This window comes from Cryptomeria japonica, chromosome 7, assembly GCF_030272615.1.
Source record: "Cryptomeria japonica chromosome 7, Sugi_1.0, whole genome shotgun sequence".
In the NCBI taxonomy this organism is placed as follows: domain Eukaryota; kingdom Viridiplantae; phylum Streptophyta; class Pinopsida; order Cupressales; family Cupressaceae; genus Cryptomeria; species Cryptomeria japonica.
This window is the reverse complement of record NC_081411.1, coordinates 194,387,015-194,459,103: the sequence shown is the minus strand read 5'-3', so window position 1 is coordinate 194,459,103 and position 72,089 is coordinate 194,387,015. Positions and strand designations below refer to the sequence as shown.

Sequence of the window (72,089 nt, the reverse complement as noted above, 5' to 3'; positions counted from 1 at the left end):
TGTTGAAAAACCTATTTGAGAATCTAAACACCATAAGGAAGCCGAAGAAGAACAACTCAGCTAACACATTGAAGTTTGGATCACTTTTGGTATGCATGTTTTTCTATTTTGAGAAATTCTTTCCATCAGTCAGTAATGTAGTTTGGGAGCTACACCGACCAATCACCCATCAAATCAATGACTTCATCAAACGCTTAGGTGATAACTTTAATGATATTATGGATGATTACTTTAGCAAGTTTCAAGAAAAGATGCATAATAGGTATAGAATTCTACCCCAGTTAGTAGAGAAATACAAGGATGACATATGCTTTGAAGTGGACACCGACTACTGCTATGTCAATGTTGTGGAACCGAGAACTCAATCTTTGCCACCTATGGGTTATGAGATTGATTTTGACATCACACAACAACAGATAGATGCTTTTCTTACATTACCAAGGCATGCTACTGAGCTAAGATACGGTACATATGAAGAAGTTAAAGAGAAAGTTAAGATGAGTATTGTAGCACCCAAGGCCACAAGGAAAGCAACAAAAATGATCAAGGCAATAATGAAGAAATTTGGAGAAGTTTCTTCCTCCACACCTATCAAGGGCAATCTAGTCATCACCGAGGAGGAATCTGAAGCCCAAGAGGCAGCTATTACATTGAGCATCGAGTTGCCTAAAGGGAAAATTTTGAAAAGGAAGAAACATGATACATCAACAGTATCACTGACTCCTTCAGTAAAGCGCCCAAACACAAGATCATCTACGGCATCACCAAGTAAGAAACCAAAGAATGTTGCCACACCAAAGGTAACAAAAACTTATAAGAAATCTACTCGGAGACTCATTTTGACTAAAGAGTCCAGTGACACCGAATCTGAAGACAAAAGTAAGTTTTAGATTGTTAAGAGTAAAAAGGAAGATGTACATAGTGTTGATAATTTTTGTGCTAATCTGAAGCAATATGGTGGATTTGGAGCATTCAGATATGTAAAATATGACTCCAGATCTGATGCAGAAAAGAGACAAATTGAAGAAGCCGTAATCTGCACACTTTTGAAATTCTGATTGGTCCCATTGGAAGTAACTAATTCTCTTCCAAAAGAATTGTATTTTCATATTGATAATAGGTGGAAATATGCCATGGACTCGGAAAAGAAGATGAGAGAAAGAAGTTTGGTACATCTCTTTCCAGACATGTTGGTAGATGAGATCAATGAACATCTAAAAAACTACCACAGAAACTTCCTAGTCAAGAAAAGAGCCTTGAAATTGATGAATGGCCTTTATCTGGATGTAGAGAATGAGACCAAGGAAAAATGGCAAGAAATCTTTCGAATCAAGAATGATAGTGAGCAAGTTGAAGTTGAAATAGTTGATGTCACTGAGCAAGATCCTGATATCACCGAGCAAGACCCTGTTGACACTATATAAATTGATGAGGATATCATGGACACCGAGGCACAAGAACAAGAAATGATAGAAGGGAATGCATATGCCAAACTAGTATCCAGTGAGTCAATTTTGGAACAAGTTCAGCCCTATCCTCCAGTCACTCAACCTGTTTCAACCGAGGCCCCTTAGGATACTGAACAAGGAACAAAGGGTCACAAGTCTATAGAAGGAGAAGCTACTTCTCAGGCCACTAGGAAATAGACTTCTCAAGCTCCTCCTAGCACTAAAAATGCTACAACCAAGACCCCAAGCATAGAAGCACCGAAAAACACTACACAGGCTATAGGAACCGACAAAAGTGTTGCCTCTATCAAGAAACCTACCGAGGGTCAACAAGCCTCCCAAGCCATTGTGTCAGTTCAACCGGTGAAAACTAAAGAAAAGAAAATGAAAAAGCATAGTTTCAAATTAGATTTGTCAAAACCAATAGTGTTGCCAAATGTAGACATATCCAAATTAAAAGGGCAAGCACTCATTGAATTCGGTGAACTATGCAAAGCCAAAGTAGAATAGGAAAAACAAATGGCTATTCAGAAGAAAAACAAAGTACTTCAGAAGGTGAAAGCACTATTAAGAGATATGCTACCTGAAGCTACAGTGACAAAAGATGCGGCCATCCATATTCAACTGGATGAACTCCTAACTAAAATAGAGACATCTGGAGTAGACACATCTGAATATTTGAGCAAATTGAAGGACAAAGAGCTCACTACAAAAATGATTGAAGAGGTACAGAAAGCCATTGCTATTGGCAAAGTAAAACTTGTCAAATTTATTGCTGAGTTGTCCCCTCAACTCAAGCACATTCTTTATTTATTTCAGAAACTCTATACATTCTCTTTGTTCATTAAAGATATCAAAAATAAAATAGAAGTGATTGAGAAAGAGATCATCGATCTCTCAAATAAGTTGACCATTGAGCCAAATTCTATTCAACATTTCTATACAAAGCTACAAAAGCTCATGGCTCAACAATTGGAACTTAGGAATGAAGAGCAAAATAAGGATGGACATTATGACTCTTCAAACCTTAGTCATTCCACACTTGTCCTCCGTCCAAGAATAGATCAACAAGGCCACCTCCCTATCCACTCAGCCAGAGGGAAGCACCTTAGATGGACTAATTTCATTGTTAGCTAACATTACAGCTCAGAATTCACTCATGGATAGTGTCAAGGATGCCCTCTCTGCCGCTCTTACCGATGCAAGAACAGAGTACAAATCCATTTTTGACCAGTTGCCTCCACTGAATGGTAACTAAGTTTTGATGTTTGTCAAAAAGGGGGAGTGAGTATAGTATCAAAGTATCAAAGGGGGAGTGTAGTATACAGGGAGAGTATACCGAGCAGTGAACCAAGTAGTGACAACTGAGCAGTTAATATAGAATATTGATCACAGCGCATGCATAATCAGAGTTTTGTACAGTATATTGATAAGGGGAGTATATCTGAATATACTATTTTATTGACAAATGTATATATTGTCTGATTAGTCAAATTTTGTAAGTATATAGATTTTTGAGTTATGACTTTGAAAGAAGTTTTGTCAAACATCTCAACTAATGTCAAAAGGGGAGATTGTTACTACTTACTAAGTTGCCATTAGTTTTATGTCCAAAGTCATTCTATATACTCTAGTCGATTACTACTACCAAAATATTCAATCGGTAAGCACAGAGCAGTCGGTTATAGAAGAAAGTAGTCACAAAGCCTAGTAAACACCTAGCTGTCTACCGAGTAACACTCTATGTCTACCGAGCAGCAAAAATGATATACCGAGTGAACACACACCAAGTGAAATGTGTTACCAGATTCATTGAACCTAGACACACATGGGAAACGTGTTACAAGATTGAGGAACAAAGAACCATTATCACATTGGAAATTGCACTTAAAGATTTTGTATGATCTTGAGGTCATCTATCCAATGAAATATCTTGTATGGTTATTCATTTGATAAATAATGTTTGTAAGATCGAAGCAATGAACCAAATCACCGACATAAGAGATCTATTTATACAACATGAATTAAGGATTAAAAAAAAGGATATATGAAGCAAGACATGTGTAATAGATAAGGAAGCACTGAGTATTGTGACTGTTAGAGACACAGAGGTCACCGAGAAGGATTTTAGAGAATAGTCAAGGAACAGAGTAAACATAAGGGTTTATTGAGTTATTTTATGGATTACCAAGGTATGCTATAAGCAAGGTAATCTCATTTTGAGCACATAAAATCTTTTATAACATTTCAGATGTGAAGTTGCAGATATTTGTAAAGATTTTATTGTAATATTTTGAGTTGTAAGAGAAACCTTTAACAGGGTAAAAGACTCTAACAAAGTCTATAAATTGTAAAGCCTTTAACCAGGTGCAACATTTAGAATAAGTGTTGTAAAATCCTTTAGCAAGGTAGATCTAATGATCTTGATACTCCTAACAGGGTAAGCTATCAGAAATAGCTAAACATGTAGCTCTAACTGAGCAACCTTTATTATTGCAGCAGTGAAGTTGTGGGTGCCATCCCCACAGCAGTTTTTCTCTCTAACCAAGAGTTTCTGCGTAACCAAAATATATGTGTTATGGAGTGAATCATGTATGATTGTTATTTATTTATTTTAGCTTTATGTTATGTTATAGCAGTTTTTGGTTTATGCATAACAGTAAAGTTATTGTTCAAGAAAGGATTTGAAGTACTGATTCACCCCTCCCCTCTTAGTACATTAGCTTTCCATATTGGGCCTAACAACATAAACCCAACTCGATGACCAATGATTGACCAAATCCTTTTCCTGAATGATTATTACATTATTCGCTCCTTACATATCCATATCCCATTCCTATATGATCTACAATGAGATCTTATATCATATATATAGAAACCCTCGACCATAAGCAATCAGGTCGGCCACAAGATAATAAAAAAATTACATAGTTACAAAAGATGTCTTCCTAAGACCAAACACATAATATCCAACCCATAAGACACCTTGAAAATACATTGAGAGGTCCAATCCACATGTTACATTAAGCTGACCCATAGCCTAGATAAATTGGGACCCAATATAGGTCCACACATGCTAAAGCAATGATCCCAATCAACCAAGTCTCGAACATGATCACTATCAGCATCCTAAATCTCCACTAGAAGCCACACCAGCACCACTTATGCATAATATCAAGGATCTTCAATAAAGCTCTGCCAGTGAAACCCTTGTCAGAACAACAAACCAAGCTTGCCAACATATAGGATAACATCTGATCACCAGATCAAAATCAACTGACTGAACATGAATATGAGTAGCATGAATAAGCCAATTCCATAACCCAAACATACCAGAGCATATCGGATCATCATAATCTAATCCAACCAGAAACCAAACAGCTTACCGTGACCAGGAGGATACCAGTAAAGTAGCCAAAACAACTACTGTTGACATCAATGACAAAACATAAATGCAACACATAATCAATTCCTCCAAATGGCCAACAATCTCTCCCTTCAGCATTGATGGCAACACTAGATGTGAAAAACATCCAAGTGCCAAGAAATGCCAAACAAATCTCCCATAAAAATATAGCAATGAAGTTTTGAAACATACTCCCCTTGATGTATATATCCCTTAAGTTTTTCACATGAATATCTCTCCCCCTTTGATATCAATGCCAAAAATCTAACACAAAATATCAAAGCAAAAACAAAAACCACTAAATAATAGGGCTAACTACGCCCCCTGAGCAGTAACATCCTCACATTAGTCCAGAATGAATAATATCTTTGATAATGCATACTGGACTAATGCAAAATAACATCAATTAGTTTTTTGCCAGAGGGGCAAAAACCCCTAACCTATCTTTGAGGTGCTCAAATGATTCCTTAGGCAAAGGTTTAGTGAAAATATCTGCAATCTTCTCTTTAGTGTTCACATAAACCAGTCTAACCTTATTTTCTTCCACCTTCTCCTTCAAAAAGTTATACTTGATATGTGCTTTGTCTTAGAGTGAAATATTAGATTCTTTGATATGTCTATAGCAACAAAGTCATCATAGTGAACAACTAGTGGTCCAATGCAATGAACTTTAATATCCTTCAACATTTTCTTCATCCACAGAACTTGTGTACAATTAGTAGCAACAACATACTCAGCTTTAGGAATAGATAAAGAAGTACATGATTGTTTCTTGCTGATCAATGAAACCAACTTCTTTCCAAGAAAGAAAGCTCTATCGTAAATACTTTTCCGGTCATCAACATCACTTGCGCAATCTGCATCTGTATATGCACATAAAGTAAATTCATCATCCTTAGGGTACCACAAACCATATTCAAATGTACCTTGCAAGTATCTAAAAATTCTTTTGACCGCACTCTCATGATTTTCTCTAGGATCACTCTAATATATTGATGCAATACAAACAACATTCATTATGTCAGGCCTAGTATGAGTCAAATATAGGAGACCTCCAATCATAGACTTGTATCTTGTAGGATTTACCAATGCAGATTCATCTTTCCTTGACAATTTCTCACTTATAACCATAGGAGTACTTACCAGTTTAGAGTCTCTCATACCAAATTTCTTCAACAATTCCCTAGCATACTTAGTTTGATAGATGAAAATACCTTTATCAGTCTGAGTAATCTGCAAACCTAAGAAAAATTTAATTTCCCCAATCATAGACATTTCAAATTCTTTCTCCACATTTTTAGAAAATTCCATGCATAACTTGTCTTCACCTCCAAAATAATGTCATCAACAAAAAATTTAGTAATCAATATATCATCATCAGTGACCCTATAATATATATTACTGTCAGCATTACCTTTAGTGAAACCAAACTTCAAAAGATATTTATCTAACCTTGCATACCAAGCTCTAGGTGCCTGTTTCAATCCATATAAAGCTTTCCTTAACCTGCAAACCATTTTTTTATCATCTGAAAGTGAAAAACCATCAGGTTGCTTAATATAAACTTCCTCATCAAGATCCTCATTCAGAAAGGCACACTTAACATCCATCTGGTAAACCTTGTAGTTTTTATGTGCATCATAGGCAAGAAATAATCTTACAACTTCAATCCTAGCTACAGGTGCAAAAGTTTCACCATAATCAATTCCTTCCTTCTAAGAATATCCTTTACAAACTAATCTAGCTTTATTCCTTACAACTTGTCCATCTTCATTTAAATTATTTCTAAAAACCCATTTAGTTCCTATAACATTCTTATTTTTAGGCCGAGGAACTAAAGTCCATGCGTTATTCTTCTCTATTTGATCTAATTCTTCTTCCATAGCTTTCAACCAACTTTCATCTTTACATGCTTCAATTGCTGATACTGGTTCAACTTGAGAAATTGAATATACCTCATTAGTGGCTAGTATTCTTCTTGTCATTACTCCATTGTTCTTATCCCCAATGATCTGATCTTCTGAATGATTCAATCTCACATACCTAGGAGTCTTTTGACTCTATGTTCCTCTTCCCGGATCTTTAGTTACTGTTGAATTTTTTGATACTGCCAGAGTAACTGGTTCAATATTCTATTCTGGTAAAGGTGTTACCGGCTCAGTTATGATCGTTCCCACTACTGGTTCTTGCTCATAAACTCTAATTTGACTTCTATTCAGCTCATCCACCTTGACATTAGCACTCTCCACAATTCTCTGCAATCTCTTGTTATAACATCTATATGCTTTTCTTTCATTAGAATAACCAAGAAATATTCCTTCATCACATCTAGGATCAAATTTGCCAATGATATCATCTCTCCTGATATAACATTTACTACCAAAGATTCTGAAATACTTAACTGTAGGTGTATTGCCAAACCATATTTCATAAGGTGTCTTACCGGTTTCTCTTTTGATATGTACTCCATTGAATGTATAGACTATTGTTCTCACTGCTTCTCTCTAGTAGATATGAGGTAGATTAGCTTCCATCATCATTGTTCTAGAAGCATCCAAGATGGTTTTGTTTTTCCTTTCCACAAATCCATTTTACTGAGGTGTCTGGGGAGCAGAAAATTATCTCCTTATACCATGCTTCTCACAAAAGTTATTAAACTCACTGGATGTGAACTGTCCACCATGATTTGACCTAATCTTCAACCCTGTCTCTGTCTCAACTTTAGCTTTAAACATTTTAAACTTTTCAAAAGCCTCAGGTTTCTCCCTTAGAAAAGTAACCCACATCATTCTAGAATAATCATCAATGATTAGCATAAAATATCTATCACCTTGAACACTTTTAACTCTAGCAGGGCCACACAAATCAGTGATAAGATCAGGAACATCATTAGATTTGTTTTGTATACTCTTAAAATAGGTTTTGACCTATTTTTTCATTGACATTCTTTACATACCAGATTATAGGGCTTCACAATCTTAGGTATATCTCTAACTGCCTTAGTTCAACTGATCTTTACCATGCAATCAAAATTCACATGACATAGCCTTGTATGCCATAGACATCTCTTATTAATTTGTGCAATCAAACATAACTTCTTACCGGATCTCAAATGAAATATATTACCTTTTGTCTGAGTACCGGTTGCAATCTACAAACCAGATCTATTAATGATTTTGCATTTTCCATCCTTGAAGTGTAATTAAAATCCCTTATCCACCAACTATCCTACACTCAAAAGATTATGCCTTAAACCTTCAACATAATAAACATTATCAGTATTGTACTTACTATCCAATGATATAGTTCCTTTTCCTTTGATCATACATGCTTTGTCATCTCCAAATCTAACCAGACCGCCATGAAATTCTTGCAAAGATAAAAACTTCATTTTATCTCCATTCATATGATGTGAACATCCACTATCAATTACTCATTCATCCTTATCTTCAATTTTAGCAGCAAGTGCCTTCACTTCAGGTACATTCTCTTCCAGTGCTGAAACATCTTCCTTGATAGCTAGGAACACCCATTCCTTCCCATTGCTGGAACCACTAGCAGAGTCTTGTGCCGGTTGATCATAAGAATCAGTCACACCTTCCTCATCCGCTATGCAACATGAATTATCTCTATTTTTTCTATACTTATACTTGTTCTGATATCCAGGGTTAGGCTTAAAATATCTTCTATCTCTCTCTTCAAATCTTGAATTCCTTTTAGGACATCTAGATGCAAAATGACATATCTTATTACATGCAAAACATTTAAAAGTTTATTTTCCTTCATACTTATTTCCTACCAGTCCTTTGGGTACTCTTCTAGCAAATAAGGCTTCAAGTTTCTCAAATTCATCATCTTCTCTCTTCATATCACCCAATTCCTTTGCATATAAAGCTTTTCAATCTTGCTTGTTGGTTGATGATGTAGATGCATGAAAAGCAGGTTCAAATTTCATAGCTCTAGAAGGTACAAATTCTTCAAGCTCAAAAGAAGATAATTTCCCAAGCAAGGTATCTTTGTTGACATAAGTATTAGCCATTATTATCAATTCATTAATTGTAGTAGCCTTCATCTTGTAAGTCGGTGGCAAAGCTCTCAGAACTTTAGAAACTATTTCATCTTCACTCAGAGTTCCACCACAACATTGAATTACCATAACAATCTCATTTACCCTTTCCATGAATGCAGTAATCCTTTCATCTTCTTCCATCTTCAAGTTTTCATATCTCACCCAGTACCCATCAAGTTTAGAAATCTTAACAGTAGGGCCACCTTCATTAAGAGTCTCCAAGTTGTCCCATATAGCCTTTGTAGATGATTTGTCTGTTAATCCCATTATTTGTTGATTAGAAAGTGCACACAAGAGGGCTTCTCTTTCTCTACAATCATTCTCAAGCTCCTTATCCAAGTTTGTCGAAGGAAGATTGCTAGATGTTGGATTATAAGGTGTAACACCATTCTCTGTGATTTCCCAAATCTCCTTACCAAGATATCTCAGATGATTCTCCATGCGAATCTTCCATACTATGTAATTTGTTCCATCAAGCCTAGGAATATCTCTCTGAAAGATAGCAGTAGATGAACTAGATGAACTTGAACTGTTACTCGCCTTAGGATCTTCCTCAAGAGATTAAGCTTCTGTACAGAGAACCAGAGCTCTGATACCAATTGTTAGATAGTTCTAATAACCGAAAGACAATTGGGAGGGGGGGGGGGTGAATCAGTTCTCTCAGATTACTGGAACAGTAAGCAATTAAAACTTTAATACCAGAACCCAAAAGATTAATACCAGAATGCATAATCCAATTACCAAATTAGCTCATAAACCAATTAAGCATAAAAAACAATCAGAGAATAAATACCATCCACATGACACCAAGATTTGCACGTGGAAAACTCGATAAAGGGAAAAACCATAGTGGGAAGCCTACCCACATTCAGATAATACTTTTGCAGTAAGTATGTGATTATAGTTGAGGGGCCTGCACTTGTAGGAAGTCCAACAACCTAGAGCACACTACTCATCACAAAAGGATTCTCATAGACTACATAGAAATCCAGACTACAATCTGGAGGAAAGAATGAACTCCAAAGATAACATCTCCTATGCCTGAGTACACTTCTGGTTAAGCTCAATACCAGAGAACTAAATCCTCTTACATAAACCCAACTCGATCACCAATGATCAACCAAATCCTCTGCCTGAATGATTATTACATTATTCGCTCCTTACATATCCATATCCCATTTATATATGATCTACAATGAGATCTTACATCATATATATACAACCCTCGACCATAAGCCATTAGGTCATCCAACAAACAATAAAACAATTACATAATTACAAAACATGTTGGCCTAAGACCAAACAAATAATATCTAACCCATAAGACATCCCAGAAACACATTGAGAGGTCCAATCCACATGTTACATTAAGCTGGTCCATAACCTAGATAAATCAGGACCCAATATAGGTCCACATTATTGGCATATGGACACTCCAATGAGACATTGTGTGTGATTGAAGGTTTTGTCATTGATGGCAACCTTGCAATCCTATGGCACTGACAAAGCATTACTCAGGCAACCTTGCAATCCTATGGCATCGGCAAAGCATTACTCAAACAAAATAGTGCTCCAGCATCAACAAAATCAATCTACACCGGCACCGGCATAGAAGATGTACACCGGCACAGAAGGAAATATGTATACCAACACAGAGGCCGATAGGATTTTTGATATGTAATATTTTGTTTATCATTGTAAGCCGACTTGGCAAATTATAAAATGACTCTTGTATATAAAAGAGATCATTGTAGGCATTTGTAGGATATGGATAGAAAGCAAAAAATAAATTATAAGGTAGACCTAATGTGCAAATTGTAGGTCAAGGGTATATGTAAAGAACAGAGCAAGAACCGGTATTGAATCTGGCATTGAAGATGCTATTGTAAAGCAGTACAAAATATTGGATTTGTGTAAATCCTCATTGTAAGTCAATGTGACTTCTTATTGAGCAGTGAGCTCTAGGCAGTTGGCCTTCCTGCATGTGCATGCCCCTATTGTAAGTAATATTCTCTTATTGGCCAGTAAGTGAATATTGTGGGTTACAAATCCCACCAAGGTTTTTCCCACACTGGGTTTCCTCATTAAACATCTTGTGTTATGGTGTTCTTTTCATGTGGATGCTTTTGATTCTATTATTTGCATTAATTCTTGCATACTGGTATACTGTTACTTTATATTTTGCATATTCAGTTTTAAGAAAATTTCATTACCGGTCATCTACTGATTCACCCCCCCCTCTTAGTATCTATGGGAACCCTAACAATTGGTATCAGAGCTTGGTCCTCTATTTTCAGAAGCCTAACAGCTTGAGGAAGATCTTGACACTGATAAAGATGGAAAATCTGATGAAGCAACTTGAAGGAGCTCTTACTGACTATGATGCAGAGAAGTTGAAAAATATCAAATTAGAAGATGATTTAAAAGCAGCTCTAGACATTATTCAAGCACTTCAAGAAAATCTTACTGTTACAAGAAACAAGAGAAGAGAACTTTGTGAAAAATTGCAAAATAAAAAATGATGAAAAGGAATCACTAAATGATATGATAAGCAAATTGAAACAAGAGATCATGACAACAAAAAATGAAATGCAGGATATGACTATGAGATTCTACAAAGAGATTGAGGACAGAAAGAAGAATGAAGAAGAATTGACCAGAAGACTAAGTGATGCAGCAAATGAGAACACAAGACTTAGCTATGAAAATGACATGTTGAAGACAGATTTGATGCATACTCAAAATGACTCGAATGAACTAATGAGACAAAAAGAGATCTTGGAAAGGGAATTGGAAACTACAAATCAACACAAAGAAAAATTCAAGAAAAGATCAGAAGAACTTGGTACCTTATTGAAGAATCAAAAACCCAAAGGTGACACTTCTGGAGTTGGATTTGAAGTTGGAGAAAGCTCCGGTACTGCAAATACCCAGGATCAAAGAAAACTGGTAAGACCCTCTAATACTTACAAATTCAATGGAAAATGCTTTAACTGTAATAAATATGGTCATAGGGCAAATGAATGTAGATCTAGGAGTTATCAGAACATCAATCCTCCCACCGGTCAATGCACCAAATGCAACAAAATTGGTCATAACTCTGAAAATTGCAGAATGAATGTAAGATGTTATGTTTGTGAAAGATTTGGTCATTTATCAAATAAATGTAGAACACAAACCGGCATAGGTTATGGGAAAGCTATTCAGAAAAATAATGTAACTTGTTATGCATGTAACAAGATTGGTCATATTGCTAAATTCTATAGAAGTAAAGGTACACCAGTAGATAACAAAAGTACTAGCTTGAAAGGTAAAGAAAAGGTTGAAGAGGTTAAGCAATAATTTTCAAAGCAATGGATTAGAAAAGGTGATCTAAATATTGGGGTTACTCCACCGGTAGAACCAACAAATGCTTCACCGATAGGACAATATGATGCTCCACCGGCAGGACAGAGCAATGCTCCACCAGCAAGATGTTCTTCATCAAATTGAAGAAAATTATTTTGAGGGTTTGGAAATTTAATGACACATGTGCTATTATTCCCTCGATTAGAGAAAAGAAGTTGAAAATCCTTCATTACCGGCAAATAAAGTTGAATTAATACATTGGCGGCAAATAATTAATGTGGTAGGTAGCAGAAAAGACTTTATAAAATAAGGTTTTTGACTCCATTTCATTTCACCATGAATTCAAACTTTCAGAGAGCGTGAAGATTTCCGAGCTAAGGCATTCTAAGCAAAGAGGCAAAGCACTTTAGCAATCAATCCATCCAAAGGCAGAAAAAGGTATTTATCATCATGGCATCCTCCTCTGCACCTGAATTCATAGCAAACCCTATAGTAGTCGAGGTTATAAAATGACCTAGGCCCGTGTTTCAGCTAGTTCTCGAGGTAGCTAAGAAAGATGACAACACAGGTGCTTTTTCCCAAATTCCAAAGGGTGTTGTTTATGCAGAAGACCCTAGAATGTATATTCATTGCAACATAGAGGAATTAGGTGATGAAGAAATAAAAAACATGTATAAATCTGTTATATGTGACAATGCCGGAAATGTGAAACCTGAACATAAAATTGTTGAAACCCTAGGATTCACTGAAATCCTCTACATTCCTGAATTTCCCAAGGAAGTGGTTAGGATAGTTCTTAGCAGGGTACATGGCTCATTCTTTTGGCTTGACTCAGTGCATAAAATCACAAAGGTAGCTGTGAAAGCAGTAATAGGGTTACCTTCCACCGGTACCAAACCTGACAAAACCAAGAAGGTCTCTAATGACCTAGTAATGAAATTAACTGGTGCAACATCCGACAAAAGATCATTGAGGGTTAATGATGTGACCGATATAAATGTGAGATTCATTAGCATGATTCTAGGTTACAAAGGAACTCATGCAAATAGGCTTAACTCTGTTTCTAGTTTATGCATAAAAAGTGCTTATGACATGGTTAAGGACAATGTAAAAATTGATATCTGTGAATGGTTAAAAGATGAGTTAATTTACAATTTGGCAAAAATCAAGAAGGATAAGAAAGGAACCTTTAGATTTGGAAATTTGCTTGTATGCTTAATGTTACATATAACCAAACAGGCTCCCGGTATAGGCTATAAGGATTTTGGATTCGACATACCGGTAGGAAAATAATTGTCTGACTTATTCAACAACATGGGTGAAAACAGAGAAAAGAATATCAATGAGTATTTTCAAGTATTAAAGGTCAGAATGAATAAAAGAATCAGACTATCACAAGAAATTGTCAACAAATACAAGGATGATATGTGCTTTGTAATAAAAAAGGATGAGATCTGGATGGAAGAAGTCATCCCAAGAACAATCTGGGTTACAGAGATGGGGTATAAAATAGATGACCACATAGTGGAAACTTATGCCAAAGCACTTCTGGAAGCCCCCAATGAACCAAAGGAAGAAGTATTTGGTAGTGCTGAGACCATAGAAAGTCAAATTCAATCTAAAAAGAGAGTAAAGAAAGTTGAGGCATTTGTGAGGAAAGGAACCAGGCAAGAAAAAGCCATAAAAGATGATGTATTAAAGAAAACTGGCATAACAGAAGAAGAATTGGCAGCCCAACAGCCTGAAACTCATCTATCATCGGTAGATACCTCCTCAGAAGGAGATATGCCAGCAACTTTCAAAAGAGTAGTTAGGAAAAGAAACCCCTCACCGGTATCCACTCCTTCACCTAGAAGGACAAGACAGAAACAACAAGCTGTGAGGTCTCCAGTCAAGAAAGCCACACCTAAGAAAAAGCTGACCTCCAAAAAGAAGAAGAAGACAAACACTGACTTGGCCCCTTTTGACATATTACTAAATGAGATCACAAAGGAAGGTAAATTGAAAAACATAGGGAAAATCTATGACACCCTATCAGATTATGAGAAAGGACAAGTCGAGGAAAGTGTTATATTACACATGGACATGTATACAAAGTTTTTGATGCAAGTCCTAAATGAAATTCCTGATGAATTATATAAAAGTCTTGAGGCCAGAAGGAAAGGAATAGTTGAGTTGGATAAGAAAATTAAAATAGAAAAATTACTTGTAGTATACCCAGTCAACTCACCTAAGGAAATTGATGATTTGATAGCTTAGGCCAACCAGACAGTTTTTTCCACTGCACACCGGCAAATATCACTAATGGCAGGTAGAGTTACTGAAGTTTCAAATGAAACAGAAGATGGTTGGGATACATTCTTGGTTGAAAAAGAAAAACAAGAAGAATATAGGAATCCCAAGCCCATTCTGGTATATCAAAAGGACAAAGGGAAAGGTAAAGTTGGTGGATCACCAAGTATCAAGATTAGAGACAACTTACCCCCACCTCCTTTAAATACTCCACCGGTAAAAACAACAACTGCAGAAGATCAACCAGCAGCTGAGAGCATGGACATAGAGGATAATAATCCTAATCCTGAAGTCCTATATACTGTGAATGTTGATACTCAAAAAATCAACATAGTGGTAGATAAGGATACCATAGATAAATTTGATAACAAAGAGCAACTGGCAACAGGAAACAAAGAGCAACCGACAATAGGAAACAAAGAGCAACTGGTAGCAGATTCAGAGAAAAAGATGGAATTTGGAACACAAACAGAGCAACCAACAGAGCTAAAGGCTCCAGAATAGATGCCACCGGTAAGAAATGATGCAGGAAAAACTGTGCTTAAAGAGATGGAGACACAAACAGACCTACTAGAGGTCAATACCAGCATGGTCACTTCCACCAGCACTCAGTTTATTGGGTCACCATCAAATGTAACAGAGGTATTGCTCGAATCTATCAAGAAAATAACTGATTATAACTCACAAGCCTATAAAGCGATAGATGATTCAATTCTAGTTTTGAAATCAATAGCTCCCAATTGTAATATAGCCAACAAAGATTCTTTAGGCCAGTTGGATACACTTTGTAAATATATTTCTGGAAATTTTGAGCAAACAAAGGTAGAAACTATAAAGGAAAGTGTAGAAAAAGAGAAACATAAATTCTTTGAGGAAGGATTAAAGAAGTGTAACAGGGAATTTGACACACTTCTACTGGAACTGTGCAATTTATTGAAAGAGTACAAAACTCTGTACAAAGACACCTGTAAGATAAACTTTTTGACCATGGATGTAGACAAAAAGATGAGCAAGGTACAGGAAGAGATCAATAAACCTGCTGATAATTTTGTTAACTCACCCGATACATTATCAGTTTTTGAGGAAAAGATAACAAATTTTGAGGAAGAATTGCTCAAATTAGAAAGAGAAAAAGAGAAAATAATAAACAAGGCAAAATTTTTGAGATCTAAACTAGGTCCAAGATTGGACTATTTAGCATCTCTGCGTAAGGAAATCTCAGAGGCACTAACACAGGGTAGCAAAACACCGGTAGAGCACTTGTAGCATCTCACCGGTACAATATACAGAACTGAGATAGCAATAAAGGAGAGCAAGAAGTTTATGGATGGCATAAACTTAATTTTGGGAGATATTCTTCAGATAATAACTACCCAACTACAAGGTTGAGGTTATGAATTGGTACAACTACAAAATCTACTAACCTTTGTCATTGATGCCAAAGGGGGAGTAGTAGATGAGAAAATTCAAAACACAGGGATCACATGCTCAGGGGGAGCTCTCACATTTTTGGTAACATTTTTTGGTCTACACATTTTTTGGATATCTTTTTGAAATTTCTCATGAGTGTTACCATCAATGCCAAAGGGGGAGATTGTTGGCATATGGACACTCTAATGAGACATTGTGTGTGATTGAAGGTTTTGTCATTGATGGCAATCTTGCAATCCTATGGCACTGGCAAAGCATTACTCAGGCAACCTTGCAATCCTATGGCACCAGCAAAGCATTACTCAAACAAAACAGTGCTCTGGCATCAACAAAATCAATCTACACTAGCACCGGCACAGAAGATGTACACCGGCACAGAAGGAAATATGTATACCAGCACAAAGGCCGACAGGATTTTTGATATGTAATATTTTGTTTATCATTGTAAGCCAACTTGGCAAATTGTAAAATGACTCTTGTATATAAAAGAGATCATTGTAGGCATTTGTAGGATATGGATAGAAAGCAAAAAATAAATTATAAGGCAGACCTAATGTGCGAATTGTAGGTCAAGGGTATATGTAAAGAACAGAGCAAGAACCGGTACTGAATCTGGCATTGAAGATGCTATTGTAAAGTAGCATAGAATATTGGATTTGTGTAAATCCTCATTGTAAGTCAGTGTGACTTCTTATTGAGTAGTGAGCTCTAGGCAGTTGGCCTTCCTGCATGTGCAAGCCCTATTGTAAGTAATATTCTCTTATTGGCCAGTAAGTGAATATTGTGGGTCACAAATCCCACCGAGGTTTTTCCCACACTGGGTTTCCTCGTTAAACATCTTGTGTTATTGTGTTCTTTTCATGTGGATGCTTTTGATTCTATTATTTGCATTAATTATTGCATACCAGTATACTGTTACTTTATATTCTGCATATTCAGTTTTAAGAAAATTTCATTACTGGTTAGATACTGATTCACCCCCCCCTCTCAGTATCTGTGGGAACCCTAACACACACACACTAAAGCAATGATCCCAAACAACCAAGTCTCAAACATGATCACCATCAACATCCTATATCTCTACTAGAAGCCACACCGACACCACTTATGCATAACATCAAGGATCTTCAATAAAGCTCTATCGGTGAAACCCTCGCCGAAACAACAAACCAAGCTTGCCAACATACATGATAACATCCGATCACCAGATCAAAACCAACTGACTGAACATGAATTTGAGTAGCATGAATAAGCCAATTCCATAACCCAGACATACCAGAGCATACCAGATAATTATAATCTAATCCAACTAGAAACCAAACAACCTACCGAGACTAGAAGGATATTGATAAAGTAGCCAAAATAGCTAGTGTTGACATCAATGACAAAACATCAATGCAACATATAATTAATTCCTCCAAATGGCCAACAAGTACTCCTATGGTTACAAGTGAAAAATTGTCAATTAAGGATGTATCCCCTTCAATAAATTCTACAAGATATAAATCCATGATTGGTGGTTTGCTATATTTAACTCAGACTAGACCAGATATAATGAATGTAGTCAGTAATGTATCAAGATTTCAAAGTAATCCAAGAGAAAATCATGGAAGTGCAATAAAAAGGATATTTCAGTATTTGCAAGGAATAACTTAATATGGTTTATGGTACCCTAAAGATGATGAATTTACTTTATATGCATATATAGATGGAGATTGGTCAGGTGATGTTGATGACTGAAAGAGAACATCTGGTGGAGCATTCTTCCTTGGGAAGAAGTTGGTTTCATGGATCAATAAGAAGAAGTCATGCATTTCCTTATCTACTGTTGAAGCTGAATATATTGCAGTTGTAACCAATTGTACTCAAGTTCTATCGATGGAGTAGATGTTAAAGGATATACAAGTGACTTGTAATGATACGGTAGTTATCCATTGTGATAACTTTGTAGCTATTGACATATCAAAGAATCCAGTATTTCACTCCAAGACTAACAACATATCAATCAAGTATAACTTTTTGAAGGAAAATGTGGATGCAAAAGAAGTCAGATTAGTTTATGTGAACACTAAAGAGAAAATAGCAGACATCTTCACTAAACCTTTGTCTTGGGAATCATTTAAGTCTTTGAGAGATAGATTGGGGATTTCTACCCCTTTGGTACAGACTTAATTGATACAAATGTGCATCAGTATGATATGCATTATTAGAGCTACTTTTTGCTCTGAACTGATGAAACAGTGCTACTACTCAGGGGGAGTAGTCAACCTTGAGTTTTAGTGTTATTTATTCTATTTAATTCTTTGGCATTGTTGTCAAACGGGGAGGAATATATGTGAAAAACCATTGATTGCACTCCTTAGGGCGAGTTTGGTGGTATTTGGGTTTTTGATTCATTTTTGGTTCAGAGCTTCATTTCTATATCATTTCACGGGAGATTGTTGGCGGCCTTCCATTGGGGGAGACTTTTTTGGCATTTTCTTGGCACTTGGATGTTTTTCACATCTAGTGTTGTTGTCAATGCCAAGGGGGAGATTGTTGGCCATATGATGGAATTGATTATGTGTTGCATTGATGTTTTGTCATTGATGTCAACACTTGTTGTTATGGTTGTTTATCGGCTTCCAGTAGGTGGATTGGACTGGAAGATAATCCGTTGATTGCCACCAATATGATCTAAATGGTGGAATATGTTTGTATGGCTGGTTCATATGCTTCTGAAGTATGTTTCAGTCAGTTGGTATTGACTTGATGATCAAATGTTATCTTATGTTCTAGTAAGCTTTCTTTATTGATCCGGTAAGGGTTTCACCGACAAAGCTTTATTGAAGATCTTTGATGTTATGCATAAGTGGTGTTGGTGCAGCTTCTAGAAGAGATTCAGGATGTTGATGGTGATCGTGTTCGTGCCTCGTCTGATTGGTGTCATTGCTTTGGCATGTGTGGATATAATTTAGGTCTGGTGCTATCTAGGTTATAGACCGGTTTGCATGAAATGTGTTGGTGGATCCTCAGATGCACTTCTCAGATGTTTCATTGATTGGATGTTGTTTGTTTGGCCTTAGGCCGACATGTGTTATAGTTTTATTTTAGGATTATGTAATGGATCTATTGTATTATCATTTGTGTGGCCAACCTAATTGGTTAGGTCCCGACTTGGTATAAATGTATGTAAGATCTCATTGTAGATCATATGTGAAGGTATGGAAATAGGCAAGGAATGAATAATGTAATAATCATTTGTGCAGAGGATTTGGTCGATCATAGGTGATCGAGTTGGGTTTGTGTAAGAGGTTTTAGACCTTCGGTATTGAGCTTAACCAAAACTGTAATTTGGCATGTTTGATGCTATCACTGACAGTTCATCTCTCTGGATTGTAGTCCAAACATCTTGAGGTGGTTGACATCTCTGTAGTCAGTGAGACTCCATCGTGATGAGCAGTGTGCTCTAGGTAGTGTGCCTTCCTGCATGTGCCCCCTATTGTATTCATATACTTGTTGCAAAAGTATCATCTGATTGTGGGTAGGGTTTCCCACCGTGGTTTTTCCTCATTGAGGTTTTCCACGTACAAATCATGGTGTTATGTGTTATGGTTGCATGGTATTGATTCCCTGGTTTTCATTTATGATTTAATGCTTAATCAGTTATACCGGTATAAGGTTTTAAGTTCTTTAATTCACATAATCTATTAACAATTGATTCAACCCATCCTCTTAGTTGTTCATCGGTTTTCCTAACTTTCATTTCTAGTTTGTCTGCTAGGGTTTTTATGATTTAATCATTTAAATCCAATCTAACATTCTTTAGGTTAAATGAATTTATTCATTTATCCTAAGTCTTGTATGTCACAATTAAATGTTTATTTAATTGACTAACTCGGTTTTTTCCCCTTTTGCAAGCTAATTAATAAATGAATTTATTAATTAATTCCATTCAATTTTCCAAATTTTTCTAATTTCCTTTTCCACCTAATTTTCTCCTAACTTTTCTCTCCTAATTTCTCCTCTAAATTTGTCTCCACTTTTTGTTCTCAAACATGTCATAAATCAATTAGCTATTTTTGTGGGCAATTTGTCATAATTTGGATGCTTAAATCTCCCTCAATTCGTGATCAATTTTGCATAGAAGTTTTTCATAATTTGACATAGCATTTTTCATGCTTTGTCCCCTCAATCATGCCAATTTAGAATGAAGTTGCTTCTTCCAATTTCTTCATGCTAATACGGCCCTTTCATCATTTTTCCTATAAATTGGGTTCATTTCTTCATCATTTTCAACCATGCTTCTAGTATCCTTATGCTATGAATTTTATCTCGTATCCACTTGCTTTTTCACTTGCATTTGCACTTGTAGGTGAGATCCACAAACATCCAATTTGAAAAAGAAAGGACAATGGAATCACATGGAGGAGATTTTGCATTTTGGTTTTAGGATCCTATCTTCATGTTTTCATTGATTGAATTATGATTTCATTTCATAAGATTGATTAGGTTTGTGGTTTCCTAATTATATGTTTTTGATGCCTTTATCTAAATTCCTGGTTACATTATGATTACATTATTTATTTATTTATGAGCGTATTTCTGTTTTTATTTTTTGTAACTATTCCATGGATCAAATTTAAAGTTTAAAAAAAAAAAAATAATGTCTGGTAAACTTTTTAACATGACCAATGATGCTGGCATGACATGCCCTTTGGCTCCATGTGAAACAATTTTGACCTGGAGCTATGAATTGGTGAGGCCACAAACAAGGGACCTCATCCCCACATTTCACTTGTTCAAACCTACGAGCACAACGACCCAACAAAGATACAAATCTTGCGAGCACAACGACCCAACAAAGACACAAATCCTGCAAGCACAATGACCCAACATGAGTTTGAACCTTGGTGGTTGTTTTACCAACGAAGTTCTTTAACCACAACACTACATGTCTGAAGATCAGATCAGATTTAAAGTATTTTTACATCATTCCCTTCAATTTTATAAGATGAAGCTATTTTCAAACACCTTGGTTACTTACAAAAAGGACCTTACAGATGAAACCCAAAATATTCTAAAAAACTAGTTTAATATCTATTGAATCATAAAGATAATTAAATTACAAAGGTACTTGGACAAAATGCCTTGAGAAAAAAACCGCTAAAAAATAAAATAAAACTAAAAATAGGGAAAACCTAGTTACCTAGTATACAATAGGGATAACCTATTTCACTATCTAAACAACTTCAAATATATTTCCCACTATAAGGTAGAGAAAAATGAGTACCATCAAGATACTTCAAATAATATGTATTGCCGCAAAACGGTTGTCTAATTGTAAAAGGCCCCTTCTAGAGTGAGACAAACTTATCATGACTCCGCGTTGTTTCTCTTATCTCATCTTGTAAAACACTAGATCATTGATGCTTCATCCCTTTTCTTAGACCTTATATAAATGATCTATGTAACTTCGGTTTATGTTCTATGATTTTTTCTACTATTGCTTCACTTTTTTTCTTCTATTTTTGAATGTATAAGTTCTTTTTCTCTTTGATGAGAGATATAAATTATTCATCTTTAATAGCCATCTCTGCTTGCATTGTAAAACTCTCCAAGGGTATGGGAAGATTACCACCAATCCTATAAATGAGGTCAAAAGGAGATATTTTGATCTAGGACTTTTTGGTGTGAATCTATCTCATCCAAAGTACATCAAATAACTTTTTCTTTTTACCATTTTTTTTTTTTGATATTATCAACTAATTTGTGAATAATGGTTGTAAGGTTCTTGTTACTTGACTTTTCTGACCATTTCTATGTGGATAGTAATTTAATGAATGTGATAATGTGCTACCATAATTATAAGAAGATAAATATCTTCCAAAAAAAAAGGAAAATTTAAGTATTATTAGTCACTATATTGTGAGATAGTTTAATGTTACTAAAATTTTTCTTTAATAATATCACAAACCACTTTAGATATAGTTTGTTTTATTAAAATGAATATCACACGATAATTTGTAGGTTTGTAGCCTTTGAAGCAAGCTTTCTAAAAATACAATTTTAGATGCAAGCTTTCTAAAAGTACAATTTTAGATGTTTAATTTGATTGTTATATATATTTATTTATTTATTTATTTTAAGTGACCATAAGTTTTTTAATAATCATCAAGGTTTTTTTCCACATAGCTAATTTTTTTTTTTAAATATCTCCACACTAGGTATTATGTCTTTATTTTGATCAAAAAAGTTAAATTGAATACATATAGAAAAAGTTATGCTATATGATATAAACACATGTCTAAATTATAATTAATGCCACTCCAAAAATTAATGAAAAATAAATATGTAACAAAATTTATGAAAAGCGTTAGTGTACTAGATATTGGTGTTACTAGTATATTTTTTAAAATTTAAAATTTAATCCTTTCTACAACAAATGCTATGTTGTATGGTACAAAAGTCACTTTAAAAAATAATGTTAACTATAATAAAAATACATTTTAAAAAGTTTTGTAGTAAAATTTACAAATTATTTCTTTAGATTAAAAAATAATTAAAATCTAAATGTGAAATGTTGAAAATCATTAAGTCATATCATCTTTAAATTTAATGATTTAATTTTTATTTAGGTGTCAAACATGAAAAATTTGTTAAAAATGTTAATTTCAATATCTCAATTTGAAAACGTGGGAGACAACATTGTAGGATCACCTAAGAGGATGTTATTAACCTTTTAACTCTTGATGGAATTTGTTTTTTTCTTTGCTATATGCACTATAATATTAGGTATCTCCAAGTCTTGATACTTTCTTTAAATGTTTCTAGGCTCCCCAAGTTTTCCTTCCTTCACTTCATTACATGAGATGTGTTATTCTTCTAATCTCTTGGTCCTTATTTTTTCATATGATAATGAAGATTTTGATACTTACTCTTTACCCTTAATTATTTTTGTTTCTCATGTCTTTCCCCCCTCATACTTCTACCACGTTCCTGTATCTCAAAATGTCAATTAATTTCTAAGTGTGAAGATCTTTGGATCAATTTTTGGCTTTGGCTAAGATTTTCTCATGTACTAGAATCTCTTTCCTTCAACTTCTCAATTTAATGGATCCCCATAATTCAATATATACATATATATACATATACATGCACACACACACACACACACACACACACACACACACACACACACACACACACACACACACATACACACACACACACACACACACACACACACATATACACACACATGTATATATATATGTGTGTATATATATGTGTATATGTATGTATATATCTACATACATATGTATGTAGATATATACATATGTATATATATACATACATATGCATATACATACATACATATGCATACACATACATACACACACACATATGTGTGTGTGTGTGTGTGTAAAAGTAACAAACTACAAGTACAACTCAACAACAAATCTAAATACATGAGAACAACAAAGCTGCTATAATAGCAACTAAAATCTACAAAGTGCTTACAAAGGAGCAGCTAATTACATGAAGAAAATACACCAATAGGACTATGCATGCACTATATAGAAAATTTACATATAATAGAATTATGCTCATGTTGAACTTGAAAAACTTGATCTTTAATGTGCTGAAGCTACTCCAAAATCTTAGGATTCTTCTTGCAAAGCTTATGAGACTGCGAAAAAAGAAAAGCCACCTGAAGGAGTATGTTAGAGTAAAGCCTTAGATTGTCAATTTCCTGGTGATAATTGCTAGGAAATACAACATTACATCTATTGATCCAAATATGCTTAAGAACTACCTGTCTAATAGAATCAACAATCAAGTTATTATGCATTCCCAAACCTAATATGGCTTCTTTTTGTTGGATATTGCTAAGAAGTTTGCTGGAATGATGTGTTGTTATTGATGTCAACATATTCTTCTGTGTATTCCATTTTTGCAGTCAGATTAAATGAGTTGGTTTGGTCGGTATGTTGCAAATGAGTTATTGCAGTTTAATGGGTTTTGAGTTAAGTATCTCTAGTTGATTCAACTAAAGTTTCAGAGGTTCGCATGATGATTTTATTGAGCTATGAGATTTAGTATCATGGTTGGTTGTTTAGTTGTTTGTGGTGCTCAGTGTTTTTGATTCTTCTTTGTATTACTTTGGAATTGTAATATATTGGTTTGCGGATTTGGCGGAGTGTTTGGGACATTCATATGTGTCCTCAATTCAAATGGTTCATGATTTGGAGGTCTGCAAGTGAATCTTTTAGTTTGATAGTCAATCCAGTGTGTGTTCTTGAGGTTCAATATAATGGTGATGAAGATTCTAGTAAGTGGTGATCTGTTGTGGTTGTTGTTGTGGCAATTCATGATGCTTGTGGATGTTTCCAGAGCATGTTCTATCTGTATTGATGGTCTGCATTGATCGTTGTACATGTTATTGATCATTTTATTGATCTGGTGGTGTTCCTTGTGTTATGCGACATTCATGATGATTGTAGCATGTTGCGGATGTTCGAGGCGCAATTCTTGGAGGTGTTTCTTGTTTGCAGTGTTGGTTTAGGTCTAGACTATGTGTTAGTTGACATTGTTCTGGTTCACATGTATTGATGTAGCATGTATGGATATTACTTTGTAATTTGTGTTGAGGGTTGAGCCGACCTTGAAATATAGGTTGATAATTTATATAAATATATGTAATAATCATGTGAGATATTTGTGTGTGAAAAATAATGATACGATCTTTCAGTAGAAGAGGAGAAGTGGGAAGAAGAGTGAAGAAGTGCGAAAGAGCAGATTGTGTATTATGTGCTTAACCGGAACTATAACCAAGCATGAGAAGATGCCATTTCATCAGTTCATAATCCTTCAGATGTAATCTGAATGTTTTGTAAGATAGTGAGTCTTCCTCAGGATTGTAGCCCTTCTTGTTTTGTGATTTGAGCAGTGAGCTCTAGGAAGTGTGCCTGAATGCATGCACATTCCCCATTGTAATATTTCATTTACTCCTAACAGGGTGTTATCTCATTGTGGATAGATTCCCACTATGTTTTTTCATTTAACTAGGTTTTCCACATCAAAAATCTTGGTGTTATATGTGTTGTTGATGTGATGTTGATTTGTGCTTTCATTGCTAATTATCATATCTGAATTTAAGTTTATGTTGTGTAGAGTTTGTGAGAAAACTAATTCACCCCCCCTCTCAGTTTGTTTCCCTATTGCCAACACTTTCTAATTCAAAATATGAGAAAAAAATGTAGAAAATTTATTGAACATAGTAAACCACTTTTATTGTTAAATTTGTGAAATACAACCTCACAGAACCTAGTGAACACCTGTATGCAAATAACCTATCACAACAATGGAAGATTCATACAAAACACAAAGGTTGCTATGAAAAACCAGAGAATGAATATGAAATAATAATTAGATTGTAAGGGAATGAATTTTACAATGAGATCAATCCTTAATAAAGGAGATCAAAAAAATCCTAATGCAACCCCAAAGGATGCATGCATAAAAGAAATGAATTATTGAAATAATAATTCCTATAAAAAGCTTCCTAAATTTAGCTTATGTGAAATAGAGAAAACGTGACTTAATTATTAAATCAATATGATTTAATTGATTAAGTAAACTAATACCTTTTACTCTAACACCCCCCTTAAGATGAAGTTAGGGAGAAGCTAAAAAACTAAGGACTAGATGCATGAAAGCGAAAAATGGGTCCTAGCAACAAAGCCTAATGAGGTACCCAAGTACAATGAAATCTCTATAAAGTGGAGAAAAGGAGAAAACCTTGTGGAAACAAAACTCCTCTCCAAGAAGAGATGAAATCTCAAGTGAAGGACTAAGAAGCCTCAAAACAAGAATGTTCCAAAATAGAGGAACAAAAGATGAGCATTAAGAATCACTAAAGCATGAAGAAGCTACAAACAATGTTGTAGAATGACTGCTAAGATACTGTAATAAGAATCTACTTTGAAACAAAAGATGATTAGGATCAAGAAGACATGAATATACATGAGTGCCCTCAATGACACTACTTGAATCCGAATCAGATTGCAAACACAGGCAAAACATTTGGAATCCGGAGATACAAATGGCACAAGTACCAATAGTCTAAAGAATTGATCAAGTGAGAAATGGAAGGTTGCCTCCAGAAATAGGAATGCAAGAGTGTCCATATGGTAAGTATTCCATCTCACCAAAATGCATGGGTAACCAACCGCTGCATCCGCCTAGTACATAGGAACAAATAGTGAATACATAGCTCACTCCAATGCGAAACCAAGGAAGCATTAGCACAAACAGTAGAAACCCCCCCACAATGTTGACAAGGGATAGGTATGACAGATACACTAAATCTGAAAGCCATAATGTAGTGCATGAAGAAGAACTACGAACATTTGATCGTGCAAACATCAAAATACAAGCAAATAAAAAGGGTGTACAAACCAAGGCACACATGCATGAGAAAGAAATGAAGGTAAAACAAAGGAAAACATAAAACCCCCCATGACACTTTATGTCATAGTATGAGTACAATAAGGCACAAAACTAATGTGCAAGATCCCATAATACATGTGCAATACAAAGACACTTTATCTCAATGCATTTAAAAAATCATAAGTGCTTACAATGAAAGCTCAAAATGCCAAAAAAAGACATAAGACTGGAAATACATGAAGAAAAACCAAAAATGACTTATCCCATGCAAACGAGAAGTTTCCACGATGTCATATGTCCAAGTAATTCACCATAGTGTGAAAACACAAAAAACTGAATAAAATGTACCTAGAGTAAAATCTGGAAAAAGTGCATGGATGGCTATGAAGAGCTCTGAAACACCGTTCCAACGCCACTAGAATCATGAAAAATGAAGAAAATGGTGAAAAGTTATGAGCTGGGGACTCAAAACAACACCTCCAACTTCAAACGGTTGTATAATGCACCAATAGAAAAAACAGGAAATGAAACCAACATATCTAGAAAGTAGATGAAACCATCGTTCCAACGATTGTTGGTATTATGGATATGTTGCATTGGTTTTGTCATTGATGTCAACACTTATCAACACTTATCCTTCTGGAGATCTTTGGTTATGTTCACCGGCAAGTTCAGTGACATGCACAGTCACCGGTATTTGGTTCACCGACAGGTTATATTGTTCACCGGCACTAAGGATGACTTGTTATCATTTGGAGATCACTTGGTTATGTCAAAGACATGGTTTGGACACTTGGTTTTGGTGATTTGGTTATTGGTCTAATCAGGTTGACATATTTGTTGTTACCGATAAATTGGTCTAGGTTATGGACCAATATGCGTTATCTATTCCAGATCAGCACGACACGTTATGGAGATGGTTTAATCAATTGGTATTGATGTTAAGCCGACATGATGCATTGCATCTTGACTTACTTGTAATTGATTTTATTGTAATATTCTTAGTGAGCCGACCTACACATTTGGTCTTAGGTTTTGGTATATATGTAAGATCTCATTTGTGAGATTAACATATGGTGTGTAATATGGTATGGTAAGATTGTGATATTCGGTATATGCGAATATAAGCAAAGCTACTCATGCAGACATCATTTGAAGATTCAAGGAAGGTTTGAAGGAGATAATCAAAGGTTAACCGATACTGAATCCAACATTGGAGATGCTACTTTGAGCAGTACATTATCATTGGAATTAATCATCCAATTGTAGTCAGAGTGACTCCCTTCTTGTGATTGAGCAGTGACCTCTAGGAAGCTAGCCTTTCTGCATGTGTAGACCTCATTTGTACACACATACTATCTACAGTAGTATCCGTGGTTTTTCCCCTTACAGAGTTTCCGTGTACAAATTTATGTGTTATGTGTTGTGGATGTTGTTTCTCTTTCTGTTTCATGCATTAAGCTTCACCGATATTAATATTAGTTGTTAATCTGTTAACCACCATTAAGTTTGATTTACCGGTATTAAGCATCAAGTTTGATTAAGTTATATTTGGGTTGAAATTATTAGACAATTGATTCACCCCCCCCCCACCTCTTAGTTGCCTCCGAGTCCTAACAATGATATCTTGTTTTCCAAAAAGCAATATCACATACCCAAGTTATGGCCAAAAGAAAAAAAACATCTCTTTTAGGGCACAAAGAGGGTTCAAAGGTGGCCATGAAGCAGTTTGTACAACTGACGTCAGCAGAATATTCTACGAATATTCCCCATTTACCGAAAAAAATCCTTGTCAGAGAAAAACTTGCTGAAATTTTTTATTGCCAACTAGAAAAAGAAGGCGAGCCTAGAAAAACGTTGTCAGTGTCGAAAACAAGTTGGTGGCTGTGGCCACAACCCGGAGGCTATGCATAAGCAGTGGCCTAGGCGACGACATCAGAAACATGGGAGTGTTGCCAGAAAAGGACCATCGGGGGTCGGAGCGGCTTGGCGACAACAAAAGGCCTCTACTAGCATTGAAAAATAGGCAGGGGGGGCTTGCTATAGGCCATACGGCTATAGGCCAAATGGTTGCAGTTTGTATGAACTGCAGTAGGGGGTACGACCCCCCTTCACAAGTTTTTAAAAAAACTTTTTGAATGCCCAAAAAAAATAATGTTTTTAATTAATTTTTTTAAGTTAATTTTTTTCGGAAAATTTATTTATTTATTTTTTTTAAATACCAATTTTTTTTGTTATTGTGTGCATAGGGGCCGTACAGGCAATTTTTTTTTGCCTCAGAGGTCATCGATGCCCAAAGTAGACAAATTATATATCAAAATTCGTGGAATCGACCTCTTGAAGCCAATTGTGAGGTCCTTTTGAGCCCAAATTGCTCCAAAAATAGGTGCCCCTGGATCACAAAAAAAAAGCCAAATCTTCAAACCTTCACAGATCTAGCCCCATGAATAAAAAATTGACAAACAAAAGGTCAATCTTGACTATTTTGCACATACCAAATTCAATGGTGAGGTCCAAATCAACCCAAATTGCACTTAAGACCCACTATAGGTAGAGTCTCCCAATCAAACACACATGAAAGCCTCAGGTTTGAAGCTTTGATACCATGTTAAAGTTGTGAAATACAACCTCACAGAACCTAGTGAACACCTATATGCAAATAACCCATCACAACAATGGAAGATTCATACAAAACACAAAGATTTCTTTGAAAAAATAGAGCAAGAATATGCAATAATAATAATCAGATTGTAAGGGAATGAATTTTACAATGAGATCAATCCTTAATAAAGGAGATCAAAAAAACCCTAATGCAACCCTAAAGGATGCATGCATAAAAGAAAGGAATTATTAAAACAATAATTCCTATAAGAAGCTTCCTAAATTTAGCTTAAGTGAAATAGAGAAAAGGTGACTTAATTATTTAATCAATATGATTTAATTAATTAAGTAAACTAATACCTTTTACTCTAACATTTTTTAGCATATAAACAGTCCCAAATTGTGTGTCATACTTTCAGCACTTGGAAAATGGACACTTAGCTGGTTGAACCATAATGCATTTTAACCTATCCCTAGAGGTAGCTTGCAATGCATTATCTTCCAAGCCAACACTTAAGTATTGAAACCAGTTAGTAGTTTTCCAAACTTGGGCACTCAACTTATTCCAAAACTTGGAATTAAATCTGCATTTCCATTTGCAATTTAGTCAAGGAGTGGGAGACCAACTTGGAAACATAAGAGTATAGACCTTCTTCAAAGGGATATGATTGAAATGGCTAGTAGACATCCATCACTAGTTCTTAAAAAATATACAATCCTTTGGAGTGCATAACTTCATAGACAACTCAACAGGGACTAGAGACTAGATAAAAAATACAAAAAAATTATATTTTTCATTCAGTCCATAATTTGCTTTGATAAACTCCCATGAAGCCCAATTGAATGAATTAAAATCCCATATATCTTTAAATTTTTGAACTCCTTTCTTGTACAAATAAAAAACATATTTTGAAAACCAAGGGCAAGGGGTTGATTATGATAAGTGATGAGTTTATTCCACCATATAGAGGTTGTTGCAAAACTAAACCCATTCTGCAAGGAAGAACCATTCCAATCTAGAAACTTGTAAACTTTTTGCCAAGCTAGCCATATCGACTATAAAGGAAATGAGGCCCTGATTTTAAAGAAGGGAGATACAAGTAATTTTTCTAACCAACTAACAGATTGCCACTTCTTCTTAATTGAAGCCTCTAAAATGCAGTGTCAGATTAAAATTTTCCAAGGTATATCTCCATTAGTAGCTCTATTTATCCATTTAGTAGCTAGACATGTTCCTTGGGTTTTGGGGTCTATAAGCCCAAGACCACCTTTGGCTCTTAGTTGAATGCAATGAGTCCATGAGGAGTCTATGAAACCAACACTACCATCCCATTTAGACCACAAAAATTTATGAATTATTTTGTTTAAATCTTCATATACACGATTGGATGGCATCCAACATGAGGAATAGTATACATGCATTGCAATGAGGATTTTGTTAGCCACCTGAATTTTGCCAGCTAAGGATAAACGTTTATTACCAAAATTGAATAACTTCTTTTTTAATCTGTCTAAGAACCACACCCACATATAAAAAATTAAGATTCCAATTCCAAAAGGGATATTGAGATATCTGGTTATCTCCCCATGTTTGATTAGCTTCCATTCTTTGGGAATTCACTGAGAGATAGGACCATGTTGAGACATTAAAAATTCAGTCTTGTTATGCAAAAGTTGAGAACCTAAAACATAGCAGAATAGATTCAAAATATCTATGGTGTTATTCAATTCTTCTTTTGAATTTTGTAAAAACAACATGCTATCATTAGAAAAGTGAGAATTTATAACCACCTTGTTTTGACAAATAAAAATGCCTTTGATAAGATTCATCTGATTATATTTTTGAAGAAGGTACCCTAATGCATCAGCTGTAAGCACATATAGGAATGGAGACAAAGGACATCCTTGCCTTATAGAATGTAGAAGTTCAAAGGAATCAAACATAGTCTTATTAGCTATGATGTGGGCATTAGCATCTTTGAACAATATATGAATATGATATTAAATATTTGATCCAAACCCCAGCCTTTGTAACATTTTAAGAATGAAACTCCAATGAATTATGTCATACACTATCAAAATCTAACTTAATCACCAATGTATTTTGGCCTGACTGTTGGGTCGATTCAATAGTTTACCAAGCCAATATTAGATTGTCAAGTATACATCTTCCTTTAAGAAATCTTGTTTGCTCAACCCTTACTATGTTCTGAACAATAGGTTTGATTTTGATTGCTAAAGCCTTAGCAATAATCTTATAGGAAGTGTTTAACAAAGTAATAGGCCACCAACCCGTAACCTTATCCTTATTTTTCCCCTTAGGATCGAGCTTGATTATGCCTTTATTAATGTCTGAACCTAAGGAGCCACTTTGAAAAGCTTCTAAAAACATCATGTGAAGTCATCTTTAATATGACTCCACATAATTTGACAGAATTCAGCTGGAAGACCATCAAATTCAGGACTTTTATAAGATTTCATGGAGAAAAGAGCACGTTCAAGTTCTTCCAAAGAGATAACATGATCTAAATACCTGCTGTAACTTGGATCAATCCTATTAGGAATGCAATCTTTAATGCCTTCTTCTAGAATTTGTTGAATATCTGGCTAGCTACCTTATTTTTTGAATATCTTTTCATAAGAATCTCGAAATAGGTTAATGATTTCCATAGGATCTGTATGATAACCATTATCATATACTATAGAGATGATTCTCTCTTTTTTATTTTTATATTGAGATAATTAAAGAAGAACATAGATCCTTTATCTCCTTCTTTGATCCAATGAAGTCTGGATCTAATTTTGGCCCCTTGCTCCTTATAGTGATCTAGTTTCCTCAGCTGAGTTTCAATAACAATGATAGAACTTTGAACCTTATCATTATAAGGATCCATGTTGAGTTGTTTTCTTGCATGTTCTAATTGTCTTTGAAGTGATTTTTCTTTGCGTTTACACCTCCAAGCCATCCTCTTACCAAAGGATTGAAGGAAATAAACACATAGAGATAAGGCTGAAACCCACCATGCTATCCATGATTCACCTTCGTGAGGTTTAGGGATAGAATTCCAAATTCCCGCTAAAGTAGAAACACAATCATTATTCTTAAGATGAGAGATAGTAAGCTTGAATGAGAGCTGATTAGGAGAATTTTCTGGTTAAGACAAGAGGAAAGAGAAAATAATAGGAAAGTGATCAGAAAGAGTAGTAGAGTAATCTACTTGAACATAGCAACCAGAGTGATCTCAAGTTCCAAACAATTGAATTCTAAACTTCTAGATTTTCTTGTGTTAGCTTTCCCTATTCCAAAGACCATTCCCTTGGGAGATGTGCTCTTTTATTCTTTCTTTTTTAATTCAATATTCCCTATGAGTTTTGGAATTCCCCTTCTTGCTTTTTAGAAGTCTTGGACTATTTGATTCCATTCAATTCTAATTTTTGCTATGCAAGGTGATTTATTTTTTCATAAGGATTTGTAAACTAAAAAATGAGGAAATTGAGTAGTTATATGAGCCAAGGGAATTTTTTCTATAACATCTAAATCTTGATCATTGTGCAAGGTATTCAACATGATATATTTTTAAAAAAATATTTTTGAAATATTTTTCCTTCAAAATTTTAAAGAAATAATAATTTCATTTTAATTTCATTGTGAAATTTTTACTTTATTTTATTTTATGTTGAATATAATGATGATAATATTTGTTCTTCTATCAAATACATTTGTTGATTCCATAGTCTTCTTGTTGAATATTCATATTTTTTATGAACTTATTTACCTCTTAATCTCAAAAATATTATTGTGTGGCTATTCATCAACCTTTACCATTTTTTTTACTAGATCTACACTCTTTCTTGTTCTTAAATCCTACCTCTACACACATTTATTTTGCTACTTTTATTAGTATAATATTTATGATATAGGCATAACCTACAAAGATAGCACTATAGGAGGGTTACCACATTCATGTAAGAAAAAATAGAAAGTGATTAAATGAATAGTTGCAACTTTTAAAATAAAAGTGAATGAATTTAATAGTTGCAATTTCTTTTGAAATTGAAATAAAAAGATAACATTAATAGTTGCAATTTTTTTACATCTTTCTAGTTTTAAAAATTAAAATAAATAAATGAATTTAAAGTTGCAACTTTCTATTTTTTATAGTCAATAGTAAACAAGGGAGCCAAAATGGGCACTATTTAGAAGATTTGTTTTCTTAGTGGATCTGATTTGTTTTCAAAACATGTGGGTATGTTTCTAATTTTCATATTGGATGCGATTTGATGTAAATAATAGAAACTTCCTATTTTTAAATTAAAATATAATAACATAATAACTTATTAAATGGAATAATGGATGTAAATAAAATAGTTACCTCCATAATTATATCTATTAGTGTTTTCCAATATGGACATGCTTCTAATTTTCATATTAGATGTGATTTGATTTTAATACTTACAACTTTCTATTTTCTTAATTAAAAAATGATAATACAGTAATTTTTTAAACAGAATGATGAACAAATAAAATAACTACCTTAATAATAATATCTATCAACATTTTTTACATAATTTTTTCTAGATATAAGTATTCTTAAATTCTTATAAATTTCTCCTTAAAAACAATCCTAAAGTGTACAATTGTATGTGTTTTAAAATTTTTGATATTCAATAAAAGAGGTTCATCACATTGAGAGATTTACAATCACTCATTCCAAATGTCTTCAATACCCAATGTCTTCAATATCTCATTCCAAATGTCTTCAATACCTCTTTCACATATTTAGACCGTGTGATGAAAATACCACTCTTCATTTTCTGTATTTGCAAGTCTATGAATTTTTTTATCTCCCACTAGAGACATTTCAAACTCATTTTTCATCTCATTTGCAAAGTCATTGCTCATGTCATCATTGCCTCCAAATATGATATCATCTACAAGCACTTCACTAACCCTTATCTTCTTCAGATTTGAGATATATGTTGTTGTCTTCACTGGTTCTCTGAAAACCAATCTTCATCAGGTGTGAATGTAGCCTCTCATACCATGGTCTTGGTGCTTGCTTTAACCCATACAGTGCCTTGTGCAATTTGCATACCATGTCTTTTCATCAGTCAAAGCATAACCATGTGGCTGCTTAATGTATACTTCTTCTTCCAGTATTCCACTAACAAATGTTGACTTCACATCCATCTGATATACTTTGAATCCCTTATATGCTACAAATGCAAGTAAAGTCCTGACACCTTCCAGTTTAGCAACTGGTGCAAAATTCTCACCATAGTCTTCTCCTTCTTCTTGTGCATAACCTTTACAAACCAATCTAGCTTTGTTTCGGACTACTACACCATCTTCATTCAGTTTATTCTTGAATATCCACTTAATACCTATCACATTTTTATTCATTGGTCTAGGTACTAGGGTACATGTGTTGTTCTTCTCATTTTGATCAAGCTCCTCCTCCATATCTTTGGCCTAGTGATCATCTCCAAATGCTTCCTTAGCAGTTCTAGGCTCAATAGTGAAGATCATTCTCTCCAATTCTTCTTCTGGTTAACACTCCAGCATCCTTATCTCCAATAATTTGGTTAGGATTGTGATTGAGTCTCACATACCTCAGAATAACATGATCATTATCTTCAGGTTCTTCTTCTTCATTATCATCATCTTCTTTTGAATCTACCTGTTCCAATTGAACTGGTACAACAACATTCTCTTTATCAGCTTCTAGCTTCACAGGTTCTGGTTCCAAAAAAAGAATGCAAGGATCTTCATCCTTTTCACCACACTGGTTTCCTCTAAGACTTCAGGATACTCATCCACTCAAACATCAACACTCTCAATAATTCTCTATGTCCGGTTGTTATAACATTTGTAGGCCTTACTCTTGGTGGAGTAACCAAGAAATATACCTTCATCACTTTTAGCCTCAAACTTACTAACATAGTCACATCTCTTAATAAAAAAATTACTTCCAAATATCTTAAAATAACAGACATTAGGTGATCTACCATACCAGTATTCATAAGGAGTCTTATCCTTACCTCTTTTTACCAATATCTGGTTCATAGTGTAGATAGTTGTGTTGACAGGTTCTCTCTAGAAAGTTTTTGCTACACCTCCTTGTATCAACATCGTTCTAGCAGCTTCAACAACTGACCGGTTGTTCCTCTCTGCAATACCATTCTGTTGTGGTGTCCTCTGTGCAAAAAACTTCCATTTGATACCATTTTCTTCACAATATCTAGTGAATTCCAGATAAGTGAATTCACCACCTTGATCAACCCTAAAAAACTTTATCTTCTTGCCATTTTCCTTTTTACCTAAGGCCCTGAATGCCTTGAACTTACTAAATGCTTCTGTTTTATCCTTCAAGAATGTGACCCACATCATTCTTGAGCAATCATCAGTGAAGATCATAAAATATCTGTCACCTCAAATACTTTTAGTCCTTACTGGTCCACAAAAGTCTGTATGAACCAAATCTAACAGATGTTCAGATGAAAAATATTTGCTCTTAAAAGTTGAGGATGTCATCTTTCTCAATTGACATTCCTTACACAAAGCATTAACCGGTTTGTCCAACTAAGGCAAACCTCTCACTGTCTTGGACTTACTCACTTTAACAATGTTATCAAAATTTATATGACAAAATCTCCTATGCCAAAGCCAACTATCATCTATTTTAGCAATTAAACAGTTGTTGACTTTAGGATTCAGGTGAAATAGGTTACCTTTCATTTGTTTGTCGGTTGCAATCAGTTCACCTTTGCTCCCATAGATTTTGCACATTCCATTCTTAAACTCCAATGGATATCCTCTGTCACTGAGTTGTACAACACTCAAAAGATTGTGCTTTAGTCCTTCAACCTAGTAGACATCATTTGCACTGCTCTTCCCATTAAGAGAAATAGTTACCTTACCTTTTACCATGTAGGGTGAGTCATTACCAAATCTCACCTCCGCCATCAAATTCCTTCAAGGAAAGAAATTTGCTGTGGTCACTAGTCATGCGATGTGAACAACCACTATCAATGATCCTATCATCAGAATTATCCATGTGAGAAACTAATGCCTTCTAATTAGATGTCTATTCTTTAATCGCTAAAAAAACAATATCTTCATTAGCATCTCCCTCATATTCCTCATCAGTGATACCCCCATCAACTGCAATGAGACAATCTCTTTTGCCTTTTCCCTTGTACTTCTTAAACTTCTAACGCTTGTGCTCATTGTCACCATTAGGACAATTAGTTTCAATGTGTCCAATCTTGTTGCATGCAAAACATTTTAAAGGTAATTTACCTCTGTACTTACTGGTACCTCTGGGCAACCACTTGGCCAACAATGTTTCAAGCTCAACCAAACTGTCTTCATCATCAACTTCTCTGCTGGATCTAGATTCATAGCTATGACTGACATCTCTACTTTTCCTCATAGATGGGTTAGAAACTGAAGCTCTAAATGCAGATTCAGATTTATGAACACTACCATCATAACCATTTAATTCATAAGTAGTAAGCTTACCAATGATAGAGTCAAGGGTTACCTTCATTTTGTCAATAGATTTTATCTCCTAAATGGATGCAACTCGGATAGCGTAGACCAATAGAACGTTTCTCAACACCTTGCTAGTCACTGTGGCATCTTCCACTTTACCACTAACACTCTTGATCTCACCAACTATCTCTTTGATCCTTTGACTATACTATTGTATATTCTCACCTTCAGCCATCCGCATGTCATCAAATTTTTCTCTTAGACTCTCTTCTTTGGCAATCTTCACATGCTCATCACTGCTATAGATCTCTTCAAGTTTCTTCCATACCTCATATGCAGTCTCCAGACCATGGACATCTACATACTCTGCATCAGACAAAGAACTGATAATAGCCTCTAATGCTTGATTGTTTTCTTGTTGTTCTTTCTTCTGATCATCAGTCATAATCCCACTAGGTGCAACATATTGAGTACCAACATGTTCCCAATATTGACTTCCTAGACTCTTGATATAAATTTTCATTCTATCACTCCACATCCTGTAGTTCTCTCTATTAAACCTTGTACCTTCCTTCTTCATCATGTTCTACAAGATCTTTACCTCAAGTTGAGAGGCTTAGACCTTAGAGGACTTGAAATGCTCTAATACCAACTGATGGTATGATGAAAGAATAAGGATCCGGTCAACTATTGAGAGGGGTGGGGGGTGAATCAGTAGATGGAAAAATGACATAAACTTTCACCAATTTCAAAATCAACCTCTCAATGCAAACTCTAAACTGACAAGTTTAAACACTAAACTTCAAATGCAATAATACTGACAAGTTAAATCGGTCGACTGTTATAACAGACTAACAGTAAAACATCTCTTAACCTCTCAAACCATTTAACTGAATCATTCAAATACTTTACTAACATAAGTAAAACCTCATTTCAGATTGCTTCCAGTTAACATAACATATCAAAGTGGATTTAGCAATCAAGCAATTCAACCATAGTAAACATAACCACAAAAGCATTCACCACTTGACACAATATTTTTGACGTGGAAACCCAAATGGGAAAAACCATGGTGGGGATGAATACCCACAAGTATTCTGAACTCTTCTGAAGTTCGCCCTATTAGGAGTCAAGCCTATTAAAGCTTTATAATTAGTCCTATTAAGAACAGATCCTATTAGGGACCACCCAGTTAAGGGATTGACTATAATGCCCTATTAGAAGCAATACCCTATAAGGAGCAACCTTGGTAGAGGATTTGAAATCCAAGCTAATGGATCACCTGGTTAGAGGATTTGAATAACACTAAGCTTGTTAGAGCTTACCCAGTTAGGGGATTTAACTGTTGTAATTGTTAGAAAACAACAAGGGTTTGCTGATATGTTTGAATAGCACTACACTTGCTTGTTCAGATCCTTTTCATGCTCTTATCTACCTTTACACATACTGCAGATACATCATCTGGTTCGGCAACCACACTCTCACTCTCAACTACAAATTGCCAACTCCTCAACAAAATAACTCATCGACCTTATAAACAAAACAATAGGTCGGTAACATATCAAAAACCTAATTCTCTCATAGAGATTACAAACAAATCGGTTCAAGTATGACCGTTAGATTGCATAACAATCAGTGCACAACATTCAAGATAACCTCGATCATTCCTTGATCACCGCTTCATCGAACACTGTAACTCATCACGTAGTTTACATTACATGCAATGAACTTTCTCATTCCCAAGATAAAAACCGTTACCTTTACGTGCCAAAAATCATTTGAAACTCTTCTCATACAACATGCATACGTGTCATAATCATTACCGCTCATCATCAGATTATAAACCAATAGAACCGATTCACCAAACTTCATCGGTTAGGGTTTATCATATCAATAGGTAGGGTTTACCGGTTCACCTCTCCATTACATAGCAATACCGGTTTCGTCCGCAAACTCACCTACCGGTTGTAGTTCCCTTCACTAGCTCTTCCTATCGGTTACAAAACAACATTATAACAACATCATTACCGGTTAATTGACATCAATGACAACATAACATTTCATTAATGCAATCTTCATGCAAATGCCAACAAAATTATATTATAAAAGGATGTCTAACACATGTATCAAACTATGAATCTTTCATTTTGAACAGTGGTGAATGAGTTTAATGTGACATCAAAATCAATTCCTTAAAACAAAATATTCAACCTTGAAACATTTAACTTTTAAATATTTATTTGAATTATCAACTCAACTCTAATTAATGTAAATTAAATTAAATTTATTACACACATTATTTCTGTAAAGTATTTTTCTTTATAAATTATTTTTTATTTTGAATATATGCTTGTAATTACTGGTTATAAGTATAAAACTATTTATATTTAGAATGCAAATATAATATTTTTTTGGTTTGTATCATGTAAAAGGCATCAGACTATGTTCTTACTTGGAGTAAAAGCATTCGTTCACCGTCTATAAAGAGGAATTAGTCTAAATATGAAAAGAATAAAGGCAAAGAATAAAAGATAGGGTATTTCACTGTTTTCAAAAGGCTTTCCATGGGGTTCTCTAAACTTTCATGGACAACTTTATTCCATATTATCCCTTGCATTGCCAGCATTATATTCCACATTTCCACTCAAGAGTGTGACTAAACTTGCCTTTGTTTGCTGTATTGAAGTATACATTGTACTGTAATTTGGAATCAAAAAAATAAAATATTGTCCATGTTATTGCAATGATTCTATAGCCGTTTGCATGATGTTTTACCAGTTGCTTGAAATTGCCATATGTTTATGATTTCATAAAATTTTCTTGAAGGTTTCAAGACATTTTGGTTGTAAGTTCCATACATGAAGATTCTAGGGTATATAGTCTTTCCTTAAGAAAGAAGATATCAAAACCTTGGGTGGAAGGATCAGTTGAACACATCACTTTGTGCTTCTAATGGAGAAAAACAATAAAATATTTCATGTCAGCAAGTGGGAATTATGCCTACTGTATACATGTTCTCCACAGAGATATGCCACATGGGTTGCTTATTGCTTTAATAATTACTTTATAGAATTTACTTTTATGTGTATTCGATTGAGTGGGTGAGAGGATTTTAAGGAGTGTAAGATATGCCTGATTTAAAAATGACAATTGGGTATTTTTTGCACTGTTTCTCCATTGTTGATATTAACAGATTGAGAGTTATGAAGTTCTCTGATCTTATCTTTTTCTTAATCCTGTATAAATTATTTTGAGTTATGGATTTGAATCACAAATCTCAGCAGAAAAAGGTCAGGTTCAATAGCCAGCCATCTGATGAAGATAAGCAGATTGATGGCAAAACAAGAGAGAGAGAAACTATAATCAGCAACAAGGGCAGTACTGATATGGTAATAGTATTTCCTATGAATAATTATGGTACAGATATAATGGGTGACCCAGCACATCCTTCTGCAAATCCTAACAATAAGCTTGCAGCTACATGGAAAGCCCCACTGCCATTGCAGCCTGCAAAAGCTCCCCATGAAGATGCAGAGATTGGAAGTCATAGTGGGCATATCAATCCACAGAGCAGAAATATGAGTCCCCCCATGCAGGAAGTCTCTAGCAACCCCACAGTGCCGTCATCCCCTTATGTTTTGGATGGCACTGAAGTTTCTCGGGATTCATCTGCAAAGTGTAATTTTCTGGCATTCCAATCGCTTATATGTGGTAGTATGCTTTCTCTAATTCAGTTCAAAATAGTTCTTTCTTATACACAGTTTTTAAATTGTGACCCACATTCTCATTTCATTTTATACCCAATCTCACTGGCAAGACCTCTAAGACAAATAAGTTTTTTTCATTTTTGCTTTCTAATTATTTCTTTCATCTTGATGATATAGTATGATCTAAAATATTGATAATGAAACATATCACACACAGCTCAAAATCAGAAATGTAAAAACCTAACATTATGAACTGTAGAAATTACATGAGTTTAAACAATAACTTTTGATCCATAAATGTTGGAAGTATCTCTTCTAGGAGAAGAATTCACATTGGTACGTCAGAAATGCTGGTGACTTGTAGAATAACAGTCCTTAAGGCCATGAAGCAGAACTTCCCTGGTTCTATGAAAGGAGTTTCTTCTCTAGAATTGCCTCTTTTCTCTGTTTTAGCTGGTCTTTTAGTGATTTTGTTTTATGTTTTTTGAATTTAAGGGTATGACTTCTTTTACTCATCTTTTTTTCAATATGTATAACATTATTATATAAATGATAAAATGAAAATTTATTAAAAAAATAAAAATTAATATACATAATATATAAAAAATTTAGTTTGTTTTATATCAATTTAAGCATGCAAATTCAAACAGAGGCTTATTGGCAGTTCAATGGCATTGCATAGCACAGTTCAGCCGGGAACAAAATAAAAATACATTCTACATAGCAAGAACCATCCCTTTTCTCATATCACATTTTTCTTACTCTTTGATACCTTTCATATGTTCTTTACTAGGATACTCAATCCCTAATGACTTGAAACCAGCATTATTCCAATCAAAATAATTCCTTCAGAATATATTTTAACAGTCATAACCTGGCCTGTTGTACCCAATGAAATTCATTCCTTAAGAAATTTTTGAATAATCATAAGTTGGCTTGATGTGTTTGCACAGGTAGGATTGACGGGGTCTTTCACACCTTGAATAGGTGGAGCAAAAATGCTGAGACTTTGGTTGATAACATTTTGATACACAGTAGGTTATTTCTAATACATTCTTCTCCAAATCCAAGACATAAGCATTGATCATTGCTAGTAGAAGAGGTTATTCAAGATTAATAAATTTTACTTAGTTTCTTCTGACAGTGAAGCTTGGGGGAAGCATGCCTGAAACAGTATGGTCAAAGGTGAGCTTGGGGGCCAAAATAGTGGCAGAAGGTGGGCTTGAGAATATATTCAAACTAAGCTTCAGTGTTGGTCCCTCAGAAAAGCTTTTGAAGACCTCTTCTTGTTATTTGTCCACCAGCACTGGCCCTGTTGCAGGATTACTCTTCATATCAACTGAAAAACTGGCCTTCTGCAGTGACAATCCCCTTCGCTACACAACTTCTGATGGAAGGACTAGATGGAGTGAATACAGGGTAATGAACACAGGATTATACAAAATTACCATCATTTTAAATGGCTTGTTTAAAAGTATTTAAAGATGGTTATAACAGTAAAACTAGCCATTACTTCTTATTAAGTTAATATCTGTTTTACACTTAGTTCTATGATTACTAAATTATGTGCACTGGCATTGTATTTTATTCATCTTATGGGTAACTCTTTTGGTCAGTTTTTTGATTTGTTTAGATGGTTCATCTAAAATCACACAAATTTATACAATAGACCCACTTATTAGTGTGAATTTAGATGAACCATCTAAATAAGTCAAAGACTTAACCTGTTTAAATCAAAATACTCTTATGAGCTTACTAAAACATGTTCACAATACTTGCAGGTGGAATTCAATGGTTATCATAACTGATCTATCTTGGGTTTTCTTAATTTTCTCAGTTTGAGATTTGTTATTGGGTTTTTGCAGGTGGTCATACCTGTTGGAAGACTGAAAGCAGTGATTCCATGTGAGAATATAGCTAAGCCTGCTGAGAAATACATACAAGTAGAAACTGTGGATAATCATGAGTTTTGGTTCATGGGATTTGTGAATTATCAAAAGGCTCTGAGATATCTCTGGAAATCTGTGAGAGTCCACTAGTTCTTATAAACCACATATTCCAGTTTCTTAAGTCGTGAGCATAAAAATTACACAGCTAATATTGTATATTATGGTATCTACTCCAGTATACGAAATACAGTGCTAGCAAGACTAAAAGAGTAAATATGAAAATTCTTCTTCTAGTACAGTGCAGTCTAGTGTAGTTGAGTTTAAGTAAGTATGGCAGTTTAATGCCCAAAACCGGAATGTAAAAAGACTGCCATGTATATTGCCATATTGTTATTGTATATGTTAGAGTTAATTATTTCTATGTGGGGTTGGCTTGATTTGAAAATACATCGACCTGTAAATGTTGCGAGGGCTGAAGAAACAATACTGAACAGGTGATCTCACTTTTTTAAAATTTTGTACTTTTTTTCCTTTTTCTTTTGGTTTAGAACCCTCTTGACCAATAAATGGTCACTTTAATGGCACAATATATCAATATTATGATGTATTATGTACATATAAAAAATGGAAAATGTTTTTTTATCAATTTGTTTTTACAAGTTAACTATTTATATCTTTAAGATTTTAAGTCTCAGAGTATCCTAACATATCTTTGATTGTCAATCCAAGTCTTGTTATGATATTAATGTATAAATTTATATAACTTTTAGCTAATACATTCTCCTTTTTCCTTTAGCAATTTTAGGTTGTCATTTGATCATAGTTGAACACATTACCTAGGACCTAGTTCAACTATTCAAAAGTTTTAAATTGTTATCATGTCATCCTTTCACTTTTTTAAGAGTTTGGTTCAGGTGTAATATTGAAAAAATTCCGAATGATTATAACACTATTCTTTGAGCCTACTTAGTTAAAATTAACAAAGAAGTTGAAGTGCAATGTCACATCATGCCTTTGAAAAGTCAAATATCATTTAACTTAAGTTTAGATCTTTTGTAGGCTCCATAATGGAATTGAATTTTTTTGTAAAATTATCGTTTATGATTTTATGATTGCAATCCTAAGGATGATCCTTGACATGATTTCCTCTCTCAAGATCATTTGTGAGATTCTTCCCCTTAGGTCTCCTAGACGATCGAGTAGTCTTTGAAGGACTAGCCTATGCCCCCTCTTGTTATCTCTCTTCCCACATGCCCCTTCTTATAAGTCCTTCATATCTTCCTATCTTGTGGGAAGGATGTTCAAGGTGTGACCCTTCACGTTGCTTAGTATGGGCTTTCTTTCCCTCTTCTTCCATTTGGCCACAATGTATCCTTGTTGGAGTGATACCTAGTTTTGAGTTGAGTAAGGATCCCATAGCCCATATAATTTGATAACTTCCCCTTATAGTTCTACAAGACTCTTGTGTTCTTAAATAATCTAGATAAGATCCCATCAGAAAAATATTTAGGCTTTCTCCATGGTTTGAAAGGATGGAGAAAATGAGAATTTTCTTATTCTTAACCTCTTCTCTCAAATTCTATAAACTGATTCTTTAAGTTGGTTACAATTTAACCATGCATGTAATTCTCTATACTATTTCCTTGACCTTGTTAACAAAATCACCATCATATTTGACATTTTGAGAAATTTTATTTAGGGATAACAACCTTTATTCCCTAAAAGAAGGAATAAAGAAATCAACTTTCTATTTTATCTAGAGATGGAAACTGGTTGTCCATTCTTGTTGTGCATGTTTTCTTTACTTTAATTTCCTTGAATATAATTACTCGTTCTTTGAGGGAATAACTTCACTGCAAACTTCTTAGAAGTTGCAAGGTTTTGATATATGATGAGGTTCTCACTAAGGCATTGTAACATGAGGTGATTGGTATATATATGAGGAATTGTGATTGTGTTCTTGGTTTTGACTTGAGATGAAAGATATAGACTCTCAAGGTCAAAATTTTGTTTATAAAGGATGTGGATAGGGTAAAATATAAAGGTAGATTAAATTCCACCCATAAGTCTAGCCCTCCAAAGAATTTTTCTTAAAACCATACATATGGAAATATTAGAGACATGTGTTTGGTTTAAAAATGTTAGAGTCACTAGAATGGACTCAAACTCTCAAGTGTTATTGTCAATGAGGGTATTTCCTATCTAGTTATTAGTGGAAACCTATTCACATGTAAAGTTTACTCAGGTTCTATCTTTCACCTTAAGTTAGGTGTCATTATCCTAAGTTAGTTACCCTTATATCCTAGGTGGCATTCTATAAGTTCCTTATAACGGGGCCATGCCTCATTATTTACTTTTGGTTATCTAGGCTGCATTTGGTATTTGTATCAAGGGTAGTTGTCTCATTGCATAGGATTAAGAGACATGTCAACATATTGTGTGATCCTACCTCATACCTTGCCTATATAAGTATGGCCTATTGTACATTTGTATTCATATTCAACCATTATCAAATAATGCATTATTAAGAAATTTATCTTGTCATTCTCTCTTGTGGAAGCTATTTTGTCTAGCAAGAATCCCTAGGGATGTTGAGGAGTCACCTATCTACTCCTACATTAAGATCACCTACAAAACCAAAAGATGCCCTCAATAAGAGAGAAGTAAGAGAAAATTGTTTGGTTATGGGCATAATGAATTCATTCAATATTTCTTTATCAAAGATGGATAAAATCTACATATAATACCTTTCTTACATAGGGAAGGCTGAAAGATAGTATTAGATAAGGTTATGACAAGTTTCTTAATCCTATGAAATGAGACAACTAATTATAAGATAGGACAAAATGACAACTGAGAGACTTCTAAAAAGATTCCTAGATCCCTTTTGTAAACTTAACGTGTGAACATGTGTGAAAATGGCTTACCTAAGAACTGTTGGAGTTGAGGAACACAACACCACAGGAGCCTAAAGATCTTCTGCAAGCTAAAACAATCTGTCACAAGGAGAAGCAATGAAGCAAAACAATCTGAAGAACAAAACACAAGAAAATATGCTCAAAAGAGGAGAGCTCAATATTCACCAAAATGTGTAATGACATAAAAAAAATACAAAGAAAAGAAAATTGACCTTTAATAGATCAAGAAACCCTAAAAGGGAAAACCCTAGGCTTGCACATAATAATTAATAAAAGAATTAATTATTATGCACCTAATGTTAGCTTAAGTTAAAAGATAATAGGGAACTTAAAGAATTAAACAAATATTGTTTAATTAATCAAGTAAAAACCCAATTACTCTAACACCCCCCCTTAAGCTAGACTTAGGGAGAAGCTAAAACCTAGAACAACTACTGAAAGTAGGAAAGATGGGTCCCAGCAACAAGGCCTAATCAGGTACCCAAATACAATGAAATCTCTATGAAACAGAGACAAAGGAGAAAACCCAGTGGGAAAAAACTCCTCTCCAAAAAGAGATAAAAGAACATGCTAAAAGAAAAAGAAGGAAGAAAGGCCTCATAAAGTCCCCCCAAGGACAACTTCCTTCTGTTGGAAATATTACAAGGATAATGAGAAGGTTGTTGATGATTATGGACACAACTGATTAAAGATGTTTTACTATCTTGATATTATTATTTTGTTATTGATGTCAAGAAATTGATTTTCTAATTCAGTATGATGTTGCCATATCTTAAGAAATATGATATGAAGATTATAAAGAAGTCGGTAAAGACACAGGAAAGAATATGATGAATAAGGGGATAAGTTATTCAATGGGCAACTCTACTGAGTCAGACAATGATGAGATCTTGATGTTTTAGATTGTTTTAACATCATACATATGTTGTAAAATGTAAAGGTTAATACTACACTATGATATCAGGCAAAGAACCTAGTCGCTAAACCCTAAGAAACCTAGTTGGTAAACCCTACGGTTATCGCAGTTGGTTAATGAAGATAGAATGTCTACCGAGTAAAGTTTAGTATTCACCGAGTTGTAACTGAGCTATAACAGAATGCATTAAATGTTTACATGTGATATTTAATGAAAGAAGCTGATGAGATGGAGCGGATCAATGATTGGCAAGCCATGGAAGAAGTTTGTTAACAAATCTAAGGCAATGGAAAGTCGGCAAGAAGATCTACAGCTCAGATTGAACCGCATTACCCTAGCACAAGTTCCAAGGTGAATGTGCAAGTTTCGAGGTAGGGGAAAACGTTTTCAGATCAAAAGATACAATGAACCTGGACAAGATTGAAGATCTGATGGCTATGATTGATCATGGGAAATGTGATCAAGGAGATTAAGTAGTTAGAAGATTGTTTATAAATAAGGAACTGTTGATAAACAATGTATGTGGGCAAGTGTATGCACAAGGATGCTACATAGTGATTACCGAGCATAGAAGCTTGAATACCTATTAGAATAACAGAGTATTGATGCCCAAAAAATAGACAAGATTAGTTCTATGTCTAGATTGTATTGAACAAATAGGAATCTGCTTTAGCATTTTAGATGTGAAGTTGCAGACAGATTGTATTACTGTTATTTTGTGAAAGTGACAGGAAATCTCTTAACTGAGTGGACTTAACAGTCTTATATGTAAATCCTCTAACAAGGTGACATTCTAAATGAGTGTTTGACATCCTTTGACAAGGTCACTTCAAACAAAGTGAAGATCCTAACAGATTTGAGGGAATCCCTTAACTAGGTCACATCTAGCAATGTGTTTTGTAATCTTTAACAGGATTGGCTTTTAACCGAGCATACTCTAGAAGAGTATATTTCTTAGTGGGTCCGAAATCCCACAGTGGTTTTTCCCTATTTGGGTTTCCACGTTAAATCTGGTGTTATGAGGTTTATATTGTTCATATGCTTTTGAGTTTGCATGTTTGACAGTTTTTTATTATATGACTAATATATGTTACCGAGGTTGAATTTGATGTTTTTATGGATGAATAAGTTTGTATGATTCACCCCCCCCCCTCCCCTCTCATCTTGTTGGCTATTGGATCTGTACTTATATTAAGTATCAGAACTATCAATTGGTATCAGAGCATTGGACTCCGAAAGGAAAGTTTAAAGGCACTTGAGTTAAAGATCCAAAGATGTATAAGAGGGATGCACCTAAGTTGAACAAGTCAAGTTTCTCTACATGGTAGAAAAGGATGAAGCTACATCTATCAGGAGTTGGAGAATATGCTTTATATTAACTCAAGAATAATTTTGTTACACCAAGCACCTATCCATTGACTATGGAAGAGATAAAGGCAAAGCAAGAACACATTCAAGCAATGATTGAAATAACATCTGCATTGACTGATTGAGAGTTTAATGATCTAGAAGGATGCACTGATGCATAGGCAATGTGGACTAAGCTCATATCTGTATATGGAGGAGATGAACATGTTCAAAGAGCAAAAGTTGATAGTCTAAGAGGACAACTTGAATCTATGAGGATGAATGAAGGTGAGAACATAACCTAGTACAGTACAAGACTAAAGGAGATTGTAAATCAAATCAAAGGAGCAAGAGGAACTATTGAAGAAAAGGATGTGACAAGTAAGTTGTTAAGAACCCTTCTACCTGTCTATGCAATCAGAGTATCTGCAATCAATGAATTGAGGTCTGTACCTAATATGCCAGTTTCCTTGGATGCTACTATTGGTAAGCTACATGCATTTGAGTTAAGTAATTTTGATAACAGTGGGTCATCAGTAAATAAAGTTGAATCTGCATTTAGTTCTTTTCATCTGAATGAATCTAATGATTACAATGAAAGAAAGTATAAGTACTCTGAAGGAGATCACAGTGGAGCAAGTGAAAGATTTCGGAAGAACATGGAGGAGGTACACAAACTGTATGAAGAAATCAGAAAGCAAGAAGAATTTGAAGCACTATTGGTCAAAAGGTTACCAAGAGGCAAAGGTAAGTATAAAGGAAAACTACCCTTGAAATGTTTCAATTGTGATAAGATTGGACATATGGCTTCTAACTGTCCTGACAAAGATTTCACTGAAAAGAGAGATTACTGAGATGACAGACAGAAAGATAATCATTACAGAGGACACCGAGACTTCAGAAGAAGAGATAGAAAGACCTGCTTAATTGCTAATGAGGAATCTGAAGATGATAAATCAGATGAGACTGATACAGAGGAAGTTGTTTATGTGGCTATCAAGGATGGATCAGATGAAGAAAGGTATGAAGAAAAAGCCCTAATATCTCACATAAACACTAATGATTCTTGGATTATAGATAGTGGATGCTCACATCATATGACAAGAGATAAACACAAGTTTGTTATGTTAGAAGATTATGATGGAGGCTATGTTAGATTTGGTAATGATGCACCATGTCCGGTAAGAGGTAAAGAATCCATAACACTTCTTGATAATGCAAGATGCAATGATGTTTATTAGGTTGAAGGTTTGAAATACAATTTGTTGAGTGTAGCACAGCTAAACAACACAGGTTACCAAATACAATTTCAGAAAGGAATTGTCAAAGTTCATGACAAGAATGGAAAGTTAGCTGCTACCGGGACACAAACAAAAGGTAATACATTTCACCTTGACTCTACTCACAACAAGTGTTTGCATGCAAAGATTGATAACACCTGGTTATGGCATAAAAGGTTTTGTCATGTTAATTTTGATAATCTGATCAAGATAAGTAAGAAACACAGAGTAAGAGGTCTACCGAGTCTTGAAAAACTTGAGAATGCTATGTGTCGAGGATGCCAAATGGGTAAGATGACAAGATCCATCTTTACAAGTAAGTCCTACACTTCTAAGGGAATTTTAGATCTTGTGCACACTGATCTTTGTGGTCCTATGAAAGTTCAAAGTTATTATGGTGATAAGTATTTCATATTATTTGTGGATGATTATTCAAGGATGATGTCAGTAATGTTTTTAAAAGAAAAATCAGAATCTTTTCAAATGTTTAAGTGGTACAAGGCTAGAGTTGAAAATTAAACAGGAAGACAACTGAAATGTCTTAGATCAGATAGAGGAGGAGATTTCACATCTGATGATTTCAACCTATTTTGTAATGATCATGGTATTAAAAGACAAGTCTTTGCACCGAGAACTCCACAATAGAATGGAATAGCTGAAAGAAGAAATAGATCTATTGTGGATTGTGCTAGAACACTGATGATTGAGAAAAAGGTTTCACAAACATTTTGGAGAGAAGCAATAAGCACAGCTGTTTACACCTTGAACCGAGTTCAATTGAAAAAAAGGTACCTTGAAGACACCTTATGAAATTTGGTATGGCAAGAAACCTAATGTAAGTTATTTTAAGATCTTTGGAAGTAAATGCTATGTTCATAAAGATGATAGAAATGGCAAGTTTGATCAGAAAAGTGAAGAAGGAACATTTCTAGGATATTCTTCTAGAAGCAAAGCATTTAAATGTCTAATCAAATCATCTAACAAAATAGTAGAAAGTGCAAATGTGAAAATTGATGAATTTGTAGAAAGAACTGATGAAGGAAATTCTAAAGAACTAGAAGACTATGATGAATTTGTCTATGTGCAACCGAGAAGTCCTACCGAGATAACTGTTGAAGGAAATGAGGAAGATATCCAGTTATCGAGTGATGAAGAGGATCATACAGAGCCTACCAAGCCTGTATTAGCCAAATATGTCCGAAGACACCATGCACTAAGTCAGATTATAGGAGATAAGGATGATCTAGTGATGACAAGGAACAAACTGAGACAGAACACATGCTTGATATCTGAATTTGAACCGAGAATAGTGAAAGAGGCATTTAACAATGAAGATTGGATAAATGCTATGACTGAAGAGATTGATCAAATCAAGAAGAATGACACATGGACACTGGTCCCAAGACCGAAGGACAAGAATGTAATCGGTACAAAGTGGATCTTTAGAAACAAGCTAAATGAGAAAGGTGAGGTCATCCGGAACAAAGCAAGATTGGTTTGCAAAGGTTATGCCCAAGAAGAAGGAATTGATTATGGTGAGACTTTTGCACCTGTTGCCAGACTTGAAGGAGTTAGAACATTGTTGGCATATGCTGCTTTCAAAAACTTCAAGGTATATCAAATGGATGTCAAATCTGCATTTCTGAATGGAATATTAGAAGAAGTTTTCATTGAACAACCTGAAGGATTTGTTGAAGACAACAATAAAGATCAGGTATGTAAATTGAACAAAGATTTATATGGTCTGAAACAAGCACCTAGAGCATGGTATGAAAGATTGCACTCTTATTTGATTAAGATTGGTTTTATAAGGACAAGTGAGAACAACAACATGTACATGAAGAATGATGAAAATGGAATACTAATCTCAGCCATATTTGTTGATGATATTATATTTTGTGGAAATGACTCTTTATGCAAGAACTTTGGAAATGAAATGAGCAAAGAATTTGAGATGTCATTAATCGGTGAGATAAAGTATTTTATAGACTTACGTATACTGCAAATGAAAAATGAGATTTTCATTACTCAATCCAAATACATAAAGGAAATCTTGAAGAAATTTGGAATGGAGGATTCAAAGCCAGTAAGTACTTCTATGACTACAAACTACAAACCATCAAAAAATGATGAATCTGCATCTGTTGATGAGACACTCTACCGATCCATGATTGGAAAACTACAATATGTTGTTCATAGCAAGCCAGATATAGCACATACAATAGGTATTGTTGCAAGATTCTCAGCATATCCTAAAGAAATACACATGACAACAATCAAAAGAATTTTCAGATACTTGAAAGGCACTGAAGATTATGGCTTAGTATATCAGAAAGGAAATAATTTTGATTTAAAAGTTTATACTGATGTTGATTGGGTAGGCAAAATTGATGACAGAAAAAGCACAAGTGGAGGAGCTTTCTTCTTAGGAGAAAGACTAGTGAGTTGGCTTAGCAAGAAACAAGGATGTGTTTCTCAGTCAATAGCCGAAGCTAAATATGTTGCTACAGCACTGAATTGTACCAACATTGCATGGATCAAACAATTGTTGGAAGGTATAAATGAGAAAGTTACCGAGCCAATAACTATATTCTGTGACAATACTAGTGCCATTAATATTTCAAAGAACCCTGTTATGCACTCTAAGACAAAGCACATATCTATCAAATATCATTATCTTAGAGAAGAAGCTCAAGAAAAGAAAGTGGTGTTGGAATATGTTAACACAAAGGAACAAATAGCTAATATCTTCACCAAACCACTACCAAAGGACACTTTTGAATATCTCAGAAGTAAGTTAGGGGTCCTACCCCTATCGTTTACTCACTGACCGAGATCGGTGAAAGCATCACTTCGATGACTCTATTGAATATCTTTTGGGAGTTGATGCTGGAGTGATACACTTTTGAATGTTTTTCTGAAAGTGTACTGGAATAATATAGGAAATGATACAGGGAACATGAATTGTAAACAAATGCTCTGACCGAGACTCAGTTGATACACAACAGCAGGAAATAACTTCTTACAAAAACAAATTATGTTTTAGTTCTTTTCTTTTTGACATTGTTGTCAAAGGGGGAGAAGACTACTAGGGGGAGAATACCTACCCAGGGGGAGAAGACCAAAGGAGGAGAAGACCTGAGAAGACTGAGAGAAGACTACAGATTGAAATAAAGACTGAAAATAGAAGAGAGTCTAATGTATGGGGGAGAGCATTTCAACATTTCAGACTCACAGCAATCCGAATCTTTTAAAGGTCAAATCAATTGGTTTTGCCATCAATGCCAAAGGGGGAGATTGTTGCTAATTCAATATAATGTTGCCATATCTTAAGAAATATGATATGAAGATTATAAATAAGTCGATAAAGACACAGGAAAGAATATGATGAATAAGGGGATAAGTTATTCAATGGCCAACTCTACCGAGTCGGACAATGATGAGATCTTGATGTTTTAGATTGTTTTAACATCATACATATGCTGTAAAATGTAAAGGTTTATACTACACTATGATATCAGGCAAAGAACCTAGTCAGTAAACCCTAAGGAACCTATTCGGTAAACCCCAAGGTTATCACAGTCGGTTAATGAAGACAGAATGTCTACCGAGTAAAGTTTAGTATTCACTGAGTTGTAACCGAGCTATAACATAATACATTAAATGTTTACATGTGATATTTAATGAAAGAAGATGATGAGTTGGAGCGGATCAATGATTGGCAAGTTGTGGAAGAAGTTTGTTAACAAATCTAAGGCAATGGAAAGTCGACAAGAAGATCTACAACTCAGATTGAACCACATTACTCTAACACAAGTTCCAAGGTGAATGTGCAAGTTCCGAGGTAGGGGAAAATGTTTTCATATTAAAAGATACAATGAACCTAGACAAGATTGAAGATCTGATGGCTATGATTGATCATGGGAAATGTGATCAAGGACATTAAGCAGTTAGAAGATTGTTTATAAATAAGGAACTGTTGATAAACAATGTATGCGGGCAAGTGTATGCACAGGGATGCTACATAGTGATTACCGAGCACAGAAGCTTGAAGACCTGTTAGAATAACAAAGTATTGATCCCATCAGATAGACAAGATTAGTTCTATGTCTAGATTGTATTGAACAAATAGGAATCTGCTTTAGCATTTTAGATGTGAAGTTGCAGACAGATTGTATTACTGTTATTTTGTGAAAGTGACAGGAAATCTCTTAACCGAGTGGACTTAACAGTCTTATATGTAAATCCTCTAACAAGGTGACATTCTGAATGAGTGTTTGAAATCCTTTGACAAGGTCACTTCTAACAAAGTGAAGATCCTAACAGATCTGAGGGAAATCCCTTAACTGGGTCACATCTAGCAATGTGTTTTGTAATCTTTAACAGGATTGGCTTTTAACCGAGCATACTCTAGAAATCCCACAGTGGTTTTTCCCTATTTGGGTTTCTACGTTAAATCTGGTGTTTTGAGGTTTATATTGTTCATATGCTTTTGAGTTTGCATGTTTGACAGTTTTTGATTATATGACTGATATATGTTACCGAGGTTGAATCTGATGTTTTTATGGATGAATAGGTTTGTATGATTCACCCCCCCCCCTCTCATCTTGTTGGCTATTGGATGTGTACTTATATTAAGTATCAAAACTATCACCTTCACCCCAAGCATAGAGTACAACTGAAGATAGCGCGGCGATGCAAAAGGTTTCGTGAAGATGTCTATAACCTGCTCGATAGAATGTACTCCAAAATGGGAACCCCATCCTGAATCAATTGGCGGATGAAATGCATGTGAAGCTCAATGTACTTCATTCGCTGATGCTCTATCGAGTTGTGGGAAATATGAATAGCACTCTGATTAGTGCGATACAACCAACGACATCTAACCATCTTTCTGCCCTTAGGAAGAGGACACATATCCCAAGTATGATTCCTCATCAATGAAGAATACTCCTCCTCCATAGCACAATCCCACTCAGGGTGTCCAGTAGCCTCTGAAAACTTTTGAGGATTATCTGAAATAGCATGACTCAAAATACTATAACCCACAGTATGAGAACGAGTGTGACGAGTATTTGAAGGATCACTGACCATAGGACCTAACGCCTCAATAGTAAGGCGAGCCCACTTGGGCATCTGAGGTGGAGTAGGGGGAGGTGGGGATGGTGGATCATCAACACCATAATCAGAATCATCAGAAAAAAGATCCTGAAGAGATGCAGTGGAAGGAGTAGGTAGAGGAGTAGACATTGGAGTTGAGGTATCAAACTGAACATCCCGACAAAACATGACCTCTCTAGAATCAGGATCAAACAACCTGTACACCTTAACATCCTCACAGTAGCCAACAAAAATGAGGGGTCGACTCTTCCACTCCATGGCTTTCCTCTGAGCATCAGGAATAAAAGCCCATGCCTCACTACCAAACACTCAGAAAAAAGAAACATCAGGCTTGTAATGAGACCAAGCCTCCTCAGGAGCCATATGTCGAATCGCCTTGTGAGGCATCTGATTCTAAATATAGTTGGCACAATTGACTACCTCAGCCCAAAAAGATGAATCCATGGACTTGGACTGAATTATACAATTCACCATCTCCCATAAAGTTTCGTTCTTGCACTCAGTGACACCATTCTGATAAGGGGTGTAGGGAATAGTAAACTGATGTTGCAAACCATGCTCAGTGCAAAAATCTCTGAAAGCCTGATTCACATACTCCCCCCCATTATCTGTACCTATCCGCCGAATAGAATAGCTAGATTGCTTCTCTAAAAATGTCTTGAAGATTCGAAATGAATCAAAGACATCAGACTTGTACTTAAGAAAGTACATCCATGTGCATCTGGAGAAGTCATCAATAAAAGTGAGCACATACTTGGTCCTAGAAAAAGAAGGAGTGGGAAATGACAAGAGATCATTGTGAATCAGCTCCAAGGGTGCCAAAGCATGGGAGGCTCGTCCCTTCGGAAAGGGATCTCAGTGATGTTTGCCAAGCACACAACCATGACAAACACCATTAGTGCAGGAAATTTGTGGGAGCCCAAGAACAAGTGCCTATGTACTCATCAACTGAAGATATCTGTAATTGACATGGCCCAAGCACTCATGCCAAAGCTGACTCACTGAATTTGCATGTGCTATAAGAGATGAACCTATACCTGAAGGGGGCTCAAAGTCATCAAATCTATAGAGATGAGATGCAGTATTAAAACTCCCAGTAGCCACAGCCAAATCAGGGTCATGGAGGTCCCAAATAACCACATCATGTGGTGAGAACTCAACTGTCTTACTAGAGCCAGAGTGAAAAATCTGATATCTCATGTACCTAATGAAAATTCTAAGAAAAAATATCACAAATCTAAATAGAGCATGTTGAGAGCTTTCCAACGCCTATTCATTTTTGAAAAACGGAGTCCGTTTGCACAATCTACAGCCCCAAAAGTGCAGAAAAAAACTCCAACTTCACGACGTTCGTCTCGAAACCAACTTTCTGACACCTATTCGTTTGCCAAAAACTGACTCCAGATGCTCAAGATAGGGCCAAAAAATGAACCCCCCCTGAAAAAGGCTAGAGGGTGGAGGTCCGGTGGAGGAGCCAGGAGGAGGTGGCAGGATGGCAGCGGTGGTGGTGGCCGGGCCAGGAGGAGGTGGCAAACTTCGCCGGTGGCTGTGACTAGAGGGCTGGTGGGGCCGAAGGAGGTTGCCGGCAGTGGGTTCCGGAGGGGCCGGTGGTGGCCATAGGAGGTTGCCAACGGTGAGGGTCGACGGGGCCGGACTGACAGGTCCGATAGGCCGTATGTCGGTCGGACTGTCGGGTTTGGTACCGCGCAGAAACTCACACCCCAAAAATTGTAAAAAACTTTTTCAATGCCTTTTTGTGTTTTTTTAAATTTTATTTAAAAAAAATAAAAAAATAAAAAATCCGGCCTACATGCCGTAAAAAGGCAAAATTTTTTTTTTTGAATTTTTTTCTCGATTTGCATGCCAGAGCCGTACGACCTGGTTTTGGAGAAAAAATTCACCCCTAGATGCTCAGTATTCAAAACTAGGCAAATTTTATATGACTATAGGGGTTTTTGGGCATTTCGAGCATGATGGTGAGGTCTGTTTAGGCCCAAAGTGCTTAGAAAAAAGGCCTATCTCTAAGCACACAAAAAAATTGCCTGAAACCCTAGATCTGCTTCCAATGCAAAAGTTCTCAAAAACAGGAACAGATAGCTGCAAATCTGAGATCTGATACCATGTTGGAGTTGAGGAACACAACACCACAGGAGCCTAAAGATCTTCTACAAGCTAAAACAATCTTTCACAAGGAGAATGAATGAAGAAAACAATCTGAAGAACAAAACACAGGATAATATGCTCAAAAGAGGAGAGCTCAATATTCACCAAAATGTGTAATGACATAAAAAAAATACAAAGAAAAGAAAATTGACCTTTAATAGGTCAAGAAACCCTAAAAGGGAAAACCCTAGGCTTGCACATAATAATTAATAAAAGAATTAATTATTATGCACCTAATGTTAGCTTAAGTGTAAAAGATAATAGGGAAATTAAAGAATTAAACAAATATTGTTTAATTAATCAAGTAAAAAGCCAATTACTCTAACAGGAACTACTAGATAATGTACCTTGTTCACACCAAAAAAGGAAAATTGGGTAGGAAATACCCTACAATTGACACTAAAAGCCCCCATTACATGCAACTTAGGTAGCATATAAATGAATGCATGATGCAAAGATGATGATGGGTACTAACCACTAGGCCATGTTAGGTGCCCATTTACAATTGAATTCTCACAAATAGAGAAAAGGAGAAAACCTAGCAAGACACAAATTATCTCCCTAGGAGACAAAATATAAAAATAAACAAAAGAAAGTGGTGGATGTAGGACTCAAGATCTCCCAAGGATGAGCTCCATCACAAGTATACAATCAATTCTCCCCACACAAGAAAGAAAGAGAGAGTATATGTAGTCTCTCTACAAAGTGTAATCTCTTGCAAAAATGGTGTGTGATTGAGGACAAACTTTGATCTAATGCCTACAAAGAAGAAACATGATCCAATACATAGTAGGAATTCTTCCTATTTTAAATAAGAATTGGTAGGAAGAAGAATATAGATGTATAAAGATTGTGTTTAAAATTTTCTCATGTGTCTCCATGTCCTTGGTAGATGACGATGCCACATTCAAAATAAAATGCATGTCTAATCAATGGTGAAGGTGACAAACCGGGATCAAGTGGTAACTGATTTCAAAAAATAGCCAAACAAAAAGATGGTGTGATAATATCAATGATGCGGCTATCATCAAAGAGAAGGAATAACTCCACAAATTTATTCTCCAAATCTAAAATGTTAAACTCTATTATAAACAAGTTTGAATATTTACCAAGAAATCATCCCACAAAGATGAATTTGAAAGATTAAGACTTACCTACTACAAATAATATTTAGAATATCTCAAAGAAGCATCTCTAAACTCTGATGATGCAATATAAGATGGATTTGTGATCTCAATTATATGAGAAGGAGAAACAAGAAAAATATCTTTCATTGGGATGATTTCTTGATATGACAAATGGACTTAGTTTGATCTTCCTTATTTGAGAGGTTTACATCCATGTTGAATACATGATGTTGTAAGGTTGGAAAAATTAGGTTTTCCGCAATTAGATATATGAAAACTACTAATTTTTACTTAGGGACCATTACATTAAAAGAGTTGTAAACCTGATAGATCTAGTCACAAATTAGTGAGGATAGCGTTGGGAATCCTTATCACATTTACTAGATTTGAATTGATTATCCTCTTTAAGTTGAGTTGTAAAATGCTGAAATTAGGGTATATGTGCTAAAATTGAAGTAATTATGCGTTAATAGTGAGCTATAGTCACCAGATTGAGTCACAAACCTAGATTTGAGCAATGTAAGTATATTTGGATTTGTTTCCAGAAGAAGCTCTTGAAATGTTGGGACCGGTATGCCCATATCACCGGTCCTCCGCACTTTTCACTATCTAAAGAGGAATCTATTCATTACTATAAATAAAGATAATCCTAAAGATCATAGCTTCATACCTTCTTCCTACACACAGTCTAAAGTGGAAATAGGTTGGAAATAGGGGTTTGCCTAAGTCAAACCCCGGTTTAGGAATTGACCTTGAATGAAATATTACAAATATTGAAATAAATAATGGAAAGATATACCTAAGATTTGTAATGACTAATAACAATGCTTTTTTTCTTTCAAATGTAATCATACATGTTGTATGAAATGGCATGAATATGACAAAACCCTAATCACACACATGCTTGCATATGAATGATGTAATTTTGCTCCACAATAGTTGAATGAAGAGTTTGCAGCCTTGAAGACATCTAAATTTTTTTGATGATGAATACTTCAATGCTTTAGGTCAAATGTAGATGAATACTTATGATGTTTGGATGAAATTAAGTTGATCAAATGTCTTTATATATAAAATCCTAGGTCAATTTATGGATTTTCCGACCTCCAATGGTCATATAAAGCCACCAATTTCATTTCTCGTTGGAGAGATAGGTCTGATCCTTCTCTTGAAAATTGGGCCCCATTGAAGGGGACCACTCAGGGTGCTAGTGCCTTAGTCATCCTCAATCAAGGACCCAAATTTAGGCCCAGAGAAGAGGATACACCTTGAAAGAGTCATTTGGTAGGTGTACATATGGTATAAAATCTAGAGTTAAGGCACTGAATGGACCTATATAGGAGATGAGAGAGAGACACGCTAAAGTAGGGGCACAAGCATGAGGTATAAATTAGCCCGATGACAATTTACAATGCTACATTTAGCCCCCACTTTAATAGGAGTATGAGCCTATGCAAATAATTGTGGTAAAGTAGATGAAAGAGAGATGAAAGAGATGGAAGAAAGGAACAACTAGGAGTATAAGACATCACTAATTTTGAGAAACCAAGCCCCCAATCTTAGGAACTTAACTCACTCAAACACATGCAAGGGCACACAAAACAAGACAAAAAGGAAATGAAAGACAAACAAAAGGCAAAAAAAGATAAACAAAGGCAAAAGGCAAAAGACACACACAAAAAGGCTAAAAAACCAAAAAACAAGACCTCAAGTGAACTAGTCGAAGAGACCTCGATAGCAAAATGTATCAACCACTAATATTATTCTTGAAAAATGCCATCTCAATAACACAAGTGATTGTTGGAATCCAAGAACACTGAGAGGGGGGGTGAATCAGTGTTCTACTAGAATAACCAATTTTAACCTTATTAAAACTTGCATACACCAACCGGTATACCGGTACATATAGAATTGAAAGAAGTAAAGAAACCAATAAGTCAATCACATAAATGAATACCATAACACACATAATTATATGTGGAAAACCTCAAAGAGGAAAAACCACAGTGGGATTTGTGACCCACAATATCAATCCACTAGCCATATGAAAAGATATTACAAAATATAGGGGCCTGCACTTGTAGGAAGGCTTACAGCCTAGAGTACACTGCTCATTCACAAAAGGATCCTCACTGGTCCTACATACAAATATAGACTACGATCCAAAGAAATGATTGAACTGCAAAGATAACATCTTCTATGCCTGAATACAGTTCTAGTTAGGCTCTGTCTGTTCCAGTTTGAAACCCTAAACCCTTACCGGAATATCTCATACATAAATATCCTCACATACATAATCTCTCTCATATATTTCTCATCTCCTTCACTATTTCCTTCATTATACCTATTCACATGATATATCAAAATGATCTAACCAACTAACCTATATACCCTTTACACTTTATCATGCCTTATGTTTGCTTACAAAGATATTTACAATATGAATATACATGTTGGCTAGATAACATAAAACATGAATATCAAACATAATTTCCTATGTCGGAGCCAAAAGATGTTGGCCTCCAATACTGATAACCTGATTCTAAACCATGTCGTCTTGCATTGTCGGTAACCAAAGAATTCCTTCCAATCTTCCGGTGCCAGTGTCAATGTCGGTAAAGTGTCTGTGAAGTCACTGTCAGTACATAACTGAACCAAAATATGAAGCTGAAATAAATTGCCATGTTGCCATCAATGACAACATAGTGAAACCAACCAATTGAGTGTCAATTGCCAACAATCTCCCCCTTTGGCATTGATGGCAACACTCATGTGAAAAATGGTCATAGTTTCCAACTGTCGGTTTCATCCTGAACCTGCTCCCCCTAAGCTAAATATCCATCAATACAAAATACTTCATACCTCCGTAGTTTTCACCTATACTCCCCCTAATGTATACAACTCCTTTTTTTAATTTTTCACATCTATATCACTCCCCCTTTGACATCAATTCCATCAAATATTCCAAAAAAGAATCCCAAAAACCTAGACGAAGAATGAAAGACTGTACAATGAATATCCCAAAAATATCTTACCGGAGCTGAATGTATTTGAAAATATCCATACAGGCCTTCTCCAAAAGTTCAAGATAGGTATCACAACCAAATTTGAAAGTGTCAGAAATAGATACAAGTCCATTTAGCATATGGGCAAATGACTCTTTCCCATTTAACTCTATCGGTGTGGGATTACCAACCAAATCTATATAGTCCTTCTTATGTACACTAAGTGAATCCAACTGGGGACTCACAAAACCTCTAAGACTTCTATCTCTTCTTATAATTTTGTCTTTTTCTTTCTCAAGAGAAAAAAATTGGGCTTCCAAAACCAAAATCTGACCATCAATGGATGTAGTCAATGAATTCAGTCCATCAAAATAATTGGCTATACCTGCAATCTCCTCCTGAATGTCCTTAATGTTTTTATCTATCTCAGTTGTGAGAAAACCTATATTAAATCATACTTTGTATATATTAGTACACTGCCTGTGTGAACCTCTCCAGTTCTTGCCGATTTGAAATCTATTGGAAGGACTGAAAATCCTTCGAAATATGTTCAGTGATTATCTTAAGCTTGTTGGATGGACTCGCTTCATTGCCAAATACAAAACAATGATAGACTGGTCAATAACACCTTTATCCATAGATTCTTCCTTCATCATTTTTTGTGCAACCATCATCATGAGTTCAGTGGAACTCATCTTGGTTATGCTTTTCTTTTCAACCTGGGAGGTGTCAATTAACAACAATGATGGACTAACTAGCAGTTCCCTATCAGATTCCCCTTTCTTCTCCTCTGAAGGTTTAACCTTTATAGTTTCTTCACATGCACCAGTGGCTTTTCCAATTGGTGTAGTCTTGGTAACTATCGGTTGCTCCCTAGGAACTGTAACCTCATCCTGTACACTTGTATCCAGATGACTATTGTCCTTGTTGGCATTTGCATGAAGATTGCATTAATGCTATGTTATGTTATCATTGATTTCAATTAACCGGTAATAATATTGTTGTAATATTGTTACTGTAACCAATAGGAAGAATTTGTGGATTAAACCAGTAACTGGTGTAAACCGTATCTATTGATGTAACTAGTAAACCCTACCTGTTGTTTTTGATAAACCCTAACCGATTAAGTTTGGTGAATTGGTTATATTGGTTTATGATCTGATGATGAGCAATAATGATTATGACATGCATGATTATTGCATGAAGACAATTCCAAGAGATTTTGGTGAGTTGTTGTAATAGTTTTTGTCTAGGGAATGAGCAAATGTATTTCATCTAATGCAAAGCACGTGATGAGTTTCTAAGTTCGATGAAGTAGTGATCAAGGAGCGATCAAGGTTTTCTTGATTGATGTGCAGAGATTGCTATGTAATCCAACAATCATGCTTGAACCAATTTGTTTGTAATATCGATGAGAATTAGGTTTTTGTTATGTTACTGACCTGATTGATTTGTTTATAAGGTCGGTGAAGTTTTTTAGTTGAGTGAGTTGGCAAAGAGATAGACAAGATTAGTTGAGTGTGTGGTTTCTGAACCAAGTGATGTATCTGTAGTTTGAGTAAAGGCAGATAGGAGCATGAAATGGATCTGATCAAGCAAGTTTAGTTCTATTCTGAAAGATCAACAAACTCCTATTGTTTTCTAACAATTATAGCAGAATTGAAATCCCCTAACCGGGTAAGCTCTAACAAGCTTGGTGCTATTCAAATCCTCTAACAAGGTGGTCCATTATATTGGATTTTCAAATCCTCTACCGAGGTTAGGGCATTGCTTCTAACAAGGCATTTGTAGTTAATCCATTAACTAGGTGATTCCTGACAGGATCAATTCTTAACAAGACTTTTTTAAAAGCTTTAACAAGCTAGGCTCCTAACAAGGTGAACTTCAGATTAGTTCAAATAGTTATCTTGTGAGTCTCATCTCACCATGGTTTTTACCTATTTAGGTTTCCACGTCAAAAAAAATTGTGTCAAGTGGTGAATGTTTTTGTGGTTATGTTTTCATGGTTGATTTACTTAACTACTTAACTATTTTGATAAGTCATGATAACTAGAAGCATTGAGAAATGAAGAAGTTGTTTACTGTTAATTTCTTGTAACAAACAACTGGTTTATCTTATGATTTTTTATCTTGACAGAGGTATTACATTGTTAGTTCTAAGTTTACTGTGAGAGATTGATTTTTGAGATTGGTGAAGTTTGTATCAGTTTTTCTATCTATCGATTCACCCCCACCTCTCAGTAGTTGACCGAATACTTATTATTTCATCATTGGTATTAGAGCCTATCAGGTCCTATAAGGTCTAAGCCTAATAGATTGAGGTAAAGATCTTGTAGATCATGATGAAGAAGGAAGGTCTAAAGTTTAATAGAGAGAACTACATGATATGGAGTGATAGAATGAAAATTTATATCAAGAGTTTGGGAAGCTAGTATTGGGAACATGTCTATACTAAGTATGTTGCACCTACTGGGATGTTGACTAACGATCAGAAACAAGAGCAACAAGAAAATCATTAAGCATTGGAGGCTATTATCAATTCTTTGTCTGATGCAGAGTATGTAGATGTTCATGGTCTTGAAACTGCATATGCGGTATGGAAAAAAATGAAGAAATTTATAGTGTTGATGAACATGTTAAGATTGCTAAAGAAGAGAGTCTAAGAGGAAAGTTTGATGACATGCAAATGGTTGAAGGCGAGAATATCCAACATTATGGTCAAAGAATAAAAGAGATAGTCAATGAAATTACGAGTGTGGGAGGTAAAGTGGAAGATTCAACAGTGATCAGTAAGGTACTGATAACCCTGCTACCGGTCTATGTTATCCGAGTTGTAGCTATTCAGAAGCTGAAGTCTATTGACAAAAATAAGGTAACTCTTGAATCCATCATTGGCAAGCTTACTACTTTTTAATTAAATGGTTATGATGGTAGTCTACAGAAATATGAGTCGACATTTAGAGCTTCTATTTCTAACCCATATGTGAGGAAAAGTAGAGATGCTAGTCACAGTTATGAATCCAGATCCAACAGAGAAGCTGATGATGAAAATAGTTTAGTTGAGTTTGAAGCATTGTTGGCCAAGTGGTTGCCTAGAGGTACAAGTAAATATAGAGGCAAATTACCTTTGAAATGTTTTGCATGCAACAAGATTGGACACATTGTTGCTAACTGTCCTAATGGTGATAATGAGCACAAATGAGAGAAATTCAAGAAGTACAAGGGTGAAGGCAAATTAGATTGTCTTATTGTTGTTGATGGTGGTATCACTGATGAGGAATCTGATGGTGATGCTAATGAAGACAAAATAGATTGTCTTATTGTTATTGATGGTGGTATCACTGATGAGGAATCTGATGGTGATGCTAATGAAGACATTGTGTTTGTAACCATTAAAGAAGAGATGTCAGACCAGAAGGCATTAGTATCCAAGATGGATAACTCTAATGATTGGATCATTGATAGTGGATGTTCACATCACATGACCGGTGATCATAGAAAATTTCTTTCTCTGAAGGAATTTGATGGTAGAGTTTTAAGATTTGGTAACGACTCACCCTACATGGTTAAAGGTAAGGGAACTATTTCTCTTAAAAAAAAGAGTAGTGTAGATGATGTCTACTGGGTTGAAGGTCTAAAGCACAATCTTTTGAGTGTGGCACAACACAATGACAAAGGATACCCATTAGAGTTTAAAAATGGTATGTACAAAATCTATGACAACAAAGGTGAACTGATTGCAACCGCGAAGTAAACTAAAGGTAACTTGTTTCAACTTAATCCTAAAGTTAGCAGCTGTTTAATTGCAAAGATAGATGATAGTTGGCTTTGGCATAGGAGATTTTGTTATATTAAATTTGATAACATTGTTAAAGTGAGTAAGTCCAAGACAGTGAGAGGTTTGCCTTAGCTAGACAAACTGGTTAATGCTCTGTGCAAAGAATGTCAGTTGGGAAAGATGACATCCTCAAATTTCAAGAGAAAATCATTTTCAGCAAAACATTTGTTAGATTTGGTTAATACAGATCTTTATGGACCAATAAGAACAAAAAGTATTCAAGGTGATAGATATTTTATGATCTTCACTGATGATTGCTCAAGGATGATGTGGGTCACATTCTTGAAGGATAAGACTTGAGATTTTGGTAAATTTAAGGCATTCAGGGCCTTAGCTGAGAAAGAGAATGGTAAGAATATATAGTGTCTGAGGACAGATCAGGGCGGTGAATTTACTTCTGATGAATTCACTAGGTATTGTGAATAAAATGGTATCAAGCGGAATCTTTCTACACCAAGGACACCACAATAGAATGGTATCATAGAGAGAAACAATCGGTCAGTTGTTGATGCTGCTAGGACAATGTTGATACAAGGACTAGCAAAAACTTTCTAGAGAGAAGTTGTCGGCATAACTGTCTACACTATGAACCAGATTCTGGTAAAGAGAGGTAAGGACAAGACTCCTTATGATTATTGGTATGGTAGATCACCCGATCCTAAGAAAACACATCTGATAGTAACCAAGAGAATTTTTAGATATTTGAAAGCTACTGTTGATTATGGGTTATGATATTCATATGGAGGAAATTTTGACTTGAAGGTATACACAGATGCAGATTGGGCAGGAAATGTTGATGACCAAAAAAGAATAACCGATGCAGCATTTTTTCTTGGAGGAAGACTTGTTTCATGGAGTAGTAAGAAGCGAACTTGTACTTCACAATCCACTGCTGAAGCTGAGTATGTTGCAGCTTACATGAATTATACATAGGCTATATGGATAAGGCACATTTTGGAAGGTTTTAAGATGAAGATTTCAGAACCTATAAATATTTTATGTGATAATAAAAGTGCCATAAATATTTCCAAGAACCTTGTTTTCCACGCACAAACCAAGCATATTGAATTGAAGTATCATTTCTTGAGGGAAAAAGTCCAGAGTAAAGATGTGATCTTAGAGCATGTTTCTACCAAGGAGCATCTTACAAATATTTTTACTAAACCTCTGCCTAATATTACTTTTGAGTATCTTAGAAGTCAGATAGGTGTTGTCCCTCTTCATGAAGTCAGTTAAGTATGATGTAGATTACATCAGTCCTGGAGCTACTTGCAAAATATTACATAAGGATTGGTGTAGAAGTGGATTTATTCCATAGGGGCAGAATCAAGTTGCAGATTGTTGATGATGCACAATGAAATTTGACATTACATGTTTTACTTTCAATTTGGCATTGTTGTCAAAGGGGGAGAAGAATTATGTGTTTATGGGAAGGAGAACTAGTGACAAGCTCAAGACGTAGAGAGCATGTGAATACTTGGTAATATAAACCAGGATTCCTATTCACAATCACACAACAACCAATGGTATTGATATTTGTATTGCCATCAATGCCAGAGGGGGAGATTGTTGGCATTTGCATGAAGATTGTATTAATGATATGTTATGTTGTCATTGATATCAATTAACCAGTAATAATATTGTTGATATTGTTGTAATATTGTTACTGTAATTGGTAGGAAGAAATTGTGGAGTGAACTGGTAACCCATGTAAACCTTATCTATTGATGTAACCAGTAAACCCTACCTATTGTTTTGATAAACCCTAACTGATTAAGTTTGGTGAATTGGTTATAATAGTTTATGATATGATGATGAGCGATAATGATTATCACACATATGATTATTGTATGAAGACAATTACAAGAGATTTTAGCGAGTTGTTGTAACGGTTTTTGTCTAGGGAATGAGAAAATGTATTGCATCTAATGCAAAGCACGTGATGAGTTTATAATTTCGATGAAGCAGTGATCAAGGAGCGATCAAGGTTTTCTTGATTGATGTGCAGAGATTGCTATGTAATCCAATGGTCATGCTTGAACCGATTTGTTTGTAATCTCGATAAGAATTAGGTTTTTGTTGTGTTACCGACCTGATTGATTTGTTTATAAGGTCGATGAAGTTGTTTAGTTGAGTGAGTTGGCAAAGAGATAGACAAAATCAGTTGAGTGTGTGGTTGTTGAACTGGATGATGTATTTGTAGTTTGAGTAAAGGCAGATAGGAGCATGAAATGGATCTGATCAAGCAAGTGTAGTGCTATTTAGACAGATCAATAAAATTTTGTTGTTTTCTAACAATTACAGCATAATTGAAATCCCCTAACAGGGTAAGCTCTAACAAGATTGGTGCTATTCAAATCCTCTAACAAGGCGGTCCATTAGATTGGATTTTCAAATCCTTTATCAAGGTTACTCCTTACAGGGTATTGCTTCTAACAAGACATTTGTAGTCAATCCCTTAAATGGGTGATTCCTAATAGGATTAGATCTTAACAGGACTTTTTGTAAAGCTTTAATAGGCTAGGCTCCTAATAGAGAGAACTTCATAAGAGTTCAGATAGTTATCTTGTGAGTCTCATCTCACTGTTGTTTTTACCTATTTGGGTTTCAACATCAAAAATATTTGTGTCAAGTGGTGAATGTTTTTGTGGTTATGTTTTCATGGTCGATTTACTTAACTACTTAACTATTTTGATAAGTCATGATAATGAGAAGCATTGAGAAATGAAGAAGTTGTTTATTGTTAATTTGTTGTAACAGACAATCGGTTTACCTTATGAGTTTTTATCTTGATAGAGGTATTACATTGTTAGTTCTAAGTTTACTGTGAGAGATTGATTTTTGAGATTGGTGAAGTTTGTATCAATTTTTCTATCTACTGATTCTATTAGGATTCCCACAGATACTGAGAGGGGGGGGGGTGAATTAGTAACTAACCGGTGAATTGAATTTCTTAACTTAAAACATATAGAACATATTATAACAGTGTACCGGTATGCAAGAAATAATGCAATAAATAGAATTAAAAGAAACCACATGAGAAACACACCATAACACAAGGATTTAACGAGGAAACCCGGTGTGGGAAAAACCTGGGTGAGATTTGTGACCCAAAATATTCACTTACTCGCTAATAAGAGAATATTACTTGATAGTTTTGATACTTAATGTAAGTACAGATCCAATAGCCAACAAGATGAGAGGGGGGGGGGGTGAATCATTCAAACTTAATCTTCCATAAAAAACATCAGATTCAACCTCGGTAACATATACTTTAGTAATATAACCAAAACTTCTAAACATGCAAACTCAAAAGCATATAAACATCATAAACCTCACAACACCAGATTTAATGTGGAAACCCAAATAGGGAAAAACCACTGTGGGATTTCGGACCCACTAAGAAATATACTCTTCTAGAGTATGCTCGGTTAGAAGCAAATCTTGTTAAAGATTACAAACACATTGCTAGATGTGACCTGGTTAAGGGATTTCCCTCAAATCTGTTAGGATCTTCACCTTGTTAGAAGTGACCTTGTTAAAGGATTTCAAACACTTAATAAGAATGTCACCTTACTAGAGGGTTTTACAAATAAGACTGTTAAGTCCACTCAGTTAAGAGATTTTCTGTCACTTTCACAAAAATAACAGTAATAAAATCTATCTGCAACTTCACATTTAAAATGCTAAAGAATATTCTTATTTGCTCAATACAATCTAGACATAGAACTAATCTTGTCCATCTGGTGGGCTTCTATACTCTGTTATTCAAATAGGTCTTCAAGCTTTTGTGCTCGGTAATCACTATGTAGCATCCCTGTGCATATATTTGCCTACATACATTGTTTATCAATAGTTCCCTATTTATAAACAATTCGCCATCTGCTTAATCTCCTTGATCACATTTCCCATGATCAATCATAGCCATCAGATCTTCAAACTTCGACCAAGTTCAATGTATCCTTCGATCTGAAAATGTTTTACCCTGCCTTGGAACTTGCATACATTTCTTGGAACTTGTGCTAGGGTATTGCGATTCAATCTGAACTGTAGATCTTCATGTCGATTTTCCTTTGCCATAGATTCATTAACAAACTTCATGCACAACATACCAATCATTTAATTAGTTCCAGCTCATCAGCTTCCTTCATTAAATAACGCATGTAACCATTTAATGTATTCTATTACAGCTTGGTTACAACTTGGTAACAACTCGATAAATACTAAACTTCACTCGGTAGACATACTGCCTTCATTAACTGATAGCGATAACCTTAGGGTTTACCGATTAGGTTCCTTAGGGTTTACTAACTAGGTTCTTTGCTTGGTAAAATAGTATAGTATTAACCTTACAATTTACAACATATGTATGATGTTAAAACAATATAAACATCATGATCTCATCATTGTCTGACTCGGTAATAGTTGCCCATTGAATACCTTATTCATCCCCCTATTCATCATATTCTTACTGTGTCTTTTACCAACATCTTTATACTCTTCAAATCATACTTCTCAAGATATGGTAACATCATACTAAATTAGAAAATCAATTTCTTGACATCAATGACAAAATAATAATATCAAGACAGTAAACATCCTTAATCAGTTATATCCATAATCATCAACAACCTTCTCAATATCCTTATTGAAATGCCAACAATCTCCCATTGTCTATTATAATGCCAAATGCCAACAATCTCCCCCTTTGGCATTGATGGCAAAACCAATTGATTTGACCTTAAAAAGATTCAAATTGCTGTGATTCTAAAAAGCTGAAATGCTTTCTTGTTGTCATCGGAATTCTCCTATTTTCTTCAGTCTTCTCCCCTTTTTTCAATCTTCAATTTCAATCTTTTTAATCAGTCTTCTCCCCCTTATATTAGTCTTCTCCCCCTTTGACAACAATGCCAAAAAGTAAAGAACTAAAACATAATTTCTTCCTGTATGAAGTGAATTCCTATTGTAATGTATCAACTTAGTCTCGGTCAGAGAATTTTGTCTTCAATTTCTGTTCCTTGTATTGTATCCTGCATTATTTCCTGTATTGTTTCCTGCACACCTTTAGAAAACATCCTAAAGTGTGTAAATCAGCATCAACTCTAAAAACATATTCGATAGAGTCATCGAATTGATGCTTTCACTGAACTCGGTTAGTGAGTAGAAGATAGGGGTAGGACCCCTAACCTACTTCTGAGATATTCAAAAGTGTCCCCTGGTAGTGGCTTGGTGAAGATATCTGCTATTTGTTCCTTTGTGCTAACATATTCCAACACCACTTTCTTCTCTTGAGCTTCTTCTCTAAGATAATGATATTTGATAAAGATGTTCTTTGTCTTAGAGTGCATAACATGATTCTTTGAAATGTTAATGGTACTAGTATTGTCATGGAATATAGTTACTGGCTCGGTAACTTTCTCATTTATACCTTCCAATAGTTGTTTGATCCATGCAATGTTGGTACAATTCAATGCTGCAACAACGTATTCAGCTTCTGCTGTTGACTATGAAACACATCCTTGTTTCTTGCTAAGCCAACTCACTAGTCTTTCTCCTAAAAAGAAAGCTCCTCCACTTGTGCTTTTTCTGTCATCAATGTTGCCTACCCAATCAACATCAATATAAACTTTTAAATCAAAATCATTTCCTTTCTGATATACAAAGCCATAATCCTCGGTGCCTTTCAAGTATCTAAAAATTCTTTTGATTGCTGTCATGTGTGTTTCCTTAGGATCTGCAGAGAATCTTGCAACTATACCTACTACATGTGCTATGTCTGGTCTGCTGTGAACAACATATTGTAGCTTTCCAATCATGGATCGGTAAAGTGTCTCATCAATAGATGCAGATTCATCATTCTTTGATAATTTACAATTGGTAGTCATAGGAGTACTTACTGGTTTTGAATCCTCCATTCCAAATTTCTTCAATATTTCCTTTATGTACTCGAATTGAGTAATGAAAATCTCATTTTTCATTTGCAGTATCTATAAACCTATAAAATACTTTATCTCACTGATTAATGACATCTCAAATTCTTTGCTCATTTCATTTCCAAAGTTCTTGCATAAAGAGTCATTTCCACAAAATATAATATCATCAACAAATATGGTTGAGATCAGTATTCCATTTTCATCATTCTTCATGTACATATTGTTATTCTCACTTGTCCTTATAAAACCAATCTTAATCAAATAAGAGTGCAATCTTTCATACCATGCTCTAGGTGCTTGTTTCAGACCATATAATGCTTTGTTCAATTTACATACCTAATCTTTATTATTGTCTTCAACAAATCCTTCAGGTTGTTCAATAAAAACTTCTTCTTCTAATATTCCATTCAAAAATGCAGATTTGACATCCATTTGATATACCTTGAAGGTTTTGAAAGAAGCATATGCCAACAATGTTCTTACTCTTTCAAGTCTAGCCACAGGTGCAAAAGTTTCAGCATAATCAATTCCTTCTTCTTGAGCATAACCTTTGCAAACTAGTCTTGCTTTATTTCGAATGACCTCTCCTTTTTCATTTAGCTTGTTTTTGAAAATCCACTTTGTACCGATTACATTTTTGTGCTTTGGTCTTGGGATTAGTGTCCATGTGTCATTCTTCTTGATTTGATCAATCTCTTCTGTCATAGCATTTATCCAATCTTCACTGTTAAATGCCTCTTTCACTATTCTTGGTTCAAATTCAGATATCAGACATGTGTTCTGTCTCAGTTTATTCCTTGTCATCACTGGATCATCCTTATCTCCTATAATCTGACTTGGTGCATGATGTATTCTGACATACTTGGCTAATAGAGGCTCGACAGGCTCTGTATGATCTTCTTCATCACTCGGTAAATGGATATTCTCTTCATTTTCTTCATCAGTTTTCTCGGTAGGACTTGTTGGTTGAACATAGACAAATTCATCATAATCTTCTAGTTCTTTGGAATTTCCTTCATCATTTCTTTCTGCAAATTCATCAATTTTCACATTTGCACTTTCTATTATTTTTTTAGATGATTTGATCAGACATTTAAATGCTTTGCTTCTAGAAGAATAACCTAGAAATGTTCCTTCTTCACTTTTCTAATCAAATTTGCCATTTTTGTCATCTTTGTGTACATAGCATCTACTTCCAAACATTTTAAAATAACTTACATTAGGTTTCTTGTCATACCAGATTTCATATGGTGTCTTCAAAGTACCTTTCTTCAGTTATACTCGATTCAGGGTAAACTGCTGTGCTTATTTCTTCTCTCCAAAATGTTTGTGGCACTTTCTTTTCAATCATCAAGGTTTTGGCACAATCCACAATAGATCTATTTCTTCTTTCAGCTATTCCATTTTGTTGTGGAGTTCTCGGTGCATAGACTTGTCTTTTAATACCATGATCATTGCAGAATAAGTTGAACTCATTAGATGTGAACTCTCCTCCTCTATCTGATCTAAGACATTTTAGTTGTCTTCCTGTTTCATTTTCAACTCTTGCCTTGTACCATTTAAACATTTGAAAAGCTTCTGATTTTTCTTTTAAAAATATTACTGACATCATCCTTGAGTAATCATCCACAAATAATATGAAATATTTATCACCATAATAACTTTGAACTTTCATAGGACCACAAAGATCTGTGTGCACAAGATCTAAAATTCCCTTAGAAGTGTAAGACTTTCTTGTAAATCTTGATCTTGTCATCTTACCCATCTGGCATCCTCGACACATAGCATTCTTAGGTTTTTCAAGACTCAATAGACCTCTAACTCAGTGCTTTTTACTTATTTTGATCAGATTATCAAAATTTACATGACAAAACCTTTTATGCCATAACCAGGTATCATCTATCTTTGCATACAAACACTTGTTCTGAGTTGAGTCAAGGTGAAATGTATTACCTTTTGTTTGTGTCCCGATAGTAGCTAACTTTCCACTCTTGTCATGAACTTTGACAATTCCTTTCTGAAATTCTATTCGGTAATCTGTATTGTTTAGCTGTGCTACACTTAACAAATTGTATTTCAAACCTTCAACCCAATAAACATCATTGCATCTTGCATTGTCAAGAAGTGTTATAGATTCTTTACCTTTCATCGGACATGGTGCATCATTACCAAATCTTACATAGCCTCCATCATAATCTTCTAACATAACAAACTTGTGTTTATCTCCTATCATATGATGTGAGCATCCACTATCTATGATCCAAGAATCATTAGTATTTACATGAGATATTAGGGCTTTTTCTTCATACCTTTCTTCA

At 35.0% G+C, this 72,089-nt stretch overlaps 1 protein-coding gene across 3 annotated transcripts; it reads left to right on the top strand.

The window, feature by feature from the left end:
• The first annotated feature begins 39,630 nt into the window (after window positions 1-39,630).
• Window positions 39,631-42,542, top strand: LOC131056399 (GEM-like protein 5). 3 transcript variants are annotated; one of them, XM_057990770.2, is made up of 4 exons: window positions 39,631-40,235; window positions 41,188-41,268; window positions 41,379-41,653; window positions 42,100-42,542. In XM_057990770.2, exons 1-4 carry the CDS (start codon window positions 39,785-39,787, stop codon window positions 42,271-42,273), a joined length of 981 nt encoding a protein of 326 aa, XP_057846753.1. In that variant the 5' UTR covers window positions 39,631-39,784; the 3' UTR covers window positions 42,274-42,542. The 3 variants fall into 3 exon arrangements, with proteins under 3 accessions (XP_057846753.1, XP_057846754.1, XP_057846752.1); XM_057990771.2 differs by having other exon boundaries at window positions 39,632-40,205; XM_057990769.2 differs by having other exon boundaries at window positions 39,633-40,238.
• The last annotated feature ends 29,547 nt before the right edge of the window (window positions 42,543-72,089 follow it).

Bases quoted from the DNA above. Each gene is read 5' to 3' on its own strand.
- LOC131056399 (XM_057990769.2), top strand. From the start codon at position 39,785: ATGGATTTGAATCACAAATCTCAGCAGAAAAAGGTCAGGTTCAATAGC. The intron at 41,269-41,378 runs GTAGGTTATTTC...TTCTTCTGACAG, and splicing joins TGATAACATTTTGATACACA to TGAAGCTTGGGGGAAGCATG. The intron at 41,654-42,099 runs GTAATGAACACA...GGGTTTTTGCAG, and splicing joins CTAGATGGAGTGAATACAGG to GTGGTCATACCTGTTGGAAG.